The sequence below is a fragment of the Mirounga angustirostris genome, unplaced genomic scaffold, assembly GCF_029215605.1.
Source record: "Mirounga angustirostris isolate CCGP_5_RB_7025 unplaced genomic scaffold, mMirAng1.0.hap1 SCAF_7, whole genome shotgun sequence".
NCBI classification, from domain to species: Eukaryota; Metazoa; Chordata; class Mammalia; order Carnivora; family Phocidae; genus Mirounga; species Mirounga angustirostris.
In genome coordinates, this window is record NW_026991715.1 from 153121978 (window position 1) to 153188948 (window position 66971).

The following is a 66971-nucleotide window of genomic DNA, read 5'->3' on the forward strand; positions in this document are numbered from 1 at the left end:
CCTCACCGCCTCTGCTGTGCCCTCTCCCCGGGGACAAGCCACCTCGGACCTTGGTGGAAAAGCCATCAGGGCGATGTCCCCACAGCCTGTGGCTGAGGCAGGTGGGTCCCCGGAGGGCCTTGTGCAGCCTGTCCTGTGGGGAGAAAGCGTTTGGGGGACAATCAAGTAAGAATTTACAACATCAACCAAACAATAACATGCCCACAGATTTTATTTTTTCTGCGTCTCCTACTATTAGAAACCGTCTTTACTGCTGAACTAAAAATAAAGTAAATAAAAGGATTCAGAGAAAAAGGTTTAAGTTGAAGCATAAGGAACCTGTTGTATACAGCTCGAGGGACTGACAAAGAGGAGCAGTTATAAAACGTTACAGATATGACTATGCAAGTCTATTTGCCCACAGAGCTTACCGAGAGTTTTACATCTTAAGGTGGAAGACGATTCCAAGAGGAGTGATTTCTGGACACGCCTTTTGAGAAAGGTTGGCCTCACACTGTCAGGTTCATCTCTACCTTCGGCTTTGGCTGAAGTGGATGATACTCGGCTTAGCAAACCATGCTCCTCAGGGTCCCCGTAACAGGATGTTCCACCTCTGGACCCAGCCAACCAGAGAAAGCCCTCCCGGGCCCCCAGGCGGCCAGCCCCTCTGAGCCCTGACCCTGAAAACAGGGTCCACGACAAGCACACACCAGGCCTACATCAGTGGCATTTGATTTTACTCCACACCCTCGTCCCGGTTTCCCAGCGTGGGTTTCTACCAAGGAACCCACTTCACATGTCACGCCTGTTAAGTACAAAGAGTCTGCAGAAATCACAGGGCTGCACAGGTGTCCCCCTGTGCACAGCTGTGTGCACACGGGGCACCTGGACCCCTCGTCACCGTCCCGCCTGTTAGGAACTAGACACGAATTCTTCGTGAGCACTTACTGAAGTGGGAGGTGTGTCTGCGAAGGGTCCCCGGGGGCCGACTCCACTGGATGCCTGCAATGAGCAAGCCGCCTTACACAGTCTCATGTAGGGCCCTCGATGCATCACAGGAACATTACAGACCAAGAAGCAACACTGGGAACACTTGAGTTCTCCTCAAATGCCACTGCTTGGCTACGTCCAGCACTCCCCCCAGATTCCTTTTTTAAAGGCGAAAAGACAAAGTTTCCTTAGATCTTACTGCCTATTGAAGTTTGATGTGATGTCCGATGGTTTACCGGGGAGAGCTGGGCCCCTGGGGTCTGCATCAGAGACTCACGCACCCCTGCCCACCCCAGCTTACCTCCTTGGGATACAAGCCTGGGACCACTCACTGAGTCACGTTCTTCGTAAATCTCTTCTGACGAGGACGATGAAAGAGGAAACCAGGTCTGGAGGTAACCACTCCCCACAGACTCCCATGATCGAGGGATGGAATTTGAGCTCAGAACTGAGCTGCCTTCAGGGTCTGCCTGGCTAACCCTCCTGCGGCAGTGGGATGTGGGAGTTCGCAGGTCCTGATGAGAGTAAGCCTCGCCCCTGGAGACGTGAAACCGACCACGAAGACACTCTCTGCCCTACAACAACGGCGACATGAAGAGCCCGCTTGGGTCTCAGCCGGGCGGGCGAGCACCACACAGCAAGCCTCGGCCAGAGACCCTGAGAAGTCTTCCGAACCAAACAGAGGCCATGGGTTACACCTAAGGGAAGAAGGAGGAGGCCGCTCTGTTGGCACAGTGAATGAGAAATGCCAGAATGCTGTGTTCAGGGGAGGGGAAGGGGCTCATGTGTTCCGTGTGGACACCGACAGCCGTGTATCCAGAGCCTCCTGCAGCCCAGCTCAGCAAAGACCCGTCATCAAGATGCCATTCACGGTGACCTCGAGAGGGCTTGTCTCATTAACCCCTTTCTATAGATTACAGAACCCAGACTGAGAAGGGGAAAGAACTCGTCCCAAGTTCCTGTCAGTGCACGAGGGTGCCTGACCCCCACCCCAACACACAGGCAGCCCCCGGGGGCCCCTCCCCTCTCAGCACACTTACACGGGTAAGTCATGGCACGCCGCACACATGGTGTGTGTCCAGAGAAACGCATGTGTGTTTTAAGTAGTACCAAACTCATAGACTCACAATGAGCACAGAGCACACGCCATCCTAGCGGGACCCACATAACCATCTGTGAATGTGGTTCAAAGAGAGGGGACGGACTGCCCAACACAGAGTACTCGCTCTCTTCCCCGGGGATCAGAACTGTCCACACCTGGACTTCTCAGGGAGTACACGGAGTCGGCAGCGCTCTTCCCCCGTAACCTGGCCGGTAGCTGGAATCAGCCTTCCACAAAACACCACCTGCAACCCAGGATCCAGTTCTCAAAGCGGTGAGACCAATTCCCTAACCTTCACAGAAGAATCTACACTTTATATTTACCCAGCCTTGTCAGAGGCAGACTGCTGAGACTTCGGGGAGGTGCACCTGCCCACCCCAGGCCCCCTGTTGGCGGGAAGCCTGCTGGCCCCGGAAGCGAATGCCATGCACTTGCTAAGGTAGCTAGCGCTCAGGGAGCTCTCGCCGGGTGCCAGACCCACGTTCACTCCCCCAACCCTACGAAAACCCTCCTGACGGGTTCAACCGTACCCCACTTTACAGCCAAGGAGGGAACGGGGGCAGAGAGGGGCAGAGCCCCTCCCAGGGTCACGGCAGAACCGGTGCCCGTGGCTTCGGTCCACTGCTTCTCATGTCATGGGGTGTAACTCACGTGGTGGGGCCACCTATGCCCTGAGCCATCTCGCCCCAGCCTCAAGGACAGTGCCAGTTACAAGGAGCTCTCCAGGGCAGTCCTGGGGATTCTGAGCACAGAGGACAGGGAAATGGCTGCAAACGCTGTCAGAAGATGTTACCTGCGTGAGGTTTTGTCTATAAGGACATCTGAGGCCCACCGAAGTTGGACATGTTGGCCGTGTCGGAGGGGACTGGCCCAGCTGAGCAGCAAATACTTCACTTTCCGCTCCAAAAAAGCCACCGCACAAGGAATTAGGCTCATTCTGGGGGATCAACACATGTTCTCAATGGGGACCATTCTAAAAACACATGATGAACAAAATATACACCATTTCAGCTTAAACTACACAAACATGCCAGGGGTCAAGGACCACACACCCAGTATGTCCTTCCCCGAACACAAATGCTAGCCTCCCACTCCTTGTTCTAAGGGATACAACCTCTCCACGGAGGCTTTAAAGTCAAGTAGCTTATAAAAGACCTCTGATCCCGTGAGAGTTCTTGGCCTCAACAATTCAAGGGTTGAAAATATGTACAAGGATCCTCTTATGACCAATATCCTGAAGAGAAGAAGCCAGATCAGGTGATTTCCAGCGTCTGTTACGGGAGACCAAGAGCTCTCACTCCAAATGCTTCCGTGTTTGCTAAAGCAAGAACCACTTGTGCAAAGCAAAGCCCCCCTGGGTCTTGGGCCACCACAGCTGGGGCGTCAATGCACGTGTGACGTGATGGGAAGAGGGACAGGTGAGCATGCAGGTGCGGGTGTGCATGCAGGTGTGGGTGTGCATGCAGGTGCGGGTGTGCGTGCAGGTGCAGGTGAGCGTGCAGGTGCGGGTGAGCATGCAGGTGCGGGTGTGCACAGCAGGTGAGGGTGTGCATGCAGGTGCAGGTGTGCATGGAAGGGGCAGGTGTGTGTGGCAGGTGCAGGTGTATGCATAGCCACAAGTCTGCATGTGTGGGTTCGGGTGCAATGGGGGAGCAGGTAGGTGGGTAGGCGCAGGTCTGCGGGTAGGCGCAGGTCTGCATTCACACACAGATGAGTATGCAGGTGAAAGCTGGGCAGCCGTTGCGCCACTGCCCACCCCATCCACACCTGCTCTGTCCACTCACCTCGGAGGGTGCTCAAGGCATGGGATACCACCCAGCTGCATGAGAGGCTCTGCCGAGGAGCCTGCAGCCAGCCAGACAGGGAAGGAGGGGAGGGAAGGAGGGGAGGGAAAGGGCAAGAGGGGAGGGGGCAGGGAGCAACCTCACACATGGGGCCCACCTCCAAATGAGGCACCACGTCCTACAGACCCAACTGGGTCTGGCTCTGGGCTCGGTGAGACATGCCCCCACAGCAGTGGAGGACGTTTTCATCACTCGTGAATTACTTTTCTCCAGGGCCTCTTTCCAGACCTCACGTCCTCCTGCCCCGGGACTGTCCTGATCCTCCAGCAGGAGCTGCTTCTCTCCCTGAAGCCCCCCAGACGCAGTCCCATGGCCCCAGCTAGCTGCCAGGCAGGCTGGGGAAGGCTGTCTTTACTCTGGGGGGCCGTGTGCTTCTCTACCGATAAGGAGGTAGAGATATGCAGGCAGGGAGAGCCAGCAGGCTCACAGGCCCGGCCAGTGTGCCCGCCTCACAGCGACTCTCCCCCTTTGGGGACTTGCCCTCCTCCCAACTAAACAAGATCTCGCCTTTGCACATTGGCAGAAATAATTCGACACAGCATTTTTCAAAACCAGTTAGAAAGAATTACTGTAAGCAATTGTTTTTCATAAAAGACCATTCCTTTGAGAATAATTGTTTTCATATTTGTGGGATTTTTGACATTTTAGGAAGCAAAATTACATGTAAACATTTGTTCTGCAAACCGAAAGTGTGAAGAAAGATGTGCTCAAGTACTAAAAAATGCTTCCATGCCTCCGAATTTCAAAACTCCCCTAAATGTTGATGAAGACCCATGGAAGAGGTCATCAGTTCAGATCATGCTTTATACCGAGGATCACGTTTTCATGTCAAGGGAAGTGGGACAGACAACATAGCTAAGAGAGGCCTTGTGTTGACGAGGTTTTCTATCTCCAGGGCCCTTCAAACCCATACTTCCATGGTAGTCGAAATCTACACATAAGATATAAAATACTGCCAAGTATTTAGATCCTTATTTGACGTCAAACATCTGCATATTTGAGGGAAGTGGTTTCATCTGGAACCCAAGTGCCGCAAAAATAGGACCTCTCTGGAGAGGGCAGCCTGCAGAAATGGATGACCACGGGGCAACGTCCATCCGGGAGTCCTGACCCATGAGCAGAGAGAAAGACCCCTGGAAATGAGGCCAAAGCCTTCAGTGGCCCTGGCGGTGATCTTGGCCGGTCAGTCAGTTTCTTGTGCCTCAATTTCCCTATCTATAAAATGGCCCCCATTTCACTCACAGAAGGTGTCTTGGAAACTATTCTGTTCCAAACAAATTAAACTTCATGTCAGATGCACGCGGAACACACTGGTGCCCTGAGAGCCATACACACACCAGGGGGTGAAGGTAACAGGACCCCCAGGTCTTACCAGCCTGAATTTTGGGTCAAACCTGAAGAAATGAGGAGGCAGAAATGCAGATGTCCAGGCAGAAGGAACAGCAGATGATAGAGACCTAAGGCCACCTGCCCGCAGAGTTGGGAGGCCGCCTGGGGAAGACAAGCAGGAGGGGCTAGAATGAGGGGCTCCAGCTTTCTCGCTGATGGGTGGATGTTGCCAGTGAGCCAGGAGCCTGCTGACGTGTGGGAGGGTAACCCTGGCTGCAGTGCTCTGAAGGTCTGACCTAAGCAAGACTTTTTATTCTCAGCTTTGACACCTGGGCCTGCTGACCCTGGAGGGATGGCCCTTCCCAGAGCTAGCTAACTCACCTTTCATGGGAAAAGCAGCCCATCCAGAACCCACTCCCACCCCTCCTCTCTGTGGCCACTACCCCCCAGCCCTAATCACCCCAGGGCAGGTAGCAGACAACCAGGGACAGCCCCACACCCCATCAGCCACTGAAATTACTCACAGTAGCCAATTCTAAGCCTGGTTACCCTGCTTCCTCCACACCTCCTATGGAAACCACAGTGAAGGGTCTTGCCACATTTTCCACCTGCTCTCACAACCTCCAGACAGACCCTGGTGCTTCCCAACCCCCACGGCTTGCAGGCCTCCTAGGCAACTGTGAGCAAAATTTCACCCTTTGTGTCCTTGTCTGTGTGTCTCACCACAACCTGCTAAAACAAATCCCAGGTACCCTTCCGGCACATTCTTATGAAAGTATACATTTAACGTGCCCCAAAACAAAACTTCCAGTGGAATTTTTAGCAATAGGACAAATCATTCTATAATTTGGATGGACAAATAAACTTCTATGAATCTCTAAGACAATTCTTAAAAAGACGCAGCAACAGGAATTTGCCCTACTGGTTACTAAGGCACATCATTCCAAAGGTACAACAGTTAGAACAGTGTGGGCCCACCAGGAACAAATAAACCAATGGAATAAAATAGAGCATCCAGAAATAGCTTTATAAATCCTTGTGTTCATGCCTGAAGGGGGGCCACAAGCTGGGGAGGGGAGTCGATAGATAGTGTTGATAATACGGGGTCACGGTGCTGAGGAGAAAAATATGTCAACGGATTAAAAACACCATGAAAGGCAGAATGAAAAATAAGTATCCGAAGAAAATGCAGAACTCGTCTTCTCTGAGAATCTGTAGGCAACTCTAAAATTCAACAGACAGATCAGAACCCACAGCCCCATGCCAGCAAGCAGGCACCTCGTGTTGTCAGTCCGTCTGGAGAATGGGACACTCCACCTTCCTAAGGCAGAAGCAGGGCAAGAACAAGGAGCCGCAGGGACTCTGCTAAGGTTTCCCAGAGCCCGGCCAGCTGCTCTGTGAGCCAGGGTCTGTATTCCGGAAGATTCCTGGAGAACCATGTGGGATTTGCCTTAGAGGTTCAAGGGTCCCGCTGGTAATTTCTCCAAAACAAGAGAGACAACTCCTTATAACCCCTTGCCCAAGACCAACTTCTCCTAGTCAAGCTTCCAGAACACTCTATGACTTCTAGAATATTCCATCACAGGATTAAAATTGAAGCAAAGAAAGTATGAAGCAGTGCAAGCCAACCGACTTCCCTGGACTCACCCTTCCAGGCCCTGCACTCCTCACCCCTGCTCTCCACAGACCCATCCTTCTGAGCCTTCCATTCTCACCCCTGCTCTCCTGGCTGCTTTCTGCCTTTGTCAGCCTTTTGGGTTTCTCCACAGCTCTGCTTGTGGAGGAGTGGAGAACTCCTCTCCTTGCTGCCCATCCTTCTTCGCTCTCGCTCTGAATAGCTCTTCACACTGTCCCACCAGCTCCCAGCTGGGCTCTTGTGTCTGTGACCAGAGCACTTGGCAACTGAATGTTCAGAGATCAGCAGTGTGCTGATGGACACACGGCACCACTCTCCACGACCGTAGTCCCCAGGGCTGTGCCGTCGTCATGCCCCGCGGAGAAGGTAGGCACTTCCCTACTTGCCTCTTACAGAATTGACAGCCGAGGCTCGGAGGAGAGGTCACCTGCCCCGGTCCAGCGTGAGGCTTAGAAAGGGCTGTGGGACCTAGCCCTGCTCTTTCCCTTTCTGTATGGATGAGGCTGTGTAAGAGGACCTGGACCACTGCTGAACCACGAGCCTCTCTTCTGGTTCCCCAGCTTTTCTCTCTCCGTCAAAACACAGAAGGGCCCTCAGCAAGGTGACACTTGACTGTATCAGCTGGCAAGGGGATCAGCCAGGTTATCAGAGGGCTGATCACTTCCTGACCTGCTGCCCAAGCAGGGGCACGGCTGGGGAGCCTCACAGGGCACAGGCGTCCTCAGGCCCCAGGACCAGGCAGTCCCGCAGCAGGGGCCCCACAGCAATGCACGAAGAGTTTGGACTACTTCCTCATGATTTCAGGCATCCGTGTGTGAACCAAGGGGCTGCTGGATCGTGTCCAAGTTGTCCTTCCTCACCCATGGCTGCGTTGGCCCCACCTCCTGCCGGTCAGGGTCACAAGGAGAGGCAAGGACAGAAATTTAGCTGCTCTCACTACATACAGTTTGTGATAAATGTTTGAAACTTATAAATGTTGATGAAGGAACTCTTTCACTTTTGCCCTAGTTAATAATACTGTGCCACAAATTAGGGATCCCCAAATGTCTCCCCTTCATGCAAGGGAGTAATTTCATGAACTAGAGTAATGAGGCCACGAGAAAGAATCATTGATTCACACCCCGTCAAAACGCTGGGTCGCAGTCAGCAGATGCCTCTGTGCACCCCTCGTGCCTGGTCCTACGATCTGGTGGGGCCCGAGATAGAGTGGACACTGCGTCTGGGAAGAGGCTGCTCTCAGGGGCTCCTGGTACAGCTCGCAGCCGGGGCTGGCCTAGACTGGACCAGGGGCAGCACAGGGAGACCCTCCTTCCCTCCGCCTTCCACGTGAGGTCCCAGCGCGGACAGACAAGGGGGAAAGGGAGGTGTCTGGGTCCATTCCTAGTGGGGCCTCGACGGAGTCCGCGCTGGCCTCGCACACGTGCGGCCTGGCTCCTCGTGTCCCCTGGGATTCGGGCAGGTGGGGGGTCTTAGGCAGAGACCTCCTGAGCTGCTGGAGAGGGGGACTTGGCGGGCCTCGCGGCGCCGGGGACAGGCCCGGCCTGAGGGCACCCACGGCCCGGCCACTGCGGAGGCGCGCCCCTCTGGACTTGGGGTCCAGGACCCCCGCCGCCCCCTGCGCGCCCCCGGGAGCTGAGGGCTGGCGCCCGGCGCGGGCGGGGCCGCCTCCGGGGCGGGGCTCTCAGGACACCCCGCCCCCGCCCGCCCAGGCCTCGCCCCGCCGGCGCCCCCCGCCCCTCGCGTCACGCCGCCGCCCGCCTGCGCCTGCGCGCCCGCCCGCCCTCCCGCTCCGGCCGCCGCGCATCCTCGGCCCGCGCCCGCGCCCAGCGCCCGCTCCGCGCCCGCTCCGCGCCCCGCGCCCCGCTCCCTGCGGCGGGCGGCGGCCATGAGGCTGCGGGCGCGCGGTCCCCGGGCCGCTCCCGCCTCCGGCGCCGCCTCCGGCGCGGGGGCCGGCGACGCTCCGCGGCTGGCGCCCCCGGGGCGGAACCCCTTCGTGCACGAGCTGCGCCTCAGCGCCCTGCGGAAGGCCCAGGTGGGTGCCCGCGCCAGGCCGGGCCGCCTGGAACGGGGATGCGCGGCCGGGGCGGGGTCTCGCGTCCCGGCCGCGCGGCCGCTCCGCCCCTCCCAGCGGCCGGCTGCCCTCACCGCGGTTGCCGGCCCCCCACCCCTCTCCCGGATCCCCGGGGCGCCACGCCCTCCTCCCTTGGCGCCGGGCGGCCCCTGGGTCCCGCGTGCGTTCCCGCCGCGTTCAGGCCCCTCGAGGGACCGGCGCGCCTCCGCCGGGATGTGACTTGGTCGCTGATGAGCTCCATGTGTGGGACCTCGTTGGCCATTTGAGCCCAGGCCGGAGACGGGGCGAGAGCCGCGTGAAGGTAGCCGCAGGATTTCCGCCCCTGCGTTTGCAAGTTGTGCTCTGGGGAGGGTGCCGCGCAGGCTCCCTTGGGGGTTCGTCTGTAACGGAACCGATTTTATGCATCCCCGGTTCCAGCGAGGGAGGCAACGGTGTGCAGTTTCCATCACGCGTTACGGGTGGAGTCCTCTGGTTCTGGCTGAGGGATGGACGCCTGCGGGAAGCAGCGGGGCCCCACACTTGTCCTTTTTCTTACACGGCTTCGGGGGGGGGCGGGGAATCCATTCCCAACCTGGTGGGAAACATTACCGCACCTGGTGGGGTCATTTCCCGACCTGGTGGGAACGTTCCCTGCCCTGGTGGGGTCATTTCTGACTGGTAGGGTCCATTCCCTGACCTGGTGGGAAACATTCCCACACCTGGTGGGAACATTCCCTGCCCTGGTGGGGTCATTTCCCGACCTGGTGGGAACGTTCCCTGCCCTGGTGGGGTCATTCCTGACTGGTAGGGTCCATTCCCTGACCTACATGGTTGGGTTATTCCCTGACCTGGTGGGAAACATTCCCACACCTGGTGGACTAATTCCCCAGCAGTGCTGGGCTTCAGCATTGACATTCCGGCTCTCTGGTTGTGCATTATGTTTGCATTTCTGTAAGATTGCTCACAACACTGCCTTTCTTTTAACTCCAAAACTGTAATAGAAGCAGGCACAACTTTAGGATTTTAACAGTTGTGCAGTTGATGGAGAGTAGCCAAATATTTTGGGGTGACATTGAGATTTGTCTTTAATGCATAAAGTTATTTTTCTGAAATAATATTAAAGTGAAAAGTTCTTGAAGTCTGGCATTGTTGTTGTCCTGGGTTGCGTGCTTTTCCTGAAGCATCCTCTAGGTGGGCTTGGTTACCCTCCTGGGAGAGGGAAAGGGTAGGCACAAGATTGAGGACAGGGGAGGGAGGGGAGGGTGGCATCCCGTCTAGTGACATGAACAAGCAAGGTTGTAGCAGTCAGCTCTTGGGCCTTGTCCCCTGTGTCTGTGTGTGTCTGGAGACAGACACCGTTATCTGCCCGGCCCTGGGGTTGCCGGCACCGCCCTCCCCCCCACCCCCCCCCACCGCGTTCCTTTGCTTGCAGACTTGAACTCATCACCTGCCCACTGCTGACCCAGCTGTAGGGGGGTTAGGAGCACAGCCGCTTCCTCTGGGCTCCTGAATGGTGCCCCACCAGCCCCCATCCCTGTCACTCCTGTGGTCCACAGGCCTTCTTCCCGCACTGCTCTGAACCCTCTGAGGGTGAGCCTGGGACCCTGACTGTTCCAGGTGGCTTCCAAGGCCCCGCCCCCCCATGTCTTCCTGCCTTTGCCTTCTCTCTCTTGGCCTCTCTGCTCCTCCCGCAGGTCTTGGGTGACTATCACCTGCAGGAGGAAGCCCCCTCCTCCCTGGAGAGCCGCCTCTGCATCCCTGTCACACTTGCAGCCCCTCCCCCATTGCTGGGGATGGACAGGGGCCAGGTCCGTCCTGCCACAAACTGCTCGTTGTCCGAGTGGGGTCCGCTGTAGAGACTCGGCTAGTTGTTGAGCGAATAAACATGCAGGAGGGACGATGTCCAAGCAGAGCCAGAAATCCCCGGCACCCCTCAGGCAAGGGGCACAGGATTGTATATTGGGGGTTTAGAGCAGCTCCTTTGGGCTGTTCTTCAGCCTGAGGCGGAGATTCTGGTTTTAGATGTTGGCGGGCAGCTTCTAGACGACATTCAGAAAAAAGAACAGGTGGGTGGCATGTTTTAGCCTCCTGGAAAGGGAGGGATACTTCGCATACACCTTATTGCAGTGTTTCAGAGGCCACGTCAGACACTCATCAGAATAATCGCGGTGTATTTTATGTGTTCATAACAGAGCTGTGGTTACTGCTCAGTTATCTGCAGTGTGTGGTCCAGGGTATAGAGCTTGTAACTGCTAAGTTCCAGTTCCGCTCCACAGAAACATTTTGCTTTTCGCAAGCAGGGCTCTGCAAGCTTTTCACCTTTACGTAATACACTATGCTAAGGTTTCCACAGAGGAAACTAGCCTGCCCAAGCGAAGAAAGTCTGCCTCCCAAAATCGATAAATAAATGAATCCTGCAGTGACTGAGACACCTAAGGGCTGCTCGGAAACTCCCCTACATTCTGAGTTGGGATAAACCAGTGAGGGTGCCTGTGTTCACCTGCTGCTGGCGAGGGGCAGCCGCTGTCTGCAGATTAATGACCAGTCCATCTGTCATTTAACTGTGGATTAGCAAGGAGCTTAAGCATCTCTTTGGACAGAAAATAACTCATTAAGATAGGAAAAACTGAATAGTATCATATTGGGTAGTCATGTGGTGATTCCCTGTTTGGGGCGTATTAAAGTGGTTTCTACCCCTGGGGTTTTTTGGGTACTTTTGTTGGAACCCCCGGGTGTGAGTGCATCCCACCTCCGGCTCTGATGTAGCCCCATCCCTGAACTCCCAGGGACGAGTGCCAGGGAGAATTTACTTCCTGGAAAGTGGTCTAGCTTCCCGTACGCATTGGAAGTGAGTCCTCTGTGGGAGGACGCTGCTGTGTGCCCCCCTTTCCAAGCTAAATTCACAGAGAGGATTATCATGAAGGTTGAATGCAGGGACAGACTCCAGCCCAGCAGCCCTGCAAGGTGGCCTGAGTGCACTTTAATTACCCAGAAGTGGATGATCTTTTTCTCTGAGTTCCTGTCCAAATGTGTGAGTTTTGATTAAAAGAAAGAAAGCAGCAGCAGATGCCCTGGTTTCAGCCTGCATCCTGAGTCAGGTGCGGCCCCTCTCGGGCAGGGAGTCCCACGCCCCGCAGACTTCCAGCCCCACTGGTTTCCACCTGCTTCTCTGACCTGCCAGGCTCCCAGGCACCCGCCCCAGCCCTCCTGCTGCTCCTGTGTCCATGCATGATGACAGCTCTCTATCGACCCCAGCACTCTGCCAAGGGTGTGGAGGGAGGGTCATACGGGGAGATGACTTGACTCCAAGCTGGTGTTCTGAAGGGGCTGGTGGCAGTAGAAACTGGGGGGGACATGGGGGCAGAGGATTTCCAGGAGAGCATGTGTCCCATGGAAAGACAGAGGGCTGGCTGCAGCAGGGCAGATCCCAGGCCTCAGGTGCCCTGCCACCTTCTGACAACCTGGGAGCCTGACAGTACCACCTCTCTTGGTGCGTGTGTAGCCCAGTGAGGTGCAGGGGCATTTCTCCCGTGTCCTTGCCACGCTGGTCGCTTAGTGGCAGCCCTGGAGGCAGGTGGGTGCAGGGTTGTGTGTCATGTCCCTGAGTCCCAGGTAGGGAGACTTAGGTCCAGGGACTGCAGCCCCCAGACCCCCAGGCAGGCTCAGGGCAGGTGAGCCCAGAGCCCCCAGGCAGGCTCAGGGCAGGTGAGTCCAGATGCCCCCAGGCAGGCTCAGGGCAGGTGAGTCCAGATGCCCCCAGGCAGGCTCAGGGCAGGTGAGTCCAGATGCCCCCAGGCAGGCTCAGGGCAGGTGAGCCCAGATGCCCCAGGTAGGCTCAGGGCAGGTGAGCCCAGATGCCCCAGGTAGGCTCAGGGCAGGTGAGCCCAGAGCCCCCAGGTAGGCTCAGGGCAGGTGAGCTCTTAGGGGACTGGCTTTTTCTTCTAACACACCAAGAGCTTCCTGTCATCTGGTTCTAATGTTCTCGAAGAGTGTGCATGTAAACCTTAACTGTGACTAATGTGGAGGACCGGGGGGGGGGGGGCCTGGGGGGGGTGGAGGTTCAGGATTGGGAAGACTTGACTTTCCCTACTGCATGCTCACACGTCCTGGAACACAGGTGTTTACTGTCTACACACAGGTGTTGTGTGTGTGTTTGCACGCACACACACAAGTATAGACACACACATTTGTGTTTTACATTTTTTTAACTTATTAGTACTGAGTAAAGCACTCTCAGTCTTATCTCGCATTTTAGAAAATCAGGATTTGTCCCTGAAAGCGGCCACTCATGCGCCCGGCTGCAGGAGGAGGGAGCTTGCCCTGCTCCCGTCCCCGCGGGCATCCGAGCCCCAGATGCTGGAGGAGGTCCAAGGAGGTGCCCCGGGCTCCTTCTGCTCCTGGGAATCTGAGCGCAGCTCCCACGAATCATGTTTCACAAAGCCTCGCCCCTGCGCCGCCCGAACAGAGACCAGAGCCTGCCGACCACTTTGCTCCTGCCCCTTCCTGCCCCTTCCTGCCCCTTCCTGCCCCTTCCTGCCCCTTCCTGCCCCTGGGGCCTTCAGCCGGCACAGCCAGGACACAGTGCCGCAGTCCCCGGAGTGGCGGGGCTGAGCTCGCCCCTTGCCCAGTCCTCACGCGTTTGCTCTGATGTGTCACGCTGACCTTAACCTTTCCCGAGCTGGGGTTTCTCACATTTCTAGTGTTCTGTAAGCCTTGAGTGAGGCTGTTCTTGTGAAAATGAGCCCAGAGGAAAGTGTGTGTCTGTATGTGATCGCATGTCGACCTTCTCAAGCCCGGCCACCAAGCAGCCCTGCGAGCCACGTCTTGCGGTATCATAACTAATCGGCAAATTCCCGGTTTTGCTCCACGTTCCAGCCTCGCGAGCTGAGGTGTTGCCAAGCATGTTAAATGCCGTCCCTAAACGCACCCGGCCGCAGCTCCCAGCGTCTCTCTCCGATGTGCCACGCAGCTGCCGCGGACTGCCCTGCACAGAGCCCCTGGCTCCGTCCCCGCTCATGTGTGGGACCTGCTGCAGATGCTGGAGACTGTGGCCTCTTTACCCCCAGAAGTCGCATTTCCATCTGAGGGCCAGAGGACTGATTTCTCTAAAATGCTCCTTGCCACGTGAAATCTTTTCTTAAAATGTCTTTCACGATTTTGATATTCCAAGCCCCTAGGATGGGGACACAGAGCTGGCTTGCACAGGGTCCCTGAGGTCTGGGTGGTGGGGACCGGTGTGCTTGCCCAGCATGTGCCCACCCAGCGGGGTCTCTGCTCCATGCCCGGCACCCCCAGAAGTGAGCCTGGGGTCCCTGCGGCCAGGGGTCCAAGGCCGAGGGGCTGGTTTGGACCAGGCCCTGAATGGTCCTGCGTGCAGGGCCAACAGCTGAGCAGAACCCCCTCCCTGTAGCCATGGGTCTTTTCACCGGTAGGAAGGAATCGTCAGTCACTTCTGTGCCACGGGACTCATTAGCTCCATATCCTAGAGGGGGCTCCCGGGCCACTGCAGCTCAGGACGACCCAAGTCCGGAGCCCTCCTCCTCCCTCACCCCGAGCACTCAGAACCACTTTCGTCTCCTGCCCCCACCTAGGTGCACCGGGCAGCAGCCGCCACCCCACACCCTCCCATTCCACCCCAGTTGCACTCCTGTTTTGTGCTGGGGAGCACTTGGACCAGTCTGCTCCGCACATCCCTGGCATACTTGGAGGAGTGACCACCCTGGCCAGGGGCTAACTACTCAGGCTCCTACCACAGGCTTGGTGTCAGGCCCGTTCTCACCCCACAGATGTTACTGGTGGACCAAGAGCTTCCCTGTGGGGTCAGAGCCAGGATGCCCTGGGGAGCTCCCCACGGCTGGGGTCAGAACCAGGGTGCCCTGGGGAGCTCCCCACGGCTGGGGGTAAGAGCCAGGATTCCCTGGGAGCTCCCCGCGGCTGGGGGTCAGAGCCAGGATGCCCTGAGGAGCTCCCCATGGCTGGAAGGACAGAGCCAGGATGCTCTGGGGAGCTCCCCGCAGCTGGGGGTCAGAGCCAGGATGCCCTGGGGAGCTCCCCGCGCTGGAGGGATACTTACAGCTGGGGGCTAGAGACAGGATGTGGTTAGGGGGCTCCCTACTGTTGGGGGGCAGGGCCTGGATGTTCCCTAGGAGCTTCCTGCAGATGGGGGCCTGGAGCCAGCATTTGGGTGAAGCCAGCAGTTGGGGGTGAGGTTGAGCCAGGATGTCCTGGGGGTGCTCTTTTGGAGAGCAGAGTGGGCAGGAGGTGCCCAGGTGGGAGCGCCTGCAGCTGGTCAGGACACCGCAGGACTGCTCCCGGAGGGGCCCCCCTTAGGGAGGGACTCAAGATGCTGTTATCCTGGGCCCCACAGGCACTCTGCCGGGATTTGCTGAACAAATGGAAGCAGCTGGGAATGCCACAGCGCTTGAATTTCAAGATTCTTTTATTCAGACTATGCCAAAGGCCCTGGAGATAAGGGATTTCCTAGGGCCACCCAGCCCGTGTGTCTGTCAGCGTGAGTGGGTCTCTGGGGGGCGGGGTCTGTCCTGGGAGGGGGGCAGTTCTTGGTGGGGTTCTCTCAGTCTCCTCAATCCCTGCCCCAAGGGCCAACCCCGGGGGCTCCACCAGGCACCTCTGCACCCCCCCCACATTCCCTGCCCCTGCTGACTGAAGCACCAGCGAGGGTAAACAGCTGCCCGCTAACCCTGCACCCTACTGTGTGCGGGGACCACCCCAAACTGAGAGGGTTGAAACGGACAGTGTGCAGTTAGGAGGAGGGAGCGCCTCACTTTCTCAGACCGTGAGCCCGAGCAGGGACCTGCTCTATCCTGGACCACAGCCAGGGTCTCCTAGCAGCCCAGAGATGCACTGACTGTTAGTAAACAGATGAGCTCACAGCCCCCTGGAGCTCACCTGAGCGCGGGAATTCAGGTGGTCTCCACCGGGGCCGTTCTGAGCCTGTGTGTGGCTTCTGGGCATCATCTGCTCAGTGGACCAGGACAGGTCCTTCTCTGTACATGGTCTGTGCACCTCTCCCTCCCCGCTCCCTCTCCCTCCATGTTTCCCATCCCCTCGGGTGGGGGTGTTCTCAAGAAAAAGCCAGTGCCCCCTGGGATGGCCCTCCTGTCCCAGCCTCTCTGCAGGTTGCCTGTGGTGTGGGCCCTGCGCCTGCCCCCCTAGAGCTGCCCGTCCAGCCCTGCTCAGAGCCTGAGCCTCTCTGCCCATCTGTGGGACTCTGCGGTTCCTGGTCTCTGCGGGTGGGAGGTCTGTGCCTGGAAAGCTCCCTTTCTGAGCAGCTGTGCTTCCTGGGTGTCCGGGGCCCCCAGGTGAGACGCCTGTGGGAACGGGTCAGGTGCCTACAGCCTCTAAGTAGGGATTTGGAGTCCGTTCCTGCGTTGGATCTGAGCCTCGTCCCTGGGGTGGGGCAGCCGGCCCAGAACTCTTGCTCTTGGCCGCGTTTCTGCTTCTGTCCCATCCGTTCTCCTCAGCACCTGCCGAGAGAGGGGGCCCTGCTGGGTGCTAAGCTCTCGGGGGTGAGTGGGCAGCCAGGCAAGGGCCTCTGGCCTGCAGTTTGGTTTATTGTGGGATTTCACATCTGGAGCTTGCAGGAGCGGCCGCTTGGAATCACAGAGACCACAGGGTCTCCAGCTGAAGGGTCCTGAAAACCCTGAGGAAATGTGATTGTATCGGGAGCGAGTGGGTAGGAGGGGACGAGGGGAGCCCAGAGGCCGGCTGGTGGCAGGGAAGGGCCCTGCTCCGGGCACTTCCTCATCTTCGCTTCAATCCCAGCAGCTGTTAGAGATCTTTCTCAATTCCCTGAAGGAAAGGTGCTCCCCCCGCCCCCCCGCAGCTCTGCCCCCAGGCCGGCCGGCGGCTGCGTCTGTTGCCCTGCCCATGGGGCTCTGGGCCAGGCCGGCTGCAGGCCCCAGTTGGTCATTGGGAGCGGCGCTGGCTCTGGCCTGTGGTCAGCACTTGGCACGTGCTCGCTGACCTAGTGAGCTTGTTCGCTGCCGCCACTTGCACACAGCCCTGGGTGTGAGCCCCGAGCTGCTGACCACAGTGCAGGTAGCCTGAACCCTCGTGTGGCAAGGGGACAGGGCCTTGGGGACGCCCAGACTGGCGGGGGGCAGAGCAGGAATCTGCGTTTGTAGTATTAGGGGCACCGGGGCTCTGGGTGCTCTGGTGGAGCAGGGTCTTTAGCGGAGGGCTCATCGCGCTCCCCCCACGCCAGCCGGGACTCCGAGGGCTGAGCTTCTGCCGGGGGGCCAGGGCAGCCGCGGCAGAGGCCGTGGTGACAGTGATGGGTGCAGCTGGGACTTGGGAGTTCTCCTCTCGGCCCCCAAGCCCGTCCGCCCCTCACCTACTCGCCTGTGCCGCAGGGACGCAGCGCTCAGCAGGCCGGGGGCTTTCCTGAACCTGTCCTGCACCTGGCCCACCGCACCCACCGGCTGCCTCGCACCCCTGTCCCTCCCCTGCCTTGGGGCCCAGCCTCGCCGGTCAGTGTCTTGCTGGTGGTCCTCCCTGGAGACCCTGAAGCTGTCTACGTGGCAGGTATCTCCTGACGTCCCCAAGGGTGCACCTCCCTGGCCCTCATGCAGAGGATCCTTAGCTTGTCTGCTGATGCCCTTAAGCGTGGACCAAGTGCCCTGCCCAGCCCCCTCCGGCCCCCCGCCCCGAGGTCTCTGCTCCTTTTGCCTGGGGGCCCTGAGCTGCCCTCCGCGCTGACCACTGACCGTGTGGTTGTGACCCTGTGACTGTGGGCCCTGGTGCTCCTATGCTGGGGGCCTGCAGGCATGACCCCAGGAAACCCTTGGTGCTGGGGGACAGAGCTGGCCTTGGGCCCGAGCCCGTGGAAGGCTCCGACCTCCACCCCTGGGCCCTCGGACTCTGGCCAAGGGGTAGGCGAGGAAGGATTGTGTGGTGTCGGTGGGGTTCCTGGTGCGTCTCTCTTGGTGATAAGGGTGCGTGTGTAGGGTCTCCTGATTCCGGGGCAGTTCTGATCCCATAAGGAGCTGCGTAGCTGTTGCTTCCTGTGTGGACCACGCCGTCAGCTGTGGACAGGGTGGTAGGGGCGCTGGCTGAGGAACACGGCTGTGCTCAGGCCGCGCGGCAAATCCGAACGTTCAGAGTGAGTTTCTGAGAGACACTCTCCTTCTGCACCAGACGCCAGGCTGGCCGCATGTGCCCAGATGGGATTTGAAAGCTCCTGATCACAGAGACCGCGTGCTGGGGAAGTCAGGGCTGCTTGCAGGTTCAAAGAAAAAATAGCTGTTTTAGCAATGCTCTATTTAATTTTAGATTTGAGTGGGAGAGCTTAGAAGAAATAGCTTGTGCATAGCAGTGACTGTGGTCCTGGCAAGAGAGGGTCCTCAGTCATACAGGTGGACACACGACGTCAGAGTGTGGGGCAGCTGAAGACCAGGGGCAGGAAGACCAACGTTCACACGTTAGCGAGAAAAAGATGAGGAGTCGGATGTGAAGTGGACGCAGGATTAAATAGGATGACCGATCACGCAGAAGGGCGGCTGCTCCAGAAACGGGATGCCCAGTGAAGACGGACCTGACCCGCACACGGGGCCTCGCTCCCGGCAGCCGTCACCACCTGCCCGCGCTGTCCACACCTCGGATTTCTAGCCTCGCTCCGTTTCATCTCTTCGTGGGCAGCCGTGTGGAACGAGATGGCAGAGCCTGTAGCCACCGATGAGAAAGGGGCTCTTTTCTCTTTGCTTCCGAAATAGGAAGCTATTCCATGTCCCAGACAAACCTGTGCGGTTCGCGTCCCAGCATATCCTGTGTTTAGGAAAGGTGTTTTGCGGATTGGGGTGGGGGGAGCCGTGGGATAGGTTTTCTAAGGCTGGCTTGCGGGGTTTGCACCGCCAAGTGTTGGGTCCAGAGCTGATGCTCTTGGAGCTCCGTCCCAGGCTCCACGGCCGGGAGTTTGTGCGGGAAAGTGCTGATTGTGCCAGCCCACCGGTGGCACTCTGACCGCTGCCGAGCTGTTTCCAGGCTCTTTAGAAAGAAGACAAGTCGTGTGTCTGTTCTGTCATCATGTCCTCAGAGCGTGGCCCCAGGAGGCAGGAACCCGCGCCCCGAGGCTCTGCGGAGCTGCTCCCCGCCCGAGCCAGGCCGAGTGAGGGGCATCGGGCTGTGGCTTCGCAGTTTCAGAATATTCTGTCTGTTCTAAGTCAGGATTTTGAAAAACAACTTGCTTTAGATTTTTTAAATATGTAACAGCCAGAGAGAAAGATGGATTCTGCAGGTATGGTTTCCCTCTGTGTATCTCATGTGGCCGTCTTTCCGCAGAACCCATGAGGCTCGTCCCACATCTCCTCACGGGGAGAGCCTGGGGGACCCAGACTGACCTTCCTGGGGTCCGTTTGAGCCCCAGTGCGGCTTGTTTCGGAAGATGAGCCCGTCCTGCCCCCACAGACCTGGACCCCAGCTGAGCTGCTGGGCTGCCCACCTGCAATTTGCTCTGCCACGGGGCGCACACATTGGGTGGCTTAACTGATCGGGGGTAATGGATTCTCTGTCGTATTACCCCTGGAACCACAGCCCTGCGGGGGCTTTGGTTCTCAGGCATTCCTTCAGCTGTGCGCAGTGGGTCCACTCCACCTGCTGTGGGCGTCGGGGCTGGGAGCGCTGCTGGGTGCCCAGGAGTCTGCAGCTTCCCCTCCTCGGCCCTGGGAGCCCGTCCTCCTGGGTGTGGGAGGACCCACAGGTCGGGATACCGTTTGCCCTGCCCACTTTGAGTCTGAGCACCCTCAGGGCCAGCTCAGGGTGCCTGTGGTCCTGCCAGGGCCCCCATGTTCACAGTGTGTGGAGCAGCCCCACTGATCGCTCCATTCCCCCGCCCCCCAGGACCCACACCCGCTAGTGATTGTCCACCTTCCGGGCACTCACTCAGGCCACCGGCCGGCCTGGAAAATGCTGCCTTTCAAATGCTGTAATCGACGTGATGTGAAGATAGGAGTTCTGTTTTGTGTCTCCCGTCTCTGAGTGGTGGTCACCTCCGGATCTGTCCTCGTGCCCCAAGGACCTTGAAGCTCCTCCCTCTGGCTGCTAACATCTGTCACAGGCGACCTTGGGCTCACTGTCCCCTGGTGGCGCCCCTGGGTGACACCCAGCCCTGCGGCTACCAGCAGCACCCACGCCAGCCGCTCCACGGGGAGTTGGACCAGGTCTGCCGGCTGGCCAGAACCACACACGTGGGCCGCACCCGAGGCGTCCCCTGCAGTGCAGACGGTCCAGCACCACTGACACACGGCCTTGTGGGGGAGGACTGGCCCTGAGGCCCCCAGAACCTCAGGAGCACCCGGCCTCTGCCAGGACCAGGCGCTCAGCACGCAGCCTCCCCATGGCGACGCTGCAGAGCTCTGACTGCGGAGCACGTAGGGGCCGGGCGTCCGGCGGTCCACCTCGGCTCCCGATCCTCCATGTCCTCCAGCAGTCCCCGGGAGTGGTTCGCGGGGACTGAGGGCGGACGGAGCGCTGCCCGCGTGTGAGCGGAGTTTTTGGATGCTGGCCTGGGCTTGGGCTGCGCAGCCCGGCCAGCCGGCCACGGCCAGCCGGCACCCCTCTGTGCCCGCGATCCCGTTTTCTCTGACCCCGTGGGGAATGCATTTCTCTTCAGCGTGGTTGTCAGTGTTTCCCTCTCCTTCGGAACGGCAGTAATTATTCTTTTCCACGATGAAAGCACACCGGCTTCGGAACCGCCCCCACCACCGAGCCGAGTGCCGTGAGGCCAGCTCCCGCCGCGCGGCCCGGTGCTCGCCGTGTGCTGTGACTCAGCCCCTGTCCCATCAGAGCGGTCACACCGACCCCGTCGCGCTCCCCTTGTGCATCTCCGGCCTGTAGATGCTGTGTCAGCATCTCCCACAGCTGGCTGGGGGCCCTCGGAGGGCACCACGCCCGTGTGCGCTCCAGGATGCACGGCATCTGGTGCATGGCCGGCCCGTCCACTTCCGGCAAGGACATGTGTCACCGTGGTGACCCACCGGGCACGGGGACAGCGCGGGTGGAGACACTGGGGGCCCGTGTGTGCTCCCGGGGTCTTTGTCTTTTAAATAGCTGGTCGGCGGTTGCGTGTTGGTTGTGAAACACAAGGCACTTGCACAGCTCGCATGAAGACGACGTCAGTGGCCTTGGCAGAGAGGAGGGAGTGACCGCCAGGTGCGTCTGAACTGGGCATTGTGACCAGAGGTACCCTCGGTAGAGAGTTCCAGACGGTACGTTAAGTGAATTCACTGTGAATTGGAGAATGTTTTACCCTAGATCCGGAATGGTCTTCCCTGCGTCTTATCACGGGAGATTGGAGACACGCATCCGCTCGGGCACGATGACACCAGAGGCGGGCAGCTTTAGCAACAGGCGTTTCTGCCTCCCGGACCTGGAGGCTGGAAGTCCGGCCTCCAGGTTCCCCCTCAGGCCTCCGTCCTTGGCGTGTAGACACCGTGTCTCCAGGAGCCGTCACACAGGCCTCCCTCTGTGTGTGCCTGTAGCCTAATCTTTTCTTAGAAGGACACCTGTCATATGGAATTAGGGTCCACTCTAGTGACTTTTACCTTAATCACCTGTTAAAGGCCCTGTCTTCAGATACAGCCGCATTCTGAGGTCCTGGGGAGGGGGGCACACAGTTCAGCCCCTGACACCAAAGCAGAGAAGATGTCATGAGCCCCGTGCCCACCGTCCCCGCCTCGGCAGTCTCCAGCTTACGGCCGCTCTGGCCGCATGGACACCCACTCTCCTCCCACCCACGGTGATTGGGAAGCGAAGCCCAGACTTCACCATTTCAGCCGCGAATGCTCTGGGCTGTATCTGCACCCAAGGAGGAGGACTGCCGACCCCACACAAGCCAGGGTGAGCAGCACAGCCCGCGTCCCCGCACGGGCGCTGAGCCGAGCGCAGGCATCAGCCCCGCCAGCCCCACGGCCTCACACACGCGCTCACCTGCATGGCCCCTTCCAGTGTGTTTGGGGCATTTGTCCTGGAGAGTTTCCTGGTCTGCCGATTGCCTCCCCTCATCTTCCATGTTTTCTGGAAAGTGGTCCTTGATCCAGAACTGAAGAGATGCCATTTCTGTTGGGTTGTGCTGTGGGCCCTCCACATACGGCCCGTGTGTGCGTGCCCGTCCCCGTGTGCACAGGCCCGTCCCTCAGCCAGTGTGCGTGAGCTGTGAGGTTCTGGGGAGCCTGTGGGGAACACTCCCAGATCCCCCCTGTGGCTGCCCTGAGGGACAATCTCATGGGACAGACCGTGTGGGCCAGCGTCACACTCCTGCGTCCCTCCAAAGGCGACTAGCGAGGTGGGGTGTGTGCAGACGTGCGTGTGTGCCCGGGGTGATGGATGCAGGGTGCAAGCACACGTGAAGTTCCCGTCAGTGCATTGATCTTATCATTCTGCCCCTTATCCAGAGTCCAGGGGCTTTGGCCGCCTTCCTGATTTCAGCTGTACCCCACTATTCCGGTTCATCTTTCACGTTTTCTGCCCCGGCCTGGAACTGGCTTTGCCCAGGAGTCCTGGCTCCTTCAGGCAGGGAATGGCGTTCAGAGCCCACAGGCAGCCGTACGTTCCCCCTGCACCTCGGTGGGTCCCCACTGGGGTCTGCTCACCGGGGACTCCTGATGGAGCGTGCCAGGTTAGAATGGCTGCTCCATGACACAGAGGAACCGTGAGCTTGCGTGTCCGCGTCTGTTCACGGTAATCCACTTCCCGATGGACAGTGTATCGTAGCCAGCCTCCAAGGCGCATAACCTCGCTCAGCTGGGGAGTCTGAATGTAGGTTCTCCTAGAACTGGGTTGCAAACCCTCAGCTCGCAGGAGGGGTGAGCACACGGTTTACTTGACCTGATGCTTCTGACTGGGCTGCTGAGGGGCAGTGGGAGCTTCGTGGAGGGGGCGCAGACGCAGGTCCCGCGTTGCCTGCTCAGTCTGCAGCATTCTCCCCCAATGCTGCTGCTTCGTCCTCCTCCGCCCCCACCCAGGGCCGTCACCCGGGAGCGAGGCCAGCACTCTGTCCCCGAGGCCCCTGCCCTCCCGCCCACGCCTGCCCCCTCCCGCGCCGCTGTCCGTCCATCCCTGCCTGCATAGGTAGCATCTGCTGACCCACCTCCCGGCTCTGAGAGGGGCTTCTGTGGGAGTGGATCCTGGGGACTGTCCCCGGCCGGGGGTCTGAGTCAGTGTCCGGCACAGAACTGGCTCTTATTTGGGTTGTGGGAAATGGAGCCCTGCCCTCTCCCCAGGGCAGCTCCTGCCTCCCTGCACGTTCCCCCCGGCGCCTGTGATCCTAGGGCTCTGTAACTCCGCGGGCTTGCCCTCCAGGCCGGCCAAGGAACAGAGGTGCCCGTGGTGCCTTGGGGAGGGAAGCACCGAGTCCAGCCTTGCCGCTAATTACAGTGCCTTGTGGGTGCTCAGCCGAGCTGTCTGGAGACAGCACGACCGCTCCCTTTCATCTGCCCCGTGCCCTTTGTTTTCTGGTCCAGCAGGACTTTCTACCAATGTCTTTTCGGTGATGGTGGCCTTCCTGCAGCCCCAGCACACTTGAGAACGTCCACGTGGCTGACGCGGCTGTGCTGGCTGCCGTGCTGTGGCTGGAAACACTGAGTGTGCTCGGGCAGGCTGAGGCCCTGGGCCGGTTTGCACAGGGCGTGGTGGACAGCGAGGATGCTGGGAGGCCAGTGGCCACGCCTGGGTGGACACGGGCCACAGAGCCTGTGAAGACAAGTGGGCCAGGAGGTGCAGGAGAACAGGAGGGTCCAACCAGGGGGCAGCCTAGAGCTCAGGACAAGTGGTCAGAGCCCACAGAAGGTTCTGGAAGGGGCTGCATGACGCCCTCCAAGTCCTGCCCCTCCTGGGGACAGTTTCCCCTCCTCCGGGGCAGGGCTGAGCCCAGTGGAAACACGCAGGCCCTCTGGTTGGGCCAGGTGAAGGCCGAGTCCCCCCTGCACCCTCTGGGCTCCTGAGGGGGCCTGCCTTCCCCAGGCAGTTCACACAGCACTGCATAATCTGCTAGGAGAACCGCTTTCTGCCCCGTCTTTCAGGCCAAGCCTCAGCGGCTCACTGTGGGTCTGTGACTCTCAGACCACATCACGTGTCCACCTGCCCACTCATCTGCCCACTCATCGCTGTGTGTTCTCAGCGTGACTGTTGAGAAAGAGGGTACTTCTGAAAACAACACTGGGACATTTGCCTCAAGAAATTAAAAGGGACATTAGAGTCGAGTCAGAGAGAGCCTGTAGGAGCTAAAATTAATATGACCGACTGGTCACAGTAGAGACAGTAAATACATCCAAAACTGGCTCAACAAACAGATTAATAAACTAGAAGAATATCTGTCAACGTAGGCCGAGAAGTTTTAGAGGCCCAAATAACAGTAAGTACACAATGGGTCGGGGCCGGGTTGTCGTAAACACACGGGAGAATGTGGGCAGCTTCATTCGATTATCTTGAAAACACACGATGGGGAAGTGATCGGGGGAGAAAAAAAGTCTGGGGACTTTCAGAGAGGATTTACCTGACAAAACCCCTAAAATAAATTCAAGCAAAAGTAGAAAATCTAGATAAACAGAAAAAAAAAAAAAAGGGGGGGAAAAACCCAGCAGTGAGATATATATAACTTGGTAGAAATTCCCCTGAAGAGCTGGCTCACTGGTGTGTGGACGTGACTGCAGGGCCCGCCCAGCGGGAAGTTGTGTGTCAGCTTGCCCCCGACTTGCCCCCGGATGCATGCTAGCAAGCAAACTCAGCAGCTCTGGAGAAGAAAGAAGCCCCAGCGGGTAGCCAGCCAGCACTGTGACCGAGGTTTTCGCATTGGAAACGCTGTGGGTGCGACGTGTCGAGTACGTGGGCTGAGTGAGCTTGAGCACTGTAATCTCCCCACTAGATGCAGGAAGGACAACGGGTGAAATTCAGCACATTCATGACCTGAAGCAAACGCAACTTTCAAAAAACCAGGGGTGGGAAGGCACGTTCTCATCAGGGAAGAACATTTGCTACAACTTAGAGTAAGCACCCACTTGAAAGGAAACATTGTCACCAACGTCACCCACAAGATGCAGATCTGCTGACTCTCCTGCTCAGCCTGGAGGCGGTGCCCCAGACGGGGAGGAGGTCCGCACAGGCCCAGGCCACTCCAGCTTGCCGTCACCTGCCGGTCATGTGGTGATGCAGGACCACACGGTGCCGCGGGCAGGTGCAGGCCACGTGGGACAGTTGGGACTCAAGATGAGCTGGAGCATCAGATGAACGCTGGATTTTCAAGACGTTATGGAAAAGTGTGAAATAGCTCATTCATAATTTTTGTATTGAATCCGTGGTGAAATGATAGTATGTCAGATATGTGATTTTATTACATTAATTTCATCCCCTTTTATGTTCTATATGTGGTCCCTAGACAGTTTAAAATTACATACGTGGCTTGCATTGTATGCCTATTGGGCAGTGCGGTCTTGATAGAGGACCCAGGAGAATCTACGGAGGGTCTGTGGGGCAAGTCCGCATGGCTCAGGTGCAGGTAACAGGGACCCAGCCAGGTGAGCGGCTGTGGGGCCCTTCGGCCTGGGTCAGCCAAGTGGCTGGAGACATCACTGTGCACCTTCTCTTGGCCTGTCTTTTCTATCCTCTCTGCACCAAAACCCTGCATTTCTGAAGTGTGTATTATTGCAAATAATTATAAATTGCATCTATTGATCATAAATCCCTTGCAAGTTTTAAGTTTTGTCATCCCTCCCCCCACCCTGTTTTCTAATTGACCTCCTGAGATTAAGTTTGTCCCAAAGCGCGCCATTCCTGAGTGTGTACCCCAGGTGAGAGCCAGAACGTGGCTGTGTGCCTAGGAGTGCTTGCTTTTAGACCCAGCCAGCCGTCCACCGTGACTCTCCCCGACTTGGCCCCTCTGGCGAACATGTCCGTCCTTGCCCCCACCCTGTGTTTGCAGCTGTCCCCCTCACTGTAGGGCCTGCCCATCCCCACAGAGCCCCTCCCATGGCGTCTTCCCAACCAGACCCGTGGGGGCGTGTGAAGCCCCCCAGTGCTGCTTGTTTGAAGGCGGGCTGGCTGTGCCCTGTTCTCTGCTGGGCTCCTGCCCGTGACTTCCTGGGGCTGGAGAGTCATGTGGAGTCCCTGGTCTTCCTTGTGGCCACAGTCCATCTGGCCAGCTCCGTACCTGCTGGCCCCCTGCATGGCAAAGGCATCCTGTGTTGGGTTGGGACTCGGGAGGCTAAGAAGAGCAGGGCGCGTGTGCTGGGCCCGCTAGAGAGGGGCTTGGGTGTGGGACTGCAGGGCTCCAGGATCCGGGCGAGCTCTACGGTCCATTTGCCGTTGCCACACAGGGGACTCGAGGCTGGAGTGGGATGGGGCGCAGCAGCATGGTCAGAGACGCTTGGCAGGACATCCTGGCCACCTGCCCCACCATCATGTGAGGGCAGTGCCCTGGGCCCAGGGCAGGCACTGCGTTTCCATACGGATCCGGGCCCAGCTTCACATGCGGAGTCCAGAGGACCAGTTCTCCGGCGAATGGTTCTGGAATGACCTCACCTCTGTCTTTCCAGATCATCTTCATGACACTGACACTCTTCCCCATCCGGCTGCTACTCATCGTTACCATGATGCTGCTCGCCTGGCCCTTCACGTTCTTCGCTACGCTGGGGTCCTCAGACAGGGAACCCGAACAGCCCCCGGCCACGTGGAGGAAGTAAGTCACTTGTATGCAGGTGCTCTGACGTGGGGTCCCAGTGCCCCTTCCTCCTTTCCGCAGCTTCTCCTGTCCAGGACACTGCCAGCCAGGCTTGGCCATGCTTGGGGACGGTCCAGCTGACCGGGGACTCCTCACGTGGCTGTGCACTCCTCACGGTGTTCACATTCTTAGACCATGTCAGAGTCAAGTGAACCATGGTCTTCCTCCCTGAAAGACCAGAGGCAGGCCAGGATCCGTTCCCACTCCAGCCCCAGTGCAGCGCCCGGCCCCGGGGTGCTAGGAAGTGGGTCCCGAGTCGGGGGGCGGGGAGGAAGTGGGGGGGAGGGGAGGGGAGGGGGAGGGAAGGAATGGAGGGGTGAGTGTAAGGGGGAGGGGGAGGGAGGGAGTGTAGGGGCTGGGCTCCCCCCCTCGCTCACCCCCCTGCGGATTCTCTTTTCCGAGTGCGGGACTCTGGGCTGTCCGTTTCCCGTACCAGCTCCGCGTGGCCCCGCTGGGCTTGTTGGGTGATATGGGCCTCAGCTGACGAGCAGCAACAGCGCTACTTCGGGGCGCCTCGTGTGCCCTAGCGTGTGCCCTAGCGTGTGTCTGAGCGGTGGCCCTCGCGGCAAGATACAGACATGTGAGGTTTCATGAGAGCTCTGGGTCTGCGTGCGTGGAGATTGCTCAGAACTGTGTTCACATGTGCATATGCGTGTCCAAGCACTGTGTGTGTATGGATGTGCATATGCGCACGCAAGTGTATCTGCGTGTGTGACCGTGTGTGTAAGCGTGCGCATGTGTGTACACGTGTGAGTGTGAGCATGTGTGCGCGTACGTGTGTATGTGCGTGTGGAGGTATGTGTGAGTGGATGCATATGTGTGCATACGTGCATGTGTGTGTGCATGAGCATGTGCATGCATACATATGGCATTGTGCGTGTACAATCACGTATGTGCATACATGTGCCCGTGGGGGGCATGTGTGTGTGTCTACATCTGCACATATATATGATGCATGCGCGTGGGGGTGTGTGCATGAATGTGTGTGCACACAGCCCTCGGGGTCTCCACGGAGCAGGATTTCAGGAACTCCATGCACAGCCCAGCTCTGGGTCTGGTGCTCCAGGGGAAACAGGACGGTCAACACTGAACTCCTTAAAGGAGAACATGGTGACAGAGTGCCTCATCTGGGGACTCGGGAGTTAGGGAGAAGTGGGTTTCGAACAACAGGTTTCAGAGTCCGTAGGCTTGTACCGAAGAATCCTCATGGAGTCAGGGGGGAGGCGCATCGTTCCAGGCTGTGCAGAGTTGTGTGGGTTTGAATAGATTGATGTTCCATCAGGGAGGATTTTTGCTGAATATAAGTTAGTGTCATTCAAACTTCTTAAAATAAAAGCCTTGGGTTTTCAATGAAAGGAGGAATGACACAATTTCCCAAAGACATTTACTCAAGGTTACTTTCAAACCACAAAGTAGTGTGAAAACCAGAGCACCTTCTTGCAAAACCTGACCGGCAGACCAAGTGTCCTCTGGGTGCTGCCCTGTGGCCAGCTCACATGGTTAGAGGATGTCATAACTCCAGCCACTGTAACCACGTGCGACGGGCCGGGGGCCTAAATGACAGAAGGTTCCAGAAGCTGGGAGTCGGGAACCCGCATGCTGGCAGACCCGGTTCCTGGCCCGCAGACGGTGCCCCCTCGCTGTCCTCCCCTGGCGGAAAGCTCCTACCCTATCCCTCCTACCAGGATACCAGCCCCAGGCATCAGAGCTCCACCCTTACAACCGCAGTTAACCTTATCTCCCGTTACAGTCAGACTCACGTTTTGCCTGTTGCTACAGAATAATGAGCACTGAGCGTAGCCTTACAGTTCTGCCCCCTCATGGTCTCGCCGCCTTGCTGGAATTACGCTCTCTTCCCAGAGTCCCAGAGCCCCTGATCCCCCACAAGTCACTCTTCTGCCGGATGCAATGCCTTCCTGCAAATCTTTTGGCCATGATCTATCTCCTGGGCCTGGTTTGGGGTTTTTCTTTCTTTTTTCTCATTTTTCCCTCTCAAGATTTCCTGGAGCGTAGGTTTTGTCTCAGAAAGAGGACAAACAGGAGAAACTCAGGTGCGTTTCGCATCTGAATGTGTCTTCATTCTCCCCTCAATGTTGATGGGTAGCTGGTCCGGGCAGAGAACTATGGGTTCCAGATCTACGGCCCCAGAGCCGCGAAGCTGCCGGCCCCTTCGGCAGTGACGCTCGGGGAGCCTACATGTTCCTCTCTGTGAGTTTTGGACTCTTCTCTCTGTCCTCAGGAATTTGAGAAGTTCTCAAGGAAATTGTCATTTTGTCTTAAATTCATTCTGCTCCTTGACGTGGTGCTGAAGATCTGTGTCTGTCTTCAGCCCTAAGAAACTGTTCCCTTCCTGTCCGGGGTGCTGTCCCTTTTCTCCGGCATGTTCCGGAGACTTCCTTCTCATCCTCCAGCTTCCCCGGGGAACTGGCTCTTTGAGCAGTGACATACTGGATTTCCGAGTGTGCGTTCTTGTTCTCTGTCCTGGATTCCATCACGACCTGAGGAGAGTGTGGACTCCCAGCCTCTCTCCTGACGCCAGCCACCACGTCTCCTCGCGTCAGAGTCTCTTCTCTGCCCCGTGGCTGGTTCTGCTCACGTCTCAGATTCTAGGGCGCCCTCCCCCGCCCCCGGGGGCGATGAACGGAGGATGCGGCAAAGGCTGGAGGTCGCTGCCCTTGTGCCTGTAGTTCTGTCTCCCGACTCACTGCTCCCGGGAATCGCTCTGTGGGCACCTCGGGCTTGTTGCTGGCTGCCTCTGCGGTGGGCAGGGGGCGTCGTGTGGGGCTTGCTTTGGGCCTGCATCTGCACCCATAGGCTGGCTCTGCCCAGTGCACGGTCTCACTGGGGCTGGAATTCCTCTGAGATCTTGAGAGAATCATTAGGTGTGGTGCATCCATCCTCCCCCCCGCATTTCTGTTTAGTGTCCTTTGGCCTTCGGACCTGAGGGCTGGTGGGTGTGTCTCTCACAGACACATCCGGAGGTCCCCACTTCCGAGCAGCTCCCTCTCTGCCTTCCTCAGAGTACGACTTCCTGGGCCTGGCTCTGGGTCCCCCTGCACAAAGCCTCATTTCTTCCTCGTGTACCAGTGGATATCTCTTGGCTTTTATTTCTGAACGTGTTCTTATGAAAAGTAGTGTGCGTGCAGACAAGCGTGTTCAAAACTATGCGGTTGGACAAATAGTGAAAAGTGCATACCTTTGTTCACACCCAGTGCTGGAGATGGGGCATCAAAGCCGGGCCCCAGCATCTCGGCATACAACCACACGCTGACCGTTCCCCATCCCAACGGGGGCCTTCTCGACGTGGCTCCACCAGGGGCTTGGTGCTCATCTGGGGATTGGCTACTGCTCGGCGCTGTGGGGCCTCACCTTCCAGGATGCTCTTGAGAGGGTTTTTAAGCCCCTTGGGGACCAGTCCAGTGAGGTTTCAGGCTCTTAGGTTTCTGTTGTGCAGTCTGACCATCTGCGTAACCCAGCAGCCCAGTGTGACGCGGCTCCTCACAGAGGTGACCCCTTCTCCTGGGCCCGTGGTCACTCACGTGCCGGGCCTTTTGCCTCCGTGCAGTTTCAGTGACGTGGGTCTTCATCTAGTTGCAGCTGGTCACAGGTGACACTGAGAGGGATGTGCAGATTTAAATGCCGAAATTCTCGTATGTTTCGGGCGCCTGGGTGGCTCAGTCATTGGGCATCTGCCTTCAGCTCAGGTCATGATCCCAGGGTCCTGAGATCGAGCCCCGCATCAGGCTCTCTGATCAGCAGGAAGCCTGCTTCTCCCTCTCCCACTCCTCCTGCTTGTGTTTCCTCTCTCGCTGTCTCTCTCTCTGTCAAATACATAAAATCTTTTTAAAAATAAATAAATAAATAAATAACGTTCTCATATGTTTAAAAAACAAATAGGAAGCAAATTAATCCAGGCTGATTGTTATTTTATTTTCCACATTTATCCATCTAGTTTCATCGAGAAGAGTCTTGCTTTAGTAACATGGCATCTGATTCTGGGACCTCAGAAGCCTGAGGGCAGGGGACGGGAGTGGCTCGCCACAGACCTCTGCCCCTGGTCTCAGCCCCAACGTCACTCCTGATTTTAAATGGCGTTTTAGATATCTTAGTGGTTTTTTTTTTCATTTATGCTAATAAATCACCTTCCAGCACTTAAGGTCCCAGTGGCTTTAACATCATCTGTGTCCTTGCTCTGCTTACTCTCTTCAGGAGTCGGTGTCGGTCTTCGTGACGCTGTGTCTCGGGGCAGAGACAGCACTTCCGTTTTCTTGGCTAAATTAATAAAAATGCATCCCACCCCACGTTTAGTAGAGGGGAGGGAAGCACAGCATCCGGACGATGCAGTAACCGCTGTCGTGGGGTTTGGGTGGGTCTAGAGCGCGCCCTGGATGACCCGCCCGAGGTCAGTGCCAAGTTTCTAGCATCCGTGTCCACGGATCAGCCTTGCGCTAGCGAGCTGAGCATGGCGCCCGTGACACCCCTGCTCTGGCCTGGGGTAACCGCAGCACCTTGTTTTGCAGGGTTGTGGACTTCCTGCTCAAGGCCATCATGCGCACCATGTGGTTTTCCGGCGGCTTCCACTGGGTGGTCACGAAGGGGCAGCAGGCCTCTCCGTCTGAGGCCACCATCCTCACCCTGGCTCCGCACTCCTCCTACTTCGATGCCATCGCTGTCACCCTGACGATGTCCTCCATCGTGATGAAGGCAGAGAGCAGAGACATCCCAATATGGGGAAGTGAGTGAGCTCCCCCACCCGCCCCCCCCGATGGGAGGAAGGGAGACCCTCCCCATCCTGCTGGGAGTGAGCGAGACCCCCCCATCCTGCTGGGAGTGAGCGAGACCCCCCCCCATCCTGCTGGGAGTGAGCGAGACCCCCCCCCCGCTGGGAGTGAGCGAGACCCCCCCATCCTGCTGGGAGTGAGCGAGACCCCCCCCATCCTGCTGGGAGTGAGCAAGACCCCCCCATCCTGCTGGGAGTGAGCGAGACCCCCCCCCATCCTACTGGGAGTGAGCAAGTCCCCCCCTGGAGTGGGCGAGCCCCCTCCATCCTGCTGGTCCGTGCAGGTCACACCCACATGAAATAGGCATTTGTCCTTGAGTCTCTTCTGTTTCCTTTGTTGTGGTTTCCTCTGTAACGTTAGTTGTTGTGGGTTTTATTTTTGGTTCACACACAAGTGCCCTCAAACGTCATGTGTCGAATTCCCTGCTCACGTTTTGTCCCTGGCGTGCAGGGTCTGTGTCACATGGTCCTAGAAGTGTCTGTGTCCCAGTGCCCTGGTTATGGGACCAAAAGCCCAGGTGTGCAGGTGTCCCTCGGCCACGTGACAAATTACCCAGCTGGTGGCTTAAGAAAGCAGAAACTTACACTCTCACAATTCTGGAGCCAAAAATCTAAGGCCAAAGTGTCCAAAGCCTCGCTTCTTCTGGAGGCTTTCGGGGAAGGTCCTTCCTGCCTCTTCCATCTCCTGGTGCAGCTCCTGGCGCCCTGGGTAGTCCCGGGCTCGTGGCCGCATCTTTACCGCCCCAGCCTCCCTCCTCACAGGCCTCCCCCACATGTGTCTCCCTGTGTGTCTCTTACAAGGACACTTGTCCTTGGATGGTCTAGGGTAATCTCATCTCCAGGTGCATAACTAATTGCATCTGCAAAGATTGCTTTCCCAAATAAGGTTTCAGTCACAGGTCTCAGGGGTTAGGATGTGAACACATCACTTTGGGGGCGTACTGCACCATTACCTTGGGAACTACAGGGAATGCGGGGCAGTCAGCCCACAAATGAAAGCACCTTCCTCCTCCCGGCCGGGCCCACGCCGGAGCTGTCCAGGTGCCCTGCAGGGCCGGCCCACCTGTTCCTGGTTCTCATCCCCCTGGTTTCTGCGCCAGGGGTTGCCACCCAGCCCTGGTTCCTCCAGGCTGCTCCTGGGGGGGGCCCCACCTCACCGTCACTCTCCTCTGCCCACCCCTCGCTGTTTAGACCGTGGGCATGTCATGCTGAGCATGTCCGCAGTGGAGTCTGGAGCAGGGCTGGTCCGGGCGGGAGGTGCGTGGTCCTGGGGCCAGAGCTGCAGGGGCAGAAGGTCCTCACCCTGTCCGCCATCTCTGAATTCTCCTGAGTTCCCTAACTCATGTTACTGTTCAGGTGACAGTTAAGAGAGAACATTGTGTACATTTTATGTTGTCTTTCTAGTAAGTGGGACATTCTGAGGGGGCCCAATACGTTGTGTGCTTTTGGCCAAAGAGATGCTAACCAGCATTTACTTGACTGTGGATCAGAGGGTGTCTGCTCAGATAGCTCTCACAAAGCACCACATGCTGGGTGGCTTTTAAACAGCAGCCGTTCACGTCCACGCTCCTGGAAGCTGGGAGTCCGGGATCAGGGGGGCCAGCAGGGTGGGGTTCTGGCGAGAGCCTCTTCTGGGTTGCAGACAGCCACCTTCTCGCTGTGTGCTCGCACGGTGGAAAGCAGAGAGGAGGGGTGAGCAGTTAGGACCCTCCGTGGTCTTGTCCCTGGGAACGGGGACACAGATCCTCCATTTAGACCTAACGGTCTCAGCCAAGGTGGTTTCAGTGCTGGCGGTTACAGAACCAAAGTGAAATGAAGGAGCTGTCCTACAGAGCCGGCAGGCTAGCCCTCCCCTTGTGGAACTTCCTGCGGAAGGTGTGCAGATACATGGGGACACTGGCCATGGACATATAAGGCCAGTAATTTTGAGCCTGGTTATCCAAATAAAGGTTTATATGTCATGTGCCTGGAAAGTCGGGTTAAACCGAGAATTTTCTGAAAGCCAGGCAGAGACTCTGGTAATTAGCAAATATGCGTTTCACTTTAATAATGCTAGAAGGTCATCACAGGCTCCTAAGTATAAAGCAGTGTGGTCCCTGGCAAAGGACGCGGGAAGCTATTTCAATTTTGCAATTTTGTTCCGATTTCTTATTTTAAGTTTTAAGCTTCAGGCTGTGGAATGTCAGCATTCTGGGGAAGTGCTGGGATTTGGGGGGGCATGTCATCTCCCCCTCATTCGTGTACAAATTACGCAAAGCCTTCTCGAAACCTTGCCTTCAATTACGGCTCGAGTCACAAGTTAGAATCATGGAGGCTCATAGTTGGACCTGCTCATCCACTTCCCAAGGTCAGGGTTCGAAAGCCAACTCCGTTGGCTGAATGTGCTGGGGCTGCAAGGTCAGAGCTGAGCTCCATGCCCCACATCACTGACCTTAACCTTGGGGTGTCAGAAGGGAGGGCCACCAACATGTCCTCTGTGTGCGGGGGTCCTTCATGTAGACTTACATTCCCACTCATTTCAGGGATAGCATAGCAATAAGAGTGAAGGAGTGGTGATGGACCCATTTATTATAGATTTTAATTAGAACTCATATATGGCACATCCCAAATTGTATTCCTTTTCTCTGGGTTTTGAAGGTAAATACACCTGAAAGGGACTCTCCCCCAGGAATGCAGCTGAGGGCTTCTCCCACCATGCGTGACCAGAACACACCCTGTGACGCAAGTCTGGATTCCTGCGTCGTGGGGGGGGGTCTCGCTGGCCGTTCCTCTGGTTCCTCTTGTCCTTGTTGTTTAAAGCACGAAGCTTTTGGACCCTTTGACAGCTCACGACTTTGGTGAAGAGATGAATGTTAAAAATATTCAAAATATTTTCACCTTCAGATTTGTAAATACCAGTTAGAGTAAGCAGCCCAGTGATCTTTCTCATTGTTACATTGTTGGTTTACTTTCAGTGTCCTTGATATGGGCACCGGGGCGTTTACAGACCTGAGGAGGTTTGGTGCTCAGTGTCAGAGATGACAGAGCCGGCTCACGGTCTTGTTGCCCGGCCCCTCGTTGACAGCACTGCTGGGGCTTACCCGGCGGGCAGCCACATTTCCTCTCTGTCCTCAGAAGCAAGCTCTTCAGTTGTGAGGTCTCCAGCGTGGGTATTCACCTGGGGATTCCCAGAAAGAGGTGCAGTCTGAGATTTCAGTCAGGATGAAGCCCCGTCATCCTCGGAGCCCAGAAAGCCGCTGCCCACCTCTGCCTGGAGCTCCAGGCTCGCCCATGAGTGGCGGAGAACTGTCCTCATCCGTGTCGTCAGGAAAGGGGAACGCTGTTCAGGGAGACCAGCCAGCCTGCAGCCCTTCTCTCCCGCCCTGGGAAGACTGTGCGGAGCTGGTGTGGACAATGGGAAGCTGGGCGCCTTCCCATTGTCCTGTCCCGCGGGGGATCTCCTCGGCCCTTTCCCCGCGTGTCACTACAGAGTCAGAAGGAATTGGCAAGAACGATGCATCTGGGAAAGAAGTTTCCAGATGCCAGACGAAAATATCACTGAGACCCACATGCAGCTTAGATTTTGAGTCCTGTGGACCTGACGAGATAGAGTTTTGTTCTTTTTTTTTTATATAAATGAATTTTCTCTTTGTCTTTTGGAAGACCTCCCAGAAAGAAGAGTCACATGTTATTCTTACGAGTAGTTAGAACACTCGGAAGTCCGAGCTGATGTTGGGCCCAGCAGGGACGTGTCTCACCCATGGGGGTGCCCGGCTGCCACGGCCACCCACTCGTCCTTCCTGGGAGAGGACACTCTCCCTCAGGATGACTGTCCTGTCAGTTTGGGGTTTCTCTTCTAAGAAGTGTCTCCCCACCTTCAGATCCTCTTGCGCGAGAACCGTGTGCTGGTTGCTGCTGTCAGCTCTGGTCACGAGGGCACTGACCTGCCACCCCAGCAGGGCCGTGGGCCCCCTGTGCCGAGCCAGTTAGGACCGCAGCTGTGTGAGTGTCCTGGGACGCCCCCGACAGAGGGCCGCTCTGGGCCGTTGAAGACAGCAGATGTTGATTCTCACACTGTCCTGGGGGCCAGAGTCCAGAGTCAAGGTGTGAGCAGGGCAGCTTCTGGGGAGAGGCCGTGCCAGGCCTCTGCAGCCTCTGGCGGTTCCCCACCGTCCCCGGCGTCCAGTGACTCTGGTCACATCACTCCGGTCTTGGCCTCTGCTGTCCCGTGGCCTTTTCCCTGCGTGCACACCCATGTTTCTCCCTCCTTGAGAGGACGCTGGGCGTGGGTCAGGGTGCACCCTACTCCAGCACTACGTTATCTTAGCTCAGTTGCATCTGCAAGCACCCGATTTCCAAATACAGTCACAGGCCTAGGTACCTGGGGTCAGCACGTCAGCCTGTGTCTTTGAGGGAGACAGGTCTACACGTAACAGGGTGGTGGGGTTTAAGCCGTGCGCCTCGGGCCCTTCTGACTCTGGAGCCCTTGCCCCGCCAACGGCCTCCTCTGCCAGCCTCTTCTCGTTGCTTCTCCTGCTTTACAGCCTGTGGACGCCGGTGTCGTTACTTTGGACTTCGCAGGTTGTGGGGTTTCGTGCCATCGTGGGAGGGAGCTTCTGTGATTTTCCTGATCCCCTCATGATCAGACATTGACCCAACAACCCACCCACCCTCGGGGACAGTGCTGCCCTTGGGGCATCTCTGGGGGCTCGCGTGTGCCCCCCTGACATGGGCAGCCCTTGTCCCTCCAGTCCTGCTGCGGCAGATGCCATGGTTCCCAACGAAGGCCCCTCCTCCCCTTCCAGCTCTGATAAAGTACATCCGGCCAGTGTTCGTGTCCCGGTCGGACCAGGATTCCCGAAGGAAGACCGTGGAGGAGATCAGGAGGCGGGCACAGTCGAATGGAAAGTGGCCACAGGTAATGCAGTCCTGCTTGCATTTTGAGCAGATTTATTCCGGAAGATGTGAGCCTAGAGATGGGGGCCTTCCCTGGGGGCCAGGTTCGTTTTCTTTCATTTTGTTTGATGAGCATGTGAATTCAAGTGTGTGCTAAGTGTCAGGTACTTTTGGTCCTAAAATTTGAAAATTGAAACAAACGAGAAGACAGTTCTCATGCATATCCCAAGTTCCCAAAGCATCTTTACTGAAATGACTCTGCTTGTAACCTCCTGCCCTCGCGCTTGGCACGGTCTCACATCTGACGAGTGCGCCGGTCCGTGAGGCGGAGCTTGCCCACATGTGCCCGGCGCCCGAGGGGGCGTCAGGAAGGCCTGTCGCGCGGGCAGCGGGGCGGCGGCCTCAGCCAGTGTCAGCTGTATTTCCTTGAGCCGAGCCTGAGAAGCTGAGCTCCCTGGGACTGTCCAGGTTCTGGGTGCTCAGAGAACATCGGAAGGCCTGACTGCCGGGCACCCCCACCCACGGGCAGCCCCTCGGGGCCGCGACGTCCAGGGTGCCTGGCGCCCCACCTCCGGATGCAGCCACGTGGGCTGTAGTTTCCGGTGCAGGGGGCAGAGTTTAGTTTATATCGTGTGGCTAGAGGTCAGTACGAGTCTGAGTAATTTGGGGTTCCAGTGGGGGAGGTGTTTAACCGCTGGTTTTGCGGTGTTTCTGGTTGCTGGCCCGGCTGTGCCTCGGTTCTAGCCCTGGTCCCGATTCCGTCAGCCGAGCGCCCTTCGCTGAGCCATCCTCTGTGTGCCTTCGTCCCTCGTTGCCCCAGGGGGGAGGCTGCGTGCTGCCAGGGCATCCAGGCAGCGGTAGCTCGGCCTCACAGTGGCCGTGATCACCCCCACGCATGCTCTGAGGAGGCGTGTGCTGTCTGCATGTTTGCATTGCTTCCAGATCTTAATAGAACTTACACTTAGGAAATCCACGCATGCTTCCATCATGCATCTAAGCCGTTTTGAGTGAGTGTGATTAAAGCATCTCAGCAGTGGAGAAAATAGACCGTATTCTGGATTCTGTTCCTTTAAGGCTGACCTTTTTTTCTTTTCATTCCAAGATAATGATTTTTCCAGAAGGAACATGTACCAACAGGACCTGCCTAATTACCTTCAAGCCTGGTATGTAATTTTCTTAAATTCTGTTTTCCTCCTTGAGCAAAGTGGGGGAGACACTCCTGGGCCCGTTCCCTGCAGGGCAGGGCTGCAAGGCTGCGGTCTTCCTGACATGACACGGCCAACACCCATGTTGAGGGAGCCTTCCAGGCACCCTGTGACCATTCACCAGGAAGGGGGGCAGAAACGCTGCTTTCCTCCGAGACCAGCATGAGACGGGCCCCCGGCGGAGGAGCTCTGCCCTCGAAGTAAGATGATGCCCCTTTTCCCCCAGGTGCCTTCATCCCTGGAGTTCCTGTGCAGCCTGTGGCTCTACGGTACCCGAATAAACTGGTCAGTGTATTTCCTGGGGTTACAGTGACCTGCCTGGGAATGCGAATTCCCGGCGCCTCAGCGGGTCATTTCTAGCCAATCCGTGATTCCAGGACCACTCCAGTGTTCATGCAGGAAGGGCTGTTGTCACGGGTTATGGAGCAGTGGGCCTTCCTCCCCGCTGATCGGTCCTGCCAAGTTGATGTGAGCCATCCGCCCTCGTCCTCAGCAGCCTTAGCTCTCTGTTCACCTGGGAAACAGGAGCATTGAGAGAATCTAAGTTCTGAAAGGCTGGGGGCAGCGGGCGGGAAAGGCGTAAGCGACTCTGTATTGAATATGCCTCTGTGTGCGGAGGTCTTCACTTGTTATGTCAGAGCAAAGTAAAAGAGGGGGTGTTTGGGGCTCCGAGTGCCTGGGTGATCTTGACGGACCCCCAGCTCGGGGGAGGCAGGAAGGCAGGAAGGCCGGAAGAAGCCTCCGCGGGTTGTGGTCAGAGCCCCACCGCGTGTCTGAGCATCCGCAGCTGTCCCTTCCCCCGGGGGCCCTGTGGACGTGCCACACACATCCGGTTCAGTGGGCCGCACTCCCCAGGGCAGGCACCGACCTCTGGTGGGTGCTGTTCGGTGCCGGCTGCATCTCACTTCTGCCGTGACCCCGTCCTGGTGGATGTCCTTGCCCCTGCATCGGCATCGGGCTCTCACCGCCGAGACTCGTGTCCCCGGGCCCTGCGTGGATGCAGGTGCACTGGACTGTTTCTTGATGGGGGACACGTGAGTTGGATTTGTTCACTGCACTGAGCTTTCTCCCTGTCATGGTGCGTCTTCATGACGACAAAAAAGAAACTCGGCAGTCACAACATGGTGCGGTCTGGAGTTGCTAGCCTAGATGGAGGCAGAATTACGTGTGACATCTGTGGGCATGAGGGGCCGGCCCTCCACCTCTGGGCCAGACCCGGAGGGTCCCAGGTTTGCACACCAGACCCTGTGCCTACAGGTGCACATGGCACAAAAGAGGTTCTCCAAGGGGTCAGTCGGTAGATGTCGGTCAGAACCCGTAGCCGCACAAACTGACATAAAATGACTGTGACGTGCACTCAAGAAACTCTGAAGAGGCGCATTCCTTAGCCAGCGTGTGAGACTAAGAGAATGGTCAGTGTGTGGAATTCTAGATTTTGTATTTCTTTAAGCTTGTTTCGTCAACTTACTTTAAGCAGATTGCCTCTACTGGGTTCTCAGTTGTCAGAGAAGCAGGACAGCTGCTTTGCTCCCTCATCCCATCAGTCTGTGTCACGTTCTTCAGCGGCCTAGCTTCAGGGAGAACCACCACTAACAGCTTTGCGCGCAGGCCCGCGTGGAGGACGAGTGGCTGAGGGCAGGTCGGGGGCCGGGGAAGCCCTTGTGGTGGGTGGCTTTTCAGGAGTCCATGGGAAGCCAGCAGGCGGGTATCAGGATTTCGGAAGAAAGAAGCCCAGTGTCAGGGTAGAAACAGGGTGTGCGTCCCCCCACGTCCCCACCTAGGCGGCCGGTGCAGCAGCCAAGGCTGCAGATGGGGGGCGCCCACGACACTCGGGGTCCTGGGCACGCTCGGGGCTCTGCAGTGGTTTCTTCTGCTCCCTCCCGAGCCTCGGCTCATCTGCGAGGCGTCTCTGGCCCAGAGTGGAGGCCAGGCCTTGGGGGTACAGGTGGGTGTGGGTTGGAATGAGCCTCATGTGGCAGGCGATGGTGATGACAGGGCAGGTGTCGCGGGGACTGCTCGCAAAAAGCAGGTTCCTGCGCTGTGGGCTGATACTAGCAGGGATGCCTTGAACACAGGGGAGGGCAGAAAACGGAACTGGGGCAGCATCTCAGGCGGACGCCAGAATTGCGGACCTTGGAGCTGTGGGAGGAGAGGAGTGTGTCTGGGTGGCCTGGAGGTGATGAGCACCCATCTGCTCCCTTGTCCCAGAGTGGGCTTGGGAGGAAGAAGGGTACCAGCATCGCTGGGGTCAGAGGTGGGCCAGGTTGAGGCCAGGACAGAGGGTGGGCACACCGTGGAAGGAAGGGCTCATGAGGGAACTCCGGGTGCCTGATTTCCAGCTGTGATTCATTTTGCTCCTTTCTTGCCCCCAGGACACCATCACGTGGACCTGGCAAGGCCCCGGAGCGTAAGTCAGACCCTGTAGTGCCTTGTGTGTCCTGTCCTGCTGGGAAAGCACAGGGGCCGCTCAAGTGACTGCCCTGCATTCTGGGCACTTCTGCAAATGTGGGTCCTCAGAACACATAACCCACTGCTGTCTGGCAGCAGTCAGGGTCTGCCCGCTGTGAAAACTAAGTGTGCAAGCCTGGCCTGTTCGCACACTCCTGTGTTCCAGGACCCAAGTTAATGGTCTTCAACTCCAGAGGGAAGGTGACTGTGAATGCTCTTTCGTCCCCATGTGTGCCTGTCGGCTCAGTGACCACCATCCCATCCGCACCACACCCCGCAGCTCCTGGAAAAGAAAGGGGAGCTGCAGGGACGGTCCTCCTCTTAAACAGCTGCACGGGGGAGGCTCGGGTTCTAGGACAGCAGGCCTCCGTGGTGCCAGCCTTTGACCTGGTGCAGCAGAAGGGTGGGTGTTGGGGCCAGGCAGAGCCCTCCCCTGGGCACGGCATTTGGAACGGATGCTGGGGAGGGGAGGTGCCCCGAGGGGCAGCATATGTGGGTGCTGGTGCTAACACTGCTGAGGCCAGAGTGTGGAGGGTGGAGGGTGAGAAGCCAGGGGGATGCTGGGAGAAAGGTGGGAAGGGCTCCTTTGGGCCTTGGTAGCCAGGCTTGGGCCTGGCAGTGATAGGGCAGAAGTCGGGTATGTACAAGAGAGAGTTAAGAGGACAGTTGCCCACTGCGGAGAGGAGCAATGGCCCAAGGACAAGAGACTCCAGATGGCTCCCCATTTCCAGCTTCTGCAAATAAAGGGTGGTGATGCCGGTTCTGAGGTCAGGAGCTCTGGGGCCGGCCTTGGGGGTGGCATGACTCAGGGCCTGTTGAGTCTGCATTGCCTGGGGACAGCCAGGTCTGGGACAGTGTCACGTAGAGGAGGTTTCCTGAGCCAGAAAACACACTTGGGAAATGGGGGCATGCAGGGCGAAGGAGAGCTGCAGGAGTGGGTGCATTTGTTGGGACAGTGAGGAACCCTGATTAGTAAGAGTAGCCCCATCCTCATCACAGTGTTGTAAGGCTCGGCTTTAGGCTGAGGGAGGCACAGCACCCCCTGAGCAAATTAACTGCCCAATAGTGCCCTCTGCAGGGGACAGGCGTCTGGGGAGTTTGCTCCAGAATTGGAAGTAATTTAATTAAAAGACATTGAGAATCTTTTAACCGATGCTGTAAATCTGTTCATTTTTAAGGTTGAAAATCCTGTGGCTCACACTGTGTCAGTTCCACAATCGAGTGGAAATCGAGGTTCGTACAGATGCAGTGTTAAACGGCGTTACGCGCGGGTCTGTAAAGATGCAGAGCCAGAGTGCTGTGTAAGCTGTCCAGATACAATGTGATACAATGTTACGTCGGGGTCTGCGCAGCTATAACGAACATGCTGTTCCCTGTGCACGTACAGTGTTAGGCAACCTTTGGCAGAGTCCGTGCAGATCCACTGTTACGAATGTCGGCGCCGGCCCCCATGCGGAGCGATCCCGTTACGTTGGCCACGTGCATCTGTGTGCATACAGTGTTACACAGTGTTACGTTGTGGATGCGGTGTTCTCTCGGTGTCTAAGACAACGTGATGTTATCTGTGTGGCCGTGAGGCTTTACTGGTGTCTGCAGATACAATGAGATGTGGGCATCTCTAGAGATAGTGTTGGTATCTACACAGACACGATGTGCTACATGTCACGTTGCTGTCCGTACAAATACAACATTGTGTGTCATCTGTCTTGCTTTGGAATCTTTCCACTTCTCTCTGCTCCTCAGAGGTACTTCCTTGTGGTTTTTCATCAGTCACATTGTGTCTCTTGCATGATTTTGCAAGAATCAAATAGGTCTTTAAAAATCAACAAGGAAGTTAAACCCTTCTTTTATTATGGGGAGCGTAGCTTAAAGGCATTTAAAATTGGCACATGTGCAGTGAATTATGTCTCGGCATTTTTACATGATACCGATGCTGCCGGATTCATATGGCAGATCTGTCGTCTGTCATTCTCTGTCTGGTCCGTGGACCGATCACATAACCTGCCTCCAGCTTTCAGCCCGTTGTATGTGCCAAAGTCATGATACCCATTCTCTCGGCTCAATTCAATAGCCACGTTTGTGTAGCGTGTACGTTTTATCCAAGTGGATGAGGAATAGAGTCTCTTTTCTTAAAAGGGAATCAGTCGGCTACTCTGCCCCTGAAAAGGGAGCCCGAACACAATGGAAAGGGTTTAATGAGGCAGTTTGCTACCTTCTGATAAAAGTTGCAGAGTTGCACTGAATTTACATGGATTTCAGCCAGGTTCCAGATTTTTCACTTCAGTACAACATAAGCCACTTAATTACAACACACTGAGCCGAAAGGTCCCTGGCCCGAGTCCAAGGGTGGCAGCCATCCACGTACAATGTTATATGTGGCTCGTCTGCGGCTGGCTGGGAAGCAGCCGTGCAGCGGGGCTCAGGGGAGGACACCTCCAGGGTGCACTTCTCTATTTCAGGCCTCAGTTCCAGTTTTCAGAGTTGGTTTTTATTTTTTAAGATTTAATTATTTGTCAGAGAGAGAGAGAGCGAGCGAGCACAAGCAGGGGGAGCGGCAGAGGGAGAAGCAGGCCTCCTGCCGAGCAGGGAGCCCAATGCGGGGCTGGATCCCAGGACCCCGGGATCATGACCTGAGCCGAAGGCAGATGCTTGACCGACTGAGCCACCAGGCATCCCCACAGTTTTCAGAGTTTAAAGGAAACTCTGACTTTCTGAAACCCCTCTAAGTGTCTTCACTTGTTCTGTGCTGACAGGTATCAGTGCTGACGGGAGCACCTGCCACGATTTCTGTGGTGTGTGGTAGACAGTGGCGGGGAATGCCTGAAACCACGTGGTGGGAACTGATAAGGCTTCGGGGTGTCCCCGTATTGTTGTGTGTTTGTATTAAAGAAAAAGAGCTCGGTGATGTTTGGCTTTCTGCACAGTGGAGTTGGCAGCCGAGTGTGGGGCTTATTTAACAATGTGTTGTGTTCTCCCCAACACAAGCGGAGACTTTTAGAAAGAGGAGCACACATGTAATTCTTGTGCACCCCGAGAGAAGGCTTCCGTGTGAAATTAGAAATACGGAGTGCCCTGGCAAGCACGAGCTTCTGCCTCTGGGGAGCGAGCGGTCCTGAGGAATCGTGGGTTGTGTTCACACACATGTACATGTGTGCTTGTGTGCGTGTGCGTGCACACCGTGGCCACATTGAAGGTGGTTCTGATGGAAGCTGCTCTGACAGATCTTCATTGTGTTAGACTCATGACTGCACTGTGGTGGGCTTGTGATGCGCATAGAAGTAACGCAGCTCTCTTTGTGCTCAGTTCCTCCCCGTGTACAGCCCTTCGGAGGAAGAGAAGAAGGACCCCGCATTGTACGCCAGCAACGTGCGGCGCGTCATGGCCGAGTGAGTGCCCCGCGTCGTGCCGTGTCAGAGCCAGAGTCCGCGGCGTCCTCCGAACACCCCCGTCCCCTGGGAACCCTCGGAGTATTAGGGTGCCCATGCATGGGGTTCCTCCTTAGCATGGCACAGACCACAGTGGCATTCGGAAAACAGGTCTTTGCAGAAGCGAATGAGTAAGTGCTGACTGTGCGTGTGGGCAGGCGACCCCCGGTCTCTGCCGGCTCCTGCTTCTGGATCTGCGTCATCGTCACTTAACCTCATAAATTTCACCCGTGTGGTAGGAACCGGTCACCAGGGCGCCGGGTCCGTGCATGCGATGGGGATGCTAGCTCTGCCTGGCAGCCCGCAGGACGGTCTTCCTCTTCACGTTCTTCATCTGCTCGTGTGGTCTTTGCTGGTGCTCTTATTCCATCTTACCAGATTCAGTGTGGGAACTATACGCTGATCTCCTAAGATAATGTGCGCTAATTCCACGACAAGTGAGCGTGCCGTTCGAAGTTTCTTGCTTCCTGATTCCACACCGTTCCCGGCTGTCTTGGATGGGGTGACATCAGCCTGCGCCCTGCGTTTCTTCCTACCTTCCTACCCTCACCTGCCCTGTCCCGTCTTCTCTCTCCTCCTCTCTTCTGCTCCCGGGCAGCAGGGGCCGCCTCTCGTTTGGCCACCGTGGTGCGGGGGGAGGTTCTCAGCGGCTCCACAGGCGTGCCCCCCTGCCTCGTGGGAGGTTCATGTGGCTCTGGAGGGGTTTTCCCTGCACTGTGGCCGAGCTGGTGTGACCGATGTGTGAAGTCAGCCCCATCCCCTCACTGTGTGCCCATCAGACCGCCCACATTCATGTATTCTGTGAGACTGTACTAAGCAAAATTATAACCTCAACATATGTAAAGTAAAACTTTGCAGGGTATTCAGACATTGTCCGCACGCCCCTCAGGAAGGTAGGTGCTAGGGACAGAGTCCAGTGGAGCGCCCCCAGCCTCCTCGGGCATCCACTCACCAGAATTCATCTGCTCACTCTCGGAATCCCACACCAGGACGCATGGAGAGCAGTCGGCTGTCAGGATGCACTTGACTCTCAATTTGGGGGAAGTCAGGGTGTTCAACCTCTTGATAAAGAAATAATCTCCACGGAATCAAAGGTTTGACAGGTTAGGTGTGAATTTTTTTAGATCACATTCAAATAAATTAGCTAATTATATTAGAAAAATATATATATCATAAATTCTCTATGTTAACGGAAGAGAAGCATCTTAACATCGAATGGAAAAGGGCAGATTAGCCACTGGGCATCCCCCTGCCCCAGCAGCCATGGGAGAACCCAGAAACGTGGAAGTGGGTCCTTTCACCCACCGAGAACGGCCCAGGCCCCGTGAGCATCGCAGGCAGCCCGAGTGCGCCTCCTCCTGCCTCCTTGTGGGATAACCCGAGATGCTCCTAGCTTCTGTCCCCACACGACGGTACCCCGGTTGCCGAGCAGGGTCGTACTAGCTGTGGAAGAAAGACTTCGAAGCCCCTGTGTCCTAGCCACAATTGCACGGTACCGTCATGGCAGGGAGGAACTACTGTGGAGATGATTAAAAGCCCATTCGGTTATTGGGGGAGGGGGCTTAGTTTTAAATACTTGGCACATTTTCTACCACTATTTCCTTTAATAGAAGAAGGGCATTTTTCATGAGATCTGATGCAGTTCTTTAGAATGGCTGAGCTCTGTCTTCGGGGCACCGCCAGCCCCAATGAAGGCGACCCCCGGTCACCCCTAAGATGAGTTGAGCTTCCAAGTTAGACACCCGGTGGGGTGGTATCCTCGACACCAGCTGCACGCTTGCTTCCTAGCAGGGTGGAAACCACAGTAATACTCAGCTAACCGCAAAGCTTGGGGGAGCCCCAGGTTTTATGTGATTGGACTTTGGGGTCCACTGCTAAGCATTCATGTTTAGTGCCAGATGTGGACTTGAAACATTGTCTTTCTGCGCATGTCAGCGTTCAGAGTGCTCGCCACCCAGTGGCTCCCAGTGCAGACATCTGTGTGGCAGGGTGCTTCCGTGGGCGAGCGTGAGAACTCTGGTCCCGCAGAGCCCTGGGGCGAGCGCCCGGGGTCATAGCGCCCCTGCTTGGACCCCCATCGCCTCCCCCTTCTTTCCCCCAGGTTCTGGCCTGCACAGGGCCTGCCCAGGCGCCCCTTCTTGGGGAGGGACACGTGGGAGCGGATGGGAGAGAGGGTTTTTCCTGTCTGTGGACAGCTTGGGGGGACGAAGCCTGTCCTCCTCCACGTGTCCAGACCCAGGGGAAGTTTTCAGGGTGTCCCTCCCACAAGGCCTTCCCGGCTTTATCTCACGGAGCACAGGCTGCGGCGAGGGCTTCTGCCATCTGCTGGGGCTTTCCCTGATGGAATGGCAGGAGACGGCCTTGCTGGGCTCCCAGCAGCCGAAGGGACAGAGCACTACTCACGGCCGCCTGACGAGCCCCTACAGGCTCGAGAACGGTTCACCGGCCTGGCAGGCATCTTCACAGATTCCTGTGCTTTAGTCCAGTCTTAAATGTTGGCTTCATTCTGGACACTTCCTCCTGCTTCCTGGAGTTCTTTCCTCACCCCAGCGCCGCTGACTCCCCGGGGCTTTCCGGAGCGAAGCCGCCGACCTCCAGCTGCGGCTTTGCGTGGGCCTCCCACGTTCTCGGGAAGTTGTTCTTTCCATGGCCTGCACGGCCGCCCTGGACACTACCTGTATTCGTAGCAATTTCTTCCTGTTTAACTAAAACAAGGTTTATGGGGGCCACAAAATTAGCACGTGGATACCCCTGCAAAAGCATGACTTGCAGATAAGCTTCATGAGCCCCAGAGGGAGGGATCGCCGACCCCAAGTGCATGTCCTCATGCACAAGCCACGGCCTGCCTCAGACGCACGGGGTCTCGGTGGGACGTGGGATGGGTGCCACTGCCGCGTGGACGGGGTCAGGAGCCACTGGGGAGGGGCCTGGGAAGTGGGGCCTGCGTTACTTTGATGCAGCTCCCTCTCCCGTGGTCACCTTGAGCCGTCCTCCTCGCTCTGCTGCTCTGGGGGCGCTTGACCAAGATGCCCTCCTCTTTGCAGGGCCCTGGGCATCTCCGTAACCGACTACACGTTTGAGGACTGCCAGCTGGCCCTGGCGGAAGGACAGCTCCGTCTCCCCGCGGACACCTGCCTTCTAGAATTTGCCAGGCTGGTGAGAGGCCTGGGGTGAGTGTGGCGCTTTTTCTTTTCAAACCCCTCCCTCACGCGCCGTGGCTTAAGTGGCCACGCTAGAGGGGTTCGCTCAGGAATGGGAGAGTGCTGAACAGCACTGCCGAGATGCTTTTTCTAAGACGGGAAGCTTCCAGAAACTTGTGTCAGGCCCTCCCAGGGGCCCCCACCCTTGCCATTGTTGGTGACCAAGCCGGAGATCGCGGTGGGCGCTGAGGGCCAGCTGGGCCTTCAAGCCGAGAGAGGTGCTTGTGCTCAGGGTTTGTGGGGGCTTTCCACGTGTCCACGTCAGTCCGCGTAGAAGTCTCATAACTCTGCGTGCTCAGCGCAGCGGTCCCAGCCGACGGTCACAGCCACCTGCCCGAGGGGGTCCACAGAGCGGACAGGGTGTCGCCGCCGCGTAGACGCTGAGGCAGAATACGCAGTGTGCCTTCAAGTTGTTGGGACACATTTTGTTGAAAATGAACTTGCTGCTTGCTGTAGAAGCAATTTTAATATTTTGTTGAGTCTCGTTACAGTAGATCTCCTGTTTTGGCATTCTGTAATTGTAATGAAAAATATCTTTTTCTCTTTTTGTGTGTAGGTTAAAACCAGAAACACTTGAGAAAGATCTGGATAAATACTCCAAAAGCGCCAAGATGCAGAAGGGAGGGAAGTTGGGTCTCCCTGAGTTTGCGGAGTACCTGGGCGTCCCTGTCTCAGACACGCTGGAGGACATGTTCTCCCTGTTTGATGAGGTGGGGCCGTCACCCTGGGAGGGGTTTCGTGGCCAAACCTCCAGCTTTCAGATGTGTATTGTTTCCTAATAAGCATTGTTTGGGGATTTGGGAAGTAGAGAGGGAAAACGGCCCCCCCTTGCCCCGACCAGCCCCCCGTCCCTTGGGTATTTTCTCCCATGCTTTTAAATGCACTAGAAGTTTGACATTTAAGTTGACATTTGCTGATAGACCTGTAGTTTAGGGTTTTAAATGGAATTGCTAAAAAGCCTAAAAATATCAAAGAGTGTTCCCTCCTCCAGAAATCCAGAATTTCTAGGTGGTGGGCCTCTTTCCCGATGATGGGTGTACGGGGTCACCATCGGCCTTCCGCCAAGTGCGTGAGGACTGTCCCGTGCGGCGCCTCATGCACGTCAGCCAGCCACGCCCGTAATCAAGAAACCCATCGTGTCTGGACGAGGAGTCCACGTTTGCCTGCGCAGCCCTGGACATGGGTGGCCCTACCGGGCGTGGGGGTGGGAGACAGCGCTCCGGGAGCCGCCTCTGCCCTGGGTCCACCCCTTGGCTTGTCCCACTCACTGCGGTGGCCCGTTGGTTGGAAGCAGCGCCTGTCCCGTGGTGACCCCCGGGGTCACTGAGGACCTGCTGCGTGGAGCTCAGTGAGTGTCCAGCGGGCCAGGCCTGGGCATTGACCACATCGTCGCCTGGGACCCGCCTTCATTCTACACGCTCACCTCTCTGCCACATGCGACTGGGTTCTTAGAACACGAGTACGCCCCTTGCCACGTGCTGGGGTTTTCCTCGAAGGAAAGCCTTAGCAGGTGGCATGAACTTCCTTACGCTTCGTGCGCCAGTCTCCTGGACTCTGAAAATCAACCATAATGGCCTAAAAAGGGTGTGTGGTGTGGCCACGTTGCCAAAGCCAGTTGGTTATGAATGTTCTTCCAAAATACTCCTTTGGTAGAGGCAGAGAAGGTCTAGGAATGAGTGTTCAAACCCAGCTCCCCCCACCCGCGGGAGGGGCTGAGCTGTCCCCTGAGGGCGTGTCTCGTTCCCAGAGCGGAGAGGGCAGGATGGACCCTCGGGAGTACGTGGTCGCCCTGTCTGTCGTCTGCCGGCCGTCCCGGACTCTGGACACCATCCAGCTCGCGTTCAAGGCAAGTGTGGCGTTTATGGGCATTTAATTTGTAGGGACAGTGAGACACGGGGTCACGGCAGACCTCGCCTACATTTTCACAGCGCCTTATCACACTGGCAGACGTACTCTGTGCCTGATTGCTATTTTCACGGAAGCTTCTATCAGCCATTGTTGTACAAATGCCCCCAAACCTCCTTGAATCAATTTCCGCCTGCAGTTCATAATCCACACTCACGTGAAGGGCATGGAGGAGGGTCTTCGTGAGTTCCAGCGTGCCTGGACAGGGCTGGTGAGTGCCCCACGCCAAGTGGTGTCACACAGCCATCCTGTGCAGCCCCACCTCTCAGCTCTCCCAACTCGACCTCTTCATCAGCCCATTGACTTAGGGTGCGAAGGAGCTTCCTGTCCAGAGCCGAGCCATTCACCCCTGCTGCAGGGATTCTCAGACTCTGGGAGACACCCATAATGGGGTCCCCGCTCACCTGCGGATTCACCTGGCTGGCTTCACCAGGACACCGTCAGCTAGGACAGAGCTGGGCTGGCTTTACTCACCTAGAAACACATTTTGTCAGGGTCTCAGAATGGGTACTTCTCACAGGTGCAACTCACGTTAACCAGATTCATGAGAACCTGAGGTATGAGCCAGCTGGATGCTTGTCTCTCACTGCTTAGAGAATGCCCCCTTCCTTGTTTATGACCCCAGCAGCCCCTGCCCATAGCATCACTGGGAAACCCCCTCGGTGCACGGTGCCTTATGTGGATCACACCATGAGAATTAACCAGCTGACTGATATTTGGTGGGCCCTGTCTAGGAAGGCCTGACCTGCCTCCTCCAGCCTGAGCAGGCTAGCTCTGAGGGCCCTAGGCCTGCACCTGGCTCGTGGCCTCTCTGCATTCCTGCCTTCAGCACACCCCATTGTGATGGACCCCAACCCGGCACCTTCTCTGCTGTCCGCTTGTAGTCTGCTCTGGGAACAGTGGCCGTGCTTGGCTTGTGTCTCGGAACACAGAGCAGACCGTTTTCCAGGCAGCCCTGCCGAGGCTCCTGCCTGCGGGGCAGGCTTGCCGGCTGTGGAAGGAGGTGGATCTGGGGCAGGCGCACCCCCCAAGGCCACCTTGCTGGGCCTGCCTGGCGGGGCGGACATCCTTGCCCTGCAGGGGACACACACCATGGCTCACGGCACGCCCCAGCCCTTCGGTGCCTTTCTCTCGGTCACTTGCCAGAACCAGAGCAGAAGCTGTTGGAAGGAGGGTCCGTGGGTCAGCCACCTCCTGAAGGTCAGGCCCGGTGGTGGCTCATTTGTGTTACTGAGCAAAGGCCCGTTCCTGTGCCAGCAAAACCAGGGTGCCGGCTCTATCCCTGACCCGGGGGACACACGCTGCTGCCTGGAGGCCCCTCTAGTGGGAGGGCGGGCCGTGCGCTCAGAGCTCAGTACCCCATGGGGGTCCGTTTGTGAGCGGAGTTCTGGCTGTTCTGAACCAGTGGGGTCAGGGCGTGCTCGAGAGCTGGGAACCCCGTGAGCAGGAGAAACGGCCTACACAGCTGGGGGGTCATGGGGTGACGCCGGCCTCTGCCTGCAGATGTATGGGTCACAGGATGGAGACATCGATGAGGACGCCCTGTCCAGCATCCTCAAGACTGCCTTAGGGGTGGCAGAGCTCAGCGTGACCAACCTTTTCCGGGCCATCGACCAGGAGGGGACAGGGCGGATCACATTTGGTGAGTGGCCCGGGAGCAAGGGGAGGAGGGCCCCATTGTACTTTGTACGGGGGGGGTGTGCCCAGGAGGCGGGGCTCGGGGACACAGTGCAAGCGAAGCCCACGCATGCTCACCAGGGCACCGTATTGTCTTGTGCAACACAAAATTCCCAGAAGGAAGATTCTTCCCCAAGCCCGGCAGGAACGGGTTAGGGGATTTTGAGTCTGATTTGTGCAGGGGACGAATAGAGCCAGATCCAACGCCCAAGCTTGGGGCCCCAGATGCACGCTGTCCCCGGGGGCTGCAGACTGTGTGTGCTGAGGCAGCCCACGGGGGTCCATGATCCGGGTCCCCTGTGGAAGCAGGGAGCCTGCCCCATCGGGACTGACCGCGGTGGGCATGTCCTCGTGGGCTGGGGGGGTGGCTCATCAGTTTTAGCCACACAAATTGGGACAGCTACGATCCTCAGGGACTCAGACCTGAAAAACCCACTTGCAGGCTGAGGTGAGGGGTCTGGGGCAGTAGGATCCCTGGAAGGCAGCCCCCCTCGGCAGGCCCGCCAGTGTGCACATTTGGTAATGAATGTATTCTCGCTAAAAAAGAGTAGACATTTGCTCAGAAAAGGTCATTGTTCATGTCTTGTTTGGACGTGTTTTTAAAATTGCATCCAAATGTCAGACACGAGTGTGTGTGTTGATTTAGTGTGTGTGTGTGTGTGTGTGTGTCCACCTGCACAAAGACCGTGCGTCCTGGTGCGTTTAGGTAGTGGTGGTGCTGGGGTCGCTCACAGTGAGCACTGACCAACTGCAGACATTCTCCAGTGAGTCATTCTGTGTCCCCCAGAGGAACACGGGCGGTTTCCCTGAGGTCTGTCGTCTCCCACACCCAGGCCTGTGAGTGTCACCAAGCTCCTGGAGGGCACTCTGCACCCCAGGACTGGGCCCCAGGGCTGTCAGGAGATGCACAGGCTCAGAGCCGCTCGGGCCCCGTGACCAGCTCGGACGGTGGCCCGGTCTCCCGTGTACGCATGCCTGGTCTCTCCAGAGCGTGGCCGTGTCCCTCGCCAACACCTGCCTTGCAGAAATCAGGTCCTCACGTGGACGCTTTGTCCTGTCCCCAAACCAGATCCTCTGATGAACAGCATCTCCCTCACACAGAGTACCCAGAATACACCGCTGAATTCAAAATCATGTTTTCTGTAGATTTCCCCCAAACAGGAATAGCTGAAAGGACAGAACAGCCTGCTGTGTCATGTGCAGCAGAGAAAAGGAGAGGGTCCCTCCTGTCCCCCTCCCCCTTCCCCGCCCCCTCTTCCCTTCCCCTCTGCCCCCCCCAGCCCTCCTTCCTCTCCTCCTCCCCATTACCCTCCTTTCTGCCTCCCCTTCCCCCGCCCTCCTCCCCCTCTCCTCCAACCCTCTGCCCCTTCCTCCCCCCTCCCCTCTCTCCCTCCCTCCTCCCCTCTCTCCCTCCCCACTCCCCTCCCCCCGCCCTCCCGCTCCCCCTCTCCTCTGAGGGCATGGATTCCAGCCCTACCTGAAGGCTATGAGGTCACGGTGGCCCCTGGTGGCCCCTGCAGGCCCAGGGACGGGAGCCCCGGATTCCAGACGTCTGCCCCCTGCCAACCCAGGTGCCTCTGTCTTTCCAGCTGACTTCTGCAGGTTCGCAGAAATGTTCCCCAACTTCGCAGAGGAGTACCTGTACCCCAAAGAGACCCATTCGGACAGCAGTGCACAGACACCCCTCGCCCCAACCCCCAACGGCTTCTGTGCGGACTTCAGCCCTGAAAACTTGGACATTGGAAGGAAACCTTTCCGTAAGAAACTGGACTAGGACAGAAGGTTCTGGAGAGATGAGGCCTCTCTGCGCCCTGTCACCACCCGCCTCCACCTGGCCGTGAGCCTGTTGGCGGTGATGCGGCTTGGCCTCGCTCTCCCGCGTGTTCTGTGCATGTACCGGCCTCGGGCCGGGTTCTGCGACACCCGGGTCCTTCTGACCCTGTTCCTTTGTGGAGAGCCCGCGTGAGGGCGGGGCTTCGCCGGCCGCGGGGCTGTGTGGGCCCCCGGGGGGACTGTCCTGGCTCACTTCCTGCAGTCTTTATTCGCGTCCCCATTGGGAGTCCGTACTCGGTGGCTTGCGCACGTGAACGGGACTCCACATGCACACGCGACACGCGGGAGACCAAGACGTGTCACGTGCGTTTCGATTCCAGCACAAATTCTCTGCCAGCCTGTGTGGGGGTCACAGCGTGGCAGAGCCCCGTCTTTTAAACATTTCTATATTTGTGGGAACTCATGAGTATTTTATAAACTTCATTTAGATACTTCAGGAAGCATTCAACATTTTTTTAAAAAAAAGAAAAATTGTTTTCTACTTCATTTTTCCTTTGAGGGTCAGAGGAAATCTATTTATAGGCCCTTTTTTGATAGAATCCGAGGCTGTGTGGGGCTTTGACTTCAATCTCTTTCTGGCCTCTCTCTACCAGGTACATTCCTCCGTCTGGTCCGCCACACGCACCCGGCCCAGACGCCTTTTCTGCTTCTTTAATCCTTTTCAAATCCTCGTCTTTTTTATAAACGTTACCAGCTTGGTATTTCTGTTTAACGTAAGATAATGTACTTCAGAGCCACGCAAATCCAGCCGAAGCGTTGTGTGGCGGGGAGGTGGGTGAGTTAGCAGGAGGTCGCGGCGGGTGGCCCTGGCTGGTGTGCTGAGCCTCCCGGAGACCGGCGTCCGGGCGACAGGCAGGTCCTGGCGGGAGGCTGGCGCCCCGTGCTCTGCCGCTGCCCACCGGGCCTGCCTGCCGCCTCCCCGCGCCACCGAGCTCGAGGCCTGCACCCGCCGGGCCTCAGGGAAGGCGTTGGGGCTGCCGCCCGAGTCAGGTGAGGGGCAGAGTCTCCACACACAGGAGGGGTGCCCTGGTGTCGCCCCCCGGGCCCGGAGCTCGGCCCGAGGCACTGCATCCTTCCGACACAATTAGAGGTCCGCTCTTCAAGCACAAGGACCACAGCCTCTAGTTGGGTCTGAAGCAAAGCCTCTGGTTTGCTTGGGGAAGAAAATTCTTCTGAATTTCTAAATGAATTGGATTTTGTATTTGGGCATCTCCAGAGAAAGCGGCCGCCAGGGCCGCCAGAAAAAATGTTTACAGACTTCCCGAGGCGTGCCCGGTGTGCACTTCCAGCAGCCTCCCGGAGCCAGGGGAAGGCCCCGGCCTCCGTTCCTACAGCTATGTCCGCCCCCCTGGCGAGCACGGCCCGCAGGCAGGCAGCCCGGACGCGGCTTTGGGAGCGCCCGGTGATCAACTTCTAGCTGCAGAATGCATAGAAATTCATTAGGAGAGAAAACATACAAGTGACCAATGAAGGAGGTAAATAAACTAAGATATTCTGCGGGGAGGGTCCGGCTCGCGGCTCCCGGCCTCGGCGTCTGTGGATGAAGGGCTTTTTGAATGAAGTGCCGCTGGGCATTTTCAGGAAAACCCCTGATAAACAGACTTGGAATGGATGTTTACTCCTCCTGATCCTCTTCTGCACAGCGACATAGTGTCGGTGGTGTTCCCAACTGTGAATGTATATAGTTTGGGAGGGAAATCCCTTTTGTGTGAGGTGGGGACGGAAGGGGCCCCACGAGGACTCGGGGTCCGGGGTGGGCGCCGTGAAACAGCTTTGGATTTTCAGTGGAATGAATAAAACATAGTCTTACTCACCTGAAGATGTATTTTGTTATGTGTGGCTTTTTATTAGAAAGAGAACAGCAGGGGCACTGGGGGGCTCAGTCCGGTAAGCGCCTTGACTTGATCTCAGCTCAGGTCTCAATCTCAGGGTCGTGAGCTCAAGCCCCACGCTGGGCTCCGTGCTGGGTGTGGAGCCTGCTTAAAAAGATAAATAAATAAAATCAGAAAGAAAAGAAAGAAAGACAACAGCAGACATCTCTTAGGCCGTGACAGAGAACCAATCAAGATGGGGTTTTTCAGCAACTCGCCCAGCATGTTTGGAAAACACAGTAATTGAAATTCTGTAGAAAAACCTTTCTTGATCTCAGAGGGAAGGTCTGGAGCAGTTCGGCATCGTGGGGCGGTGGCCGACATTTTAAGGCACTCAGATTGTATGGCTGTTTGCCTGCATGCTGGGTTGATTCTAGAATTTCTCTATCGAACACATACACCTTAAACATACTTCGTGAAGCCAAAACAAGACAGGATCTTGCATCCATTTCTCTCATCAAGGCAGTAAAAGGCCTAGAATTAGAAAAAATGGGGTCAAAGTATTACAGTCCCCAAAACTAAAGGAAATAACGGTTAGGTAGCCGCTCGCTCCAAGGACCAAATACTATTTCTGGTTCTGCTCAGTAGCACGTGGAGAAGCGGGGTGTCCTGAGGGCAAGTGGCCTGACCCCGGCAACTTCTGTGCGTGCTGGGCTCGCCCACATCCCAGGTGGGAACAGGCTTGAAGGGGACGTGTGCACGCGGGACGAGGAAGCTCCTGGAGATTCCATCAGAGACCGAAGCAGAACAGGCATCCCCGCCATCCCCACCAGGGCCCTGCTGCCCTCCCCGCTTGTGCTAGTCCAACCGGGGCCCCAGGAGCCACCGGTAGAAGCAAGTCAGACCCCAGCCCTTGGCACCGGCCATCCTCTCTGGGGGTTCCCGCCCCCCTGACTACGTGGGACTCACATCCAGCGGATGCTTCCTCCTAACGCGATGGAACGCCCCCTCCTCCAGGTGCTTTTAGCTTCTCCCCAAAAATGTACCACCCCGCGATCTTCACGTCCATCCCTGGCAGCGTTAATGCTGCTAGTCACACCCCTCCGAATGTTTCCCAACATGGGAAGTGAGTTACAGGGTTTACCATTCACACCGTTAAAATTCCTACACAAAATACAGGGGAGGCAAGAGGTGGGGAAGATGGGTGAACAGTCGACAACCTGATGTGTGTGCTCTCTCGTGTGTGCACCACATTCACTCACACGGCAGGCCAGGAAGTCGTCCCCGTGGCTGTCACCAGCCTGGCCCTGTACCTGCTTATGGGGTTGGGACCCATACTTACAACTTCCTTCCCCACCCCCACTGCATGTGTCCTTGGCTGCAGCCAGTCCCTTGGAAAGTGAGGGTTCTGTACCTAGTGGAGGATTCTCATTCCAACAAATGTGGAGCCTTTATTAGCCACAACCTTAGTGGTGAAAGTGCCCAGAGGACCACCAGGCTCCAAAGAGAGAACAGCACCGTTCCCTGCATTCGTCAGCTTCCTAACACTCTCCACGTCCTCGTGGGTCAGCAGCAGGAGCGGCCCCCAGTAGCTGCTGACCATCTGAGCTTCAGAGCAAGGGGTCAGTCGCGTCCCCACACAGGAACCATGATCTTAAAGCAAAAGAGCCCCAAGCTGCCAGGACCGGCTCTGGTAAGGAGGGCGAGCTGCTCAGGTGCGGGGGCAGCAGGCAGACCTGCTCCTCGCCTCTTCGAGGGCGGGCCGCTCGCCACTCCGAGAGCACAGTCTTCTCCTGGGACTCTGCCGGGCGAGCGGCACAGGGAGGGGGCAGTGACCACCGCGTGCGAGGTGCTGGATCTCCACGGAAATAAAACCATCAGCCCTGCTCCCTCCCGGTTCACTGGGAGACTGAACCACCCGGCAGCTGAACTCAACAGAGATCTGTCCTGCGGAGGAGAGAGGAACAGAAAGCCGAGGAACGTTTTCAAGACAAAGCACCAGCCGCCCCCAGTAACTACTGGGTGTCAGAAGAGCCATCCCTTCCCATGTCACACACGTGTGCTGTGCATGAAACCTCCCACGTATCGGTCCACAGCCCGAAGCACAGCCTGCCCGTCCTGGGCACCACCCCTTAGGACATGCCCCACGTTACAGGTGCCGTCCCCGGGCCGCAGCATCACCGGGTCCTTCCTCCGCCCAGCAAGGCCAGGTGCTTCTGGGCCGGGGGAGCTTGGTCAGAGCAGCGGAATCAAGTGCAGGCGTCCTTGGTAAAGCACACCCCTTCGCAGTGCCATACACGATGGACAGTGGGGAAGGAAGCCCCTCATTAAGTCTGCAGATGGTGCTGGCAGAACTGCTGAGGGCAGAGAAGACAAACCCATTTCCGGAATAAGCTTATTAAAATGAGGACACATCCCCTTTCAGTGAGGGAGGATCCAGCCTCACCATCTTGACACCCAGGGAAAGGCACCACCCCGGGGGCTACATCCTGGACCTGCTCTGTCAAGGGGGAATCCAGTGTGAGCACCTCAGCCTGCGGTGCTCTTGCGATGTTGACCCGTGCTTCATCTCAACCTCCCTTTCAGCCCCACTCTGTGCAGTGATGTTAAGCCCCCAATGAGCTGGCTGGGACAAGAGGCGGCTGACATCCAGCCCATGTGTCATGCCCTGGACCAGGGTCCAGAGACCAGACACGCACGAAGAAACAGGGGTGTGTGTTCCCAGCGGGGCACAAGCCAGGAGAACTGACCGAAAGAGATACTCAGTGTTCTATCACATGTGACTGAGTCCCAGAAAATGTAAGTCAGGGCAAAAAAAAAATGACTTGACAAAATAATGGCCAGAATGTTTCCAAATCTATACCCAGACATCCAAGAAACTCAATAAGCCACAAGAAAAACAATGATAAGAAAAACAGCAAGGCAATTAAAAAAAAAAACAAAACTCTGAGAGCCACTTCTAAAGAGACAATCTTACAAGCAGCCAGAGAAAAAGGAAACATTATCCCAGAACAAAGACGAGAATGGCGCGCACGTGGAAATTGGCTGTGCGTGAGGGTCATGAGCATGTGAAAATAGACGATGGTAAGTGTATATTGTAAGCCCCCCAAAGAAAACAAAAACATACAACTAAGAAGCCAATGGAAGAAAGGAAATAGGATATTTTTAAAATAATAATTTAGGGCGCCTGGGTGGCTCAGTTGGTTAAAGCGACTGCCTTCGGCTCAGGTCATGATCCTGGAGTCCCGGGATCGAGTCCCGCATCGGGCTCCCTGCTCAGCAGGGAGTCTGCTTCTCCCTCTGACCCTCATCCCTCTCATGCTCTCTCTCTCATTCTCTCTCTCAAATAAATAAATAAAATATTTTTTAAAAAAAATAAATAAAATAAAATAATAATTTATCCAAACTAGGCAGGAAACTGAGAAAAAGAAACAAAGGACAGACAATACAGATAGAAAACAAATAACACATGGTAAATTTCAATCCAACCATACTAGTAATTACATCAAATAGAGACTAAGAAACGCCTAAATCAGTTGGTAGACCAATTCTTTTCAGAAAACTATATGCTATTTAAAGACATACTGAAAAATTTTTTAAATGGGATATATCCATACCATGCATAAATAACCATAAAGAGGTCAACGTGGTGAGACTGATGTCCATCAACCACCAAGTGAATGTGGAGACGAGGAGATTCCCCTGCACGACCACCAAGGGCTCCGTTCAGCGGGAAGACACGAGAGTCCTAAAAGGGTATGTATATGTACCTACCGACACTGCTTAAAATATATTTAGCAAGCACTGACAGAAGTAAAAGGAGAAATAAATCAACAAATATAGGTGGAGATGTTAACACAGTTTTCTCAGTAATCAATAGAACCAGCAGGAGAGGAAACATAATTATGTAGAAAATTTGAACAACCCCATTTACCAAATTGACTTAATTGCTCTTTCAAGGGCCCACAAAGCAGTTGACAAAACAGACTACACCCTCAGCTAGAGAGTACATCTCCATAAACTTCAAAATATTTAAATCATACGCAGTATGTGCCCTCCTCAAAATGAAGCTGCACAGCATGAATTCTACCCGCATTGTAGGAGCAGAACTGAGCTCTGTAGCCCACCGGACTGCACCAGGGACCAAGCGTCCACCAAGGAGCAGAGCGGGAGCTCCTCCCTGACAAGCAGGGCCTCCCTAACAACAAGAGCTGGTTAGGTTCAAATTAGTTCTTTTAAACTTAATGGAAGTTAATGAGTCCACAATTTTGCTTCTAGTCAGGAGGGAGAAACCAAGACTGGGTTGACCCTCCCTCCTGGAACAAGCCATCAGGTAGAAAACACTGATGGGTTTTGCCTCAGCAATGAGGAATATTAGCCCTAGACAAAACACTGCTCTGACCCAACCAAACAAAGCTTAAAAGCAAGACCTGGAAGAATGACCAGATGGTTTACAAGTTACTTACCTATAGCCCCAAACAAAGTTCCAGAATATTCTCAGGAATGCAAAATTATCCAGCACTCAACAGGGTAAAATTCACAATGCCTGGCATCCAATCAGAAATCACCAAGATGCAAGAAAGCAGAAAGATCTCTGTTCAGCAGAGCCAGCCTGGGCAGTGACTAGAGTGAGGTCATCCGTACACCAGGGTTGACAGCTTGTTTCACGACTCGACTGTATCATCTGCTTAGAAACTGTGGAGCCAACGTGCAACGTGTTCAGTAGAGAAATGAAAAATATCTTTTAAAGACACAAATCTGAATTCTAGAGATGAAAACTGTAGTGTTTGAGATGCAAATGCATGGGTTGGGATTAAGGGTGGATTTGACATGGCAGAAGACATGGCAAGTGATCTTGAAGATAAAACCGTGCCAACTATTCAAAATGACATAGAGAAAAAAGAAAAAAATGAACTTTGCATCAGTTAGCAATGGGACTTCAAATTGCCTGATGGGGTCCCCAAAGGAAAAGGGCAAAGAAAAAATATTCAAAGAAATAACTTCCTAAATTTGATACAAGCCATAAACCCACAGATCCAATGTGCTCAATGAGCTCTAAGCACAGGAACCATGATGGAAACTATACCAGACACATCATAATCAAATGCTAAAAATGAATGATAAAGAGAAAGTCAGGGTGCCTGGGTGGCTCAGTTGGTTAAGCGACTGCCTTCGGCTCAGGTCATGATCCTGGAGTCCCAGGATCGAGTCCTGCATCGGGCTCCCTGCTCAGCAGGAGTCTGCTTCTCCCTCTGACCCTCCTCCCTCTCATGCTCTCTGTCTCTCATTCTCTCTCTCTCAAATAAATAAATAAAATCTTTAAAAAAAAAAAAAAAAGAGAGAGAAAGTCAGCAGCCAAAGGAAAAAAAGAGACACATCTCATACAAAGGAGCAAAGACATGCAGAAGAGCAGATATCTCGTTAGAAACAACACACTTTGTTAAAAGACAGTGGAGCAAAATGTTTAAAATAGGAAAGAAACAGAAGACTGCCACCCCAGAATTCTTTACAAAAATATCCTTCAAAACAGAAATAAAGATGTTTTTAGATTTGCAAAAGCTGAAAGAATTCATCACTGGCAGACCCTAACTACAAGAAATATTAAATACTTAAAGCAGAAGGAAAATGGTACCATTTTGAAACCTGATCTACACAGAGAATGAGGACCAGAAATGGGAATTACACTTATGTTTCTATTATTTAAATCTTTTTAAAAGATGATTGATTGTCTAAAGCAAAACTGATTCCATATTCTTGGGTTCACAGCATGCAGAGGCAAAACATGGACAACATCGCAATGGGAGGAGGGGTAACCAGAAGTCCTCACAGGATGTGGCCGGTGGCATCAAGTCACTTGAGGGCAGACGGGGTCAGCCGCAAGATGCATACGACAAGCACCAAAGCAACCACTAAAGTAACACAGCAAAGATGCAGCTAATGATCCAACCAAAGAGGGGAAATTGAATTTTACAAAACTACTCAATCCAAAAGGTGGCAGAAAAAGAGGAAATAGGGAACAGAGAACACATTGGGAAAATAGAAAACAAATAGCAAGTGGTAGATTTAAACCCAACCATATCAACATTCACATTAAATGTAAATGATCTAAACACCCCCTCTACCCCAGTAACAGCAGAAACCGCCAGACTGGGTATAAAAGTGAGACCTAACATATTATGCCTACAAGAAACATCCTTGAAATAATAGGTTAAAGGGGAAAGGACGGATGCCGACTCTACTCAAAATGTTAAGTGGAGTGGTGGTTCTAACACCAAAGTCAATTTCAGAGCAGAGGTTATTAGGATTCAGTTCCCCGGGAGAATGGAATGGTCCTACGGGTGAGTGCACCTAACACAGAGCTTCACAATCAATGTGGCAAAGACACATGGAGCCACAGGAGAAATGGGCCGGTCCACACAATCACACCTGGGGAGCTCAGCACCTGTCTCCCAATCATGATTGGACAAGGGCACCAAAGTGTGTAAGGATACAGACGGCCTGAAAACAGTACAACTAACTTGACCTATTTGATGTTGACGTATCACCCAGTGATAGCAAAATACACGTTCTTTTCAAATGCATGTGAAACACCCACCAAGATCAACCATATTCTGGAGTATAAAATGAGCCCCAATAAACTTAAAAGGATTCCAGTGTGTTCTCCAATGAAGAAAGCAAGTAAATTAGGTACCAATACGAGAAATATACCCAGAAAAGAATAAAATATATACAGAAAATCCTCAAATATTTGGAAACTAATTGATATTATATATAAATAATGGTTCAAAAAGGAAATCAAAAGGGAAATTAGAAAATCTTTGAACTGAATGTAAATAAAAACTTATCAAACTTCAGGAAATTCAACTAAAGTGGAACTTAGAAGGGAATTTATAGCACTGAATGCCTAAATTTGAAAAGAGTAAAGGTCACAAATCAATGACAGCCTCCACCTAAAACAATCCCAGCAGGCTTTTTATAGAAATTGGGAAGTTGGTTCTAAAATTCATATAAAAATGCAAAGAACCTAGAATAGTCAAAACAACTTTGGAAAAACAACAAAGTTATATGACTTACATTACCTGACTTAAAAATGCATTACAAAATAATAGTAATCAAGATAGTGCTGTCCTAGTCAGCACAGCCAGCATAACAAAAATACCATAGACTGCATGGGTCAAACCACAGCAATTTATTTTCTCACAGCTCTGGAGGCTGGAACGTCTAAGACCAAGGTGCTGTGCAATTCATTCCCTGGTGAGAGCTTTCCTCCTGGCTTGCAGAGGGCTGCTATCTGGCCATGTCTTCACATGGCAGTCAGGGAGAGAGATCATTCCCTTCTTATGAGGCCACAGTCCCGTTGGATTAGAGCCCCACCCTGATGACCTCTTTTAGCTTTGCCTCCTAAAGACCCCATCTCCAATGCCCTAGGGTTAGGGCATTTTGTGGGGGGATAAAATTCATCCATAGCAAGAGTGGAACCTCTATCAAAATAGAGGAATAGATCAAAGAAACAGCCCAGAAATAAACCCACACATACACAGGCCAACTGATTTTTCAACAAAGGTGCAAAAGCAAGTTAATGGAGAAAAGATGTCTTACAGCTGGATGTTCACCTGTAAAATGATGACCTTTGGTCCATATCTCAGACCATGTTAATTTAAAATGGGTCATATACATAAATGTACAATCTGAAATTTTAAACATTTTAAAGGAAAACTTGGTAGAAAACTGTGATCTTGGGTTAGGTAAAGATTTCTCAAATACAGCACTAAAGAGCAAGATCTGAAAAGAAAAAAATGATGACTTAGGGTTCATCAAATCTAATGACTTGTTCTTTGGAAGACTACAAAGAGAATGAAAACACAATCCAAGATGGGGAAAGCATGTGCAAAGTACCTATCTGATAAAGGATTCATATCTGAAGCATGTCAAGAACTCTCAAAACTCAAGAATAATGTCACAATCTAATGTGCAAAATATTTGAACAGACACGGACAAGAACCTTGATGGCAACCACACCCAGGGAGATTGCTGAAACATCTCCGTCACTAGAGAAACGGCATGAAATACTATTACACACCTGTCAGAATGGCTAAAATGAAAAAGACTGACCATACTAAGTGTTGTAAGGATGTGAAGCAACTGAAATTCTTACGCACGGAAATGTAAAATGGTATAACCACTTTGCAAAACAGTCTGACAGTTTTTAAAAACAGTTAAACACAATCTACCAGATGACTCAGCCATTCCACAACTAAGTACTTACCCAAGAGAAATGAAAGCATATGTCAATACAAAGACTTGCACAAACGTGTTCATAGTAGTTGTATTTGGAATAGCCAAATGTCCATCAACAGGTGAAGGATAAATGGACAATGTTCTAAGTATACAGTGGCATACTGCTCATCCATAAAAGGAATTAACTATTGATTCACACCGTGACACAGAGTCATCTCAAATATGCAGAGTGGAAGAGAATAGATTAAAGAAATAGTACTTACTATATAGTTCCATGTATATAAGATTCTAGGAAAAATAAACTAATCTATAGCTAGCACATCAGTAGTTGCCTGGGGATGGGGTGGGGGCAGGGGGCAGTTTGAGAAGGATGAACACATTCATCATCCTGATTGTGTTCATGTTTCCACAGCCACACAAATAACTTATCAAACTCTACACTTGAAATATGTTTGTTATATGTCATTTATAGCTCAACAAATTTGTTTTTAAAAAGAGGACACATTGGGGCACCTGGGTGGCTCAATCAGTTAAGCATCCAACTCTTGATTTCAGCTCAGGTCAAGGTTGTGAGATGGAGCCCCACATCAGGCTCCATGCTGGAGATGGAGCCTGCTTAAGATTCTCTCTCCCTCTCCTTCTGCCCCTCCCACTGGTGCATGCACGCTCCTGCATGCTCTCTCTCAAAAAATAAATAATAAATTTAAAAAAAGCAAGTTAGAATTCTGGTGAGGATTGAATCTGCTATCAATTTGAGAAGAAATAACATCTTAATAGTGAGCCTTTCAACCATGAACATGGTATACCTCTCCACTAATTTAGGCCTTTGTAGTTTCTCAGCAATGTATTCTAGTTTTCAACACAACTGTCTTGCACATATTTTATGCATAAGCATTTTGTTTTAGGTGGTACTGTAAATGAAATTATTTTAAATGTATTTTACAATTGACTGCTGCTGGTATACGGAAATATAATTGACTTTGTTATATCCTATGACCTTGCTAAAGTCACTTATTAATTCTAGTAGTTGTTTTGAGGATTCCTTAAGATTTTCTGCATAATTATGCAGTCTGCCAATTAAGATTTTGTCACCAATTTCTTAATTTTCTTTGAAGTCTCTTACTATATAGCCAAACCATTAGCCAATGTCTGTCAGTTGAGACCTCTCTCTCTCCCTCTTGGCAGAATAACAGCCTGATGGCACTACTTGATTATCTACCCACTGAGAACATTTCTCCTACTCATGCCTTCTGAGTGCCCCGGTAATGCTGCAGCCTGCTACCTCCTGGGGGGGGGGGGGGGTCAGTATATAGTGCACAACATATGGGATCCATATGCTTCCTCGGGCAGCCATGAAGCTAGAGGTAGGGGTTAAGAGGTGGTAATTGTGCAACAAGAGTGGACACTTGTTCATGCAGCCTAGTGTGTCTTCAGCACCTGCTCGAACCTGATTTTGTATAGACTGCTTCCATTTCATGATGGCAAGTTGCTGTCAATACCAAACTTTATGGGTTTGTGGGTTAGTTTATGATGGGCTGCTCAGGTGATGTGGTTAACTTGGAGTTCCATGAGTTTCTACTATGGCTCAGGAGCATACTTATTCAAAAGGAGAATAAGTATTTTCAGAAGAATATTTTGCTATTCTCCAAAACTCTAAGTCTCTGCACTATGGGTCACCTGCAGAGGCATGCCAGAGGCTACACACGGCATCCCTATCTTCCAGAGATCTTTCACACCCCACTGATTCTGCTAGATCCGTATTTCTCAGGATGGGGTCCCTGAACCAGCAGCATTAGCACCACCTGGGAACTCCTTAGAAATGACAGTTCTCAGGTTCCACCTTAGACCTACTGAATCTGAATCTCTGAGATTCAGATCTGTGAGATCTGTGTTTAATGCACAATAGAGTTTACTTAGGTGATTTAGATGCATGCTAAAGTTTGAGAATAATCCAGACTGTTGCAGAACCTGTCTTGCTCTGGGCAAAAATTGAACACATTATGGATAACTCAGTAAATGGGTCTTAGAAGCATTCCCAATTAGAAGCTCCAAAACCCAAAGACACTCACCAGGTATGGTGATTCTTCCTCAAGAGTAGGATAGCCAGATGCCGCAAGTTATCTTTCACTTTGGATGTGTATCTTGACCCAGTCTCAAATCTCTATGGACCCATAGAAACTTCACCAAGATGGCAAGCTTTGGAATATATATATATATATATCCCTTATATTTATATGTATATTTATATTTTTCCCAATCTCTAGCAAGCATGTGTCTTACCAAGGCATCTTGGTATTGTTTATTTCTTGCTCACCAGGTTGATTCAGCATGACATCAGTGGTGTAGGAGACCAATGTCGTATGCTGTGGACTGGCAGACAATAAATGTCTCTGGACTAGACATGACAGTGAGCTGGAGAGTTGACATAGGGCTGAGATAAGATGGGGGAGGGGTGCTGCTGTCCCTGCCATGTGAAGGGAAACTGGTCTTATGGTCCTTCCCAATAATCATTGGGGTAGGGAGGCATTCACTGCACCAATAGCTGCATAGACCAGGATTTGAGTTGAGTTACTCCAGTTAAGAGATCAGCAGCTGAAGTTGGAGCTGAGCCTTGACCAGCAACTGCCTCAGGCAAAGCAGGTAGTTCTGAAAAGCTCTCTGGGAGGCTGCTAAGAATTTCACGTCTCCCGGGCGCCTGGGTGGCTCAGTTGGTTAAGCAACTGCCTTCGGCTCAGGTCATGATCCTGGAGTCCCGGGATCGAGTCCCGCATCGGGCTCCCTGCTCAGCGGGGAGTCTGCTTCTCCCTCTGACCCTCCCCCCTCTCGTGCTCTCTCTCTCAGTCTCTCTCTCTCAAATAAATAAATAAAATCTTAAAAAAAAAAAAAAAGAATTTCACGTCTCCCATCAGAGCTGACAACATGCCTCTGGGAATAGTGAAATAATGGCTTCCTCTTCTCTCCCAACTACCTAATCAGGTATGATTGTCTCTTATTGGCAGATTCTAACCTAGTACTGTATGGGGCAGGGATTCTAGGAGATAGACTTCCTAGTTTCTCCTTTGTGGTGCAGAGGAGATCTGAGAAGCAGGTGGTGGTGAGGCCAAGATAAAATATATTGCAGCACACATGGGATCCTAGAAACCAGGGTGCAGTGCAGGAGAGCGTCTGCAAGAGTTTCCAGAGTCATGGTCATAGGAAATGCCAGCACAAAGGCTGGGCAGCAAGACTGGAGAGCCCGCTGTCCTTATGGGAGTAGAGGCAGGAGACTCTAAATCACCACTGCCTCCATGTTTTAACAAATCTAAAGGAGATTTATACATTTGTTGGACAGTTTGGAGTTGAATTAATGATAAGAACAAGGAAAATTAACCAATGAAAAAAGAGACAACAATTAACTCAAGGGACAACAAAAAAATTCCAAGAAAGGAAATGAAATCCTAGAACAGTACAGCTCAGTTTGAATAACACAAACACTTCAGTCTGGAGCTATTACATACATTGAATGCATTCCTCCAAAATTCCTGGTGGAAGCCTTAACCCGAAGTGGCATGTATTAGAAGGTGAGGTTTGGGAAGGTGATTCGGTTTAGAATCACCCATGTGGGTGGGGCCCCCATGATAGGATTAGTGCCCTTAAGAACAGAGACCAGCAAGCGTGCTTTCTCTACGTCCCCACCCCCAATTATCCCCCCTCCACCCAGCCCCCCTCCCCCACCACGCAAAGACAAGCCAGGAGAGGCTCACCAGACCCAAACCACGACAGCACCCAGATCTCAGACTTCCAGCCTCCAGAACTGAGAGAAATAAATGTGTGTGTGTTTAATATATAGATCTGAACTCATCAGTTGTACCTTGGGTTCCCTTATTTAAAAGAAAATCTTTCTTTGGTGGCCATTTATTTCCTTGGCTTTGTTGATTAAAGCTATATCATTGGATTGCCCCTTTTTCTTAAAACCTGAGTTATGGAGCCAGTGTGGGGAGACACAGCCCCTGAGTTGCAGATTCAAGGTGTATGTCACCATCTTCTGAAATCCCTGTCACTTCCCTGAGCTCTAGGGACTGAGTTGTGTCTCCCCTAAAATTCATAAGTTGAAATCCTACCCCTCAATGCAATGGTACTGGAGGTGGGGCCTTTGGGAGGTGGTTAGGTCATGAGGGTGGAGCCCTCAGGAATGGGATTGGAGACCCCAGACAACTCCCTCCCACTTGCACCAGGTGAGGACACAGACAAGACCTCTGTGAACCTGGAAGGAGGCCTCACCAGATTGTCAATCCACTGAGCACCTTGATCCTGAATTTCCAGCCTCCAGAACAGTGACAAATTTATTTTGTTCATAAGCCTCCCATTCTTTCTTATTTTTATTACTGCAGTGAAAGCGGACTGAGACACTGAATCAAGGGTTCTTTCTGCCTGATTCTAATTCAGCCTGGAAGAGCAGTTCCTGGGCTCTCCCTGGGCAGGGGTCCTGTCTTGGGCAACAGCCTGGTTGGCAGGAGGCTGTGTGAAAGGTAGTGAGGCTGGAGAGAGTGGGGAAATGGCACTGAGGAGCAAGGGCACTCTGAGGTCCCCTGACAAAGGGACACAGCTTTGGGGATACTGCGGAGCTAGAGTGAGTGGTCCAGACAGGCTGGAGAGCGGGGGCCTGCTGTGCACGCCCCACCACCGCAAATGCACAGGGCGGAAATCAAAGCATACACAGGAGGAAGGTTAACAGCCAGAGACTGGGGCACCCGGAGACTGGGGCACCCGGAGGGCAAAGCCAGTGCGCGGTCACTCACCTTGACACCATTCTGCACACCTCTGGATCCTGGGCCTTGGTTGGTGGCCTGTGGACTCCGGGAATGTAAAATCTTGTGGGCGGCATTTCGGCAAGGATTCTGAGTCTGTTCGGCCCCGGAGTGGGTACCGACCGCCGT

At 55.0% G+C, this 66971-nt stretch overlaps 1 protein-coding gene across 2 annotated transcripts; it reads left to right on the forward strand.

Moving 5' to 3' along the window:
• The first annotated feature begins 8698 nt into the window (after nucleotides 1–8698).
• On the forward strand, nucleotides 8699–53819 carry LPCAT1 (lysophosphatidylcholine acyltransferase 1). Of its 2 annotated transcripts, none has more exons than XM_045863841.3 (14): nucleotides 8699–8912; nucleotides 26474–26616; nucleotides 31179–31393; nucleotides 36223–36335; nucleotides 37416–37476; nucleotides 37745–37803; nucleotides 39891–39925; nucleotides 41145–41199; nucleotides 43270–43352; nucleotides 46436–46561; nucleotides 47148–47301; nucleotides 48339–48437; nucleotides 50000–50138; nucleotides 51763–53819. In XM_045863841.3, exons 1-14 carry the CDS (start codon nucleotides 8766–8768, stop codon nucleotides 51945–51947), a joined length of 1614 nt encoding a protein of 537 aa, XP_045719797.1. In that variant the 5' UTR covers nucleotides 8699–8765; the 3' UTR covers nucleotides 51948–53819. The 2 variants fall into 2 exon arrangements, with proteins under 2 accessions (XP_045719797.1, XP_064452966.1); XM_064596896.1 differs by lacking the exon at nucleotides 8699–8912 and adding an exon at nucleotides 24107–24297.
• Nucleotides 53820–66971: the final 13152 nt, after the last annotated feature.

Coding starts and splice junctions, on each gene's coding strand:
- LPCAT1 (XM_045863841.3), top strand. CDS start 8,766: ATGAGGCTGCGGGCGCGCGGTCCCCGGGCCGCTCCCGCCTCCGGCGCC. Junction 8,913..26,473: donor GCGCCCTGCGGAAGGCCCAG/GTGGGTGCCCGC, acceptor CTGTCTTTCCAG/ATCATCTTCATGACACTGAC. Junction 31,394..36,222: donor AGACATCCCAATATGGGGAA/GTGAGTGAGCTC, acceptor CTCCCCTTCCAG/CTCTGATAAAGTACATCCGG.